This window comes from Prionailurus viverrinus, chromosome A1 (assembly GCF_022837055.1).
Source record: "Prionailurus viverrinus isolate Anna chromosome A1, UM_Priviv_1.0, whole genome shotgun sequence".
Lineage (NCBI taxonomy): Eukaryota > Metazoa > Chordata > Mammalia > Carnivora > Felidae > Prionailurus > Prionailurus viverrinus.
The window spans coordinates 99,780,393-99,852,481 of record NC_062561.1 but is presented as its reverse complement, the minus strand read 5'-3'; the positions used below and the strand labels follow the sequence as shown (position 1 = coordinate 99,852,481).

The following is a 72,089-nucleotide window of genomic DNA, read 5'->3' as shown; positions in this document are numbered from 1 at the left end:
ACATGGGGCTCCAACCTATGAACCTTGAGACCATGACCTGAGCTGAGGTGGGATGCTCAACTGACTGAGCCACCCAGATGCCCCAAGGGGTGGGGGAGAATTTTTACTTGTTTATTTCCCAGTTAATATGTTTAAGATTAAAATTTAAACATTTAGGAATGGAACCGCTAAATATAGTATATTCCCTTATCAAACTCAATGCACGTAGTACTTTTGCTCAATTCTCTTCTTCACTGTTTTCACTAGCAGGCTACATGAGAATTAGGTAGAAATTTGGATTGAACTTTGAGTAAAGAGCTTTTTCACCATAAGAAAACACACACATAAACACATTATACCAAGATTACTAATAACTTCTTCTGGAAGAGGACATTTCAATATAGTAAATAATTAATCTATACTTCATAAAAATGTAGAGCTAGTGTCTATCATTCAAGGTCTTCTAGTACAATAAAAAAAACAATCAGTGGTCAAATGTTTAAAAGTCAGAAACCCTATTTCTCTGTCAAAAAACATTCCTTCAAACCTATTACAACTTTCAACAGTTTAAAAAAAAATTTTAATGTTTGTTTATTTTTGAGAGAGAGAGACAGACAAAGTGTGAGCAGTGGAGGGGCAGAGAGAAAGGAGGATACACAGAATGCAAAGCAGGCTTCAGGCTCTAAGCTGTCAGCACAGAGCCGGACATGGGGCTCGAACTCACACACCATGAGATCATGACCTGAGCTGAAGGTGGGCGCTTCACCATCTGAGCCACCCAGGTGCCCCCAAAGTTTTAGCAGTTTAAAAGTAAGTATCTCTGGTCTGCTTACTCAAAAGATGACCCCAAAATATTTAGTCCTGACCAAATGTTCACAGAAATACCTGAACATTTTACTTGGTCTACCACATGGCCTTGAAGAAGGAAAACTTACTCTCATATTCTCAAGCTTCTATCTGGGGGACACAGCAGCCCTTGAAGCTAATGGGGAGAGAAAGTGCTGCTCTCATCAGCTCCAAGGACTCCTTTTTGGTTCCTCCCACTGCTCACTGTGGGAACCAGAAGTTACATGTGGCCAAGGGAAGATGGAGTACTCCATAAGTCTGCCATTATCCCTATAAGAGTATTTCTCTTCCTGGTTTTCCTTTGGGTCTGTTGATCCTGTTGCCTCTATCAGGTTCCATACACCAGTCCTCAGAGCTCAGACTCAAGGGGGAAAGCCCGTCCCTACAATTTCTGAATGCACACCAGACATACACTCTCTCCTGTCAGAGAGCATGTTACCATTGCCAGTTGCCACAGGGCTCACAACAAACAACTCGAGACCACTATAGGCCTTGGTCATTTTTTTCCTTATGTTTAGACAACTTTTACAAATATAAAAGTTGGTTTTGTTTTTTGTATTTTGTTTTTTCCCCCCTCTCTGAACCAAGTTTCGTCTTTGAATGTTACTGGTATATTTGCTGGAAGATGGGCCTTAGGAGACAAGTTAATGAAGCACTTTTTGACTTTCATGGGATTCAAGTCACCAAAATGACAATAGATGTTAGAGACAAATACAGAACGTTACTCAGTTGTGAAGCCAACTTAGCTTTTTTAACGATGAAAAGGCTGGGTTTTCTTAAATAATGGAAAAGAACTCAGAAATCCAATGTGTAACACAGTAAATTATTTTGGTACTGGCGTCGAAGCAAAGTACTTAAAAGTTAAAGAACAACCTTTGTTTACAATTTCATATTAACAGCAGACCAATAACCTAAGAGAAATTTGTCCCTTCAACAAAAAGAAAACCGCATTCTAATTCTATACCAGTGTACTTGTGATATTAATTCATTTAAGAAAAACTTAATTAAATCCATTCCATTAATGAAATCCATTCAATGCATTCAATCTTAGTTTAACCTCTCATAAAATTCCTTTCCCAAGACTCTTTTTCCACACACTTTCTACAATATTTTTGATAGCCATTAAGATTTTGTCCTATATTTTTCCTCTTCTCATTCCAAAACAATGGTTTTCCTTTCCTTACCTACTTTTCATGTGCCATTATTTCCTCTCACCCTTATTTTTTCTAAGTGGTTTTAATTACATATATTGATTAGAAGAATGATTAACCTTCAGAATCACTAATTCCTGGTTAAAACTCAGAAGCAAGCAAATTGTGAACTTTTATACTAGTGTTCTATGCGTGGGCAAAATTAAAAACACGTTTGGTAATTTCTAGAAGTATATTATTCCTCGTAACAGGTTTTCCAATGTGGAAAACTTCCACATGTGTACTAATAGATCCCCCTCCAAAAAAGTTGTAGTTCCTCTGTGGCATATCAGATCACAGTGTGAAAACCTTAGAGTCTTTCACATCCCAATCTTCTACTGGGAGGATTAGGACAAATAAACTTTCAGAGCTCAGCCATACAAAATGAGTGGAGCTCTCTCAGAGAGAAGCTTACCGTTGATCCAGAAGAGGGGCCAAAGAGGCAGCCAACCAACAGGACTCTGTGGGTAGATTTGCCTGCGTTGACGAGCAGCCTCCAAAATCTTCACCAGCTGTCTTAAGGTCTTCTCTAGTTTCCAAAACCATCAAATGACTGAACTAAAACAATTTAGTAATGAGTCTGATGTCCTTTATTCAAGGGACAAAAATCCATGGATCGGAAGAACACAGTGTATCAAAAGCAATGGCACACTCTTCTCGAGAGATTTTGGGCAAGAGCAAATTCTGGAGAATGTTTAGCTGAGATAACACAGAAATGGTCAGGATTGGCTAGCATGGGATGTTGGGATTTTCTTATAAGGCTAGCAAGGTCTTATTTTCTCTGGAAAGGTAAATTAGCTAAAGCTGAGTTAGATTGTGATTGGTATGGGTTAGGTTTCCTTCACAGGTGTTTCCTATCAGCACAGGTGGACTTAGGTTTAGTTTTGGGATGTGGACCCGGTTACTGTGGTAGCCTCTGTTCTGGGCTTACTGATGTACTAAACTAGCTTTTTCAGGCCCTATGGGGGAGGATCCTCTGATGATCCCCAATGCTCCTTTAATCTCTAGCATCCGATTATTTATCTTAAGAAAATATTGCATTGGGAATTGGGATATATATAACATGTCAGAGATACATGATTTTCAGTGAAATTTATATAAAGCTACTGTATTGTCAATGTTTTGGGCAAATTAGTGGGTGGATACCACAGCAGAAAGAAGGCTCCGAATTTTTATAAAGTGCTTTCTCCAAAAAACACACCAGATGTCAGATTTTTACTGAACCGTAATGATTCCACTTTAGAGAGACTCATAAATCAAGGGCAAAAAGTTGAAACTAGCCTTTCAAGGATTTAGAATCACATTTAGGGGCGCCTGGGTGGCGCAGTGGGTTAAGCGTCCGACTTCAGCCAGGTCACGATCTCGCGGTCCAGGAGTTCGAGCCCCGCGTCAGGCTCTGGGCTGATGGCTCAGAGCCTGGAGCCTGTTTCCGATTCTGTGTCTCCCTCTCTCTCTGCCCCTCCCCCGTTCATGCTCTGTCTCTCTCTGTCCCAAAAATAAATAAACGTTGAAAAAAAAAATTAGAATCACATTTATTAACTAAATTCAAATTGAGTTTCTGAACTTTTCTGTATTTTGAGTATGTGCAATGTTAAACATTGTTAAACATTTCTACATTTGGTAACAGCACCAAACTATCTGGCCTGCTTTTCTACTACAAGCTTCATACCATGCAAAGAAATTCTAGCATCAAAGCTGGTCATCTGTCCAGAGAAAGTCATTAAACTCTCAGACCAAACCCAGAGATACAACGTTAAATATTTCTACATTTGGTAATCGCACCAAAGGATTGAGCTTGCTCTTCTAGGACGAGCCTCATACCATGCAGGGAAATTCCAATATCAAGGCTGATCATCTGTCCGGAGATGGCCATTAAACTCACAGACCAAATCTGGAAAACATTTGTAACTATTTAGCCACTCCTGAATAGCTTTCACTGGAAAGCTAAATCATCTTCTCCAAGTGGTAATTGTTTCAATGTCCCAAGACATTAAAAGCTATTAAAGTCTAATGACCCAAGTCTTGTTTTTCCTAAAAGATGGAAACTTTTTTTGATACTCTAGCTTTTTTTTTTTTAATAGCCTTTAACTGGCTACCAGTTTTAGAAAATACACTATTATATCACTACGTAAAGCATAAATCAAGTAAGTCAGTAAAATTGTTGGTTTGGAAAACTTACATTTTTGGTTCATTATTTACTTCACTAAAAATACCTAAAATAGGCATTTTCACGTTCAAATGAAAGAGGTAAGGGTATCACTAGGTGATACGAAAATCCTCACATGGCTGTTAAATTTTTGTGGTTTATTTTACTAATATTTTCAGTCTGTATCGTACCACAGATTTTTGGTCATTACCCAGTAAAATCTTGTCATAATCATGAAAAAGTAGTATTCACTGGATCTTATTTTATGATTTTCAGGTAATTATCTCTCTTATAAGAGTGCGAATATAGTACAGACTTTCTCATTTGCAGTTTTTCCCATCTCTGGAACATGTTCATCTTGCCAAAAGGTAATGTTACAAATGGTACTTAGCTAATCAAAAGTTAAAAGAAAACATGACAGAAGAATGGATGCATGAGAAAAACACAATTTTGGTAATTATAATTACACTGGAAATCCACTTGAATCATCTTTTTGCCATGGTTAATTTTAGATATTTTAACTTTTCGTGTATCATCAGAGCAAATGCTATCCCTACTAAGGAGGAGAGGGCCTGAAGAAATAGAAATAAAATCAACCAATTATTAACCCAAGTAGTAAAGGGGAAACTCCAAGGAGAAATAATCAGTAAAAAATACGCATACTTATTCATTCTTTCATGAGTCAATCATTTAAATTTTCATTAATAAAATGATCAAGTTGAGTCAACTGATTATATCCATCATATTCTTTTTTTTTTAATTTTTTTTAACGTTTATTTATTTTTGAGACAGAGAGAGACAGAGCATGAACAGGGGAGGGTCAGAGAGAGAGGGAGACACAGAATCTGAAACAGGCTCCAGGCTCTGAGCAGTCAGCACAGAGCCCGACGCGGGGCTCGAACTCATGGACTGTGAGATCATGACCTGAGCCGAAGTCGGATGCTTAACTGACCGAGCCACCCAGGCGCCACTATCCATCATATGCTTTTAGCACCACTAGTATGATATGAAAAGATAGGATAAAATAGGCAGCGATGGAAAGGATTAGGACCTGAGGTCCTGGGTGGGGAAAGACACCTATTTGGGAGCAATGCTGGGAGATTTTGACACTAGCAAACCCCTTGGGACATAAAGTTCCTTTTAAGAATGTAACAGACACCACCTACTGCCACCCCCCACCCCCCACCCCCGCCAGGGTTCCCTCAGGACTTTGACAAAAGACCTGACTAAAAAAAGTAGACCATAAAACCTATGACCCACAAGGAACAGTATGGCCATACACTACCCCTCATAGAATGGGAACGAGCCAATCAGGAATGGACAACCCAAGACCTAGAGTTAGCCAATAAGGGTAGAACCTGAGAAGGACCTTGGAGGAAGGATGGGGGGGAGGGGGACAAGAACCTTGTAAAAGTGCCCCCTCTCTGCGAAGAGAGCTTTCCTACTATTCTTCCTTTCTAATCTTATACTCTTAATAAATTTTTGCCTGCTGCTCATTTTGTGTCTACCTCTTCATTCTTTGAAATGGTGAGACAGTGAATTCTGGGTATTGAGGTAAAAAAATACTGCAACAGTAGAGAACAAACATAAAGCTGATGTTTACCTTGAATTATAAGGTATATTTATGAAAAATACAGTTATTATCTGAATGTGTAGAGCATTTTCTAAATCTTACCAGATTGCTTAATTTGAATGCTTATTATAGTGTCTTTGTATAATATTTTTCCTTTTAATTTTCTTGATGTTTGGAGAAAAGCAACATAAAGAATATTTTTTAGCCAAATTCATTCATTTTAGTTTTCTAGTCATTTGTTGTCATTTGTTCAACAAGTATGTCTTTTTTACTATGTGGCAGTTGTCACATTAAGGGTTGAATGTATATTGATGAAGTAGAAAATGCTGTCATTCAAAATTAGTGACAGATGCCTGGGTGGCTAAGTTAATTAAGCATCCAACTGGCTCAGGTCATGATCTCATAGTTGGTGGGTTCGAGCCCTGTGTCAGGCTCTGTGCTGGCAGCTCAGAACCTGGAAGCTGCTTCAGATTTTCCGTCTCTCTCTGCCCCTCCCCTGCTTGTGCTCTCTCTCTCTCTCTCTCAAAAATAAATGTTAAAAACAAAACAAAAAGTTTTTTTTTTAATTTTTTGTTCAACGTTTATTTATTTTTGGGACAGAGAGAGACAGAGCATGAACGGGGGAGGGGCAGAGAGAGAGGGAGACACAGAATCAGAAACAGGCTCCAGGCTCTGAGCCATCAGCCCAGAGCCCGACGCGGGGCTTGAACTCACGGACCGTGAGATCGTGATCTGGCTGAAGTCGGACGCTTAACCGACTGCGCCACCCAGGCGCCCCCCCAAAAAAATTTTTAACTTAGCGACATATCAGGGCACCTGAGTGCCTCAGTCATTTCAATGCCTGACTCTTGATTTTGGCTCAGGTCATGATTCCAGGGTCTTAGGATCGAGCCCTGTGTTAGGCTCTGAGTTAAGCATGAAGCCTGTCTAAGATCCTCTCTCCCTCTCTCTCTTTCTCTCTCTCTCTCTCTCTCTCTGCCCCTCCCCCCTGCTTGTGCTCTCTCTCTCCTAAATAAATAAATAAATAAATAAAAATTAGTGGCATATCTATCAAAGTAATAAAGTGAAATAATTTGAATATGATACAAATATTTTAATAATTCTAAACTAATTCAGTCCTTGGTGATCAAAAAACACTAGTTCACATGACAGAAAAAATATACACAAGGAATTAGTGCAATTTTACTGTGGTGTTTGAGGAGCCATGGTTGAGACTTTGTGTGCAAGTTTGCATTTTTTTATAACTGGTTCACCATGTCATAATTAGGAACTGTCTACAGCTAAATGTGGAAACTCCAGTTTTCAAAGGGTGTCTCAGCAAATTAGATTTGCTTCCAACACCACATTCTTCACAGCAACATGAAGATTTCTGACATATGGTACAGTTCCTAAACTTGTTTAGGTTAATGTTGAAAATTAATCCTAACAACTGACATTTTCAATGTACAAAAATCTCCCAGCAGGATCTGACCAAACAATACAAATTGAGGCATTCTGAAGACAGAAATTTCCTGAGTCCAAGTGTAGGGAAACCTGATCTAGAAGAGGGCAAAATATTTAATGGGCTTTAATAACTAGGTCCAACAGAAACAAATCACAAACATTTTATTGAAAATTCCCACCATGCCTTCACTGGACTGCAGTTCTGCTGGAATCCCTGAGTTGAAAGTAACAGCTATACGACATAAATTAAAACTGAGCGAATAATTGGTTTGAAATGACCTGGAAATCCCTATATCCTTAAGCATTTTTGTTATTACCTTCTCTTTCGGCTTATATTCTCTCCATATGCAACATGTCCAATGGGACATCCTACAATAATCAGAAATATAATTGTTCAGTTTTTAATTTCCATTAGATAGTAATGTAGCAAAATGCACCTGTAAATACCATGGCATAAATATCTCTATTTGCTACTTCTACTAATCAGAAAACAAAGGGCCTGTGACTCAATTGTTGTATTTATATAAACATAAATATATACTATATATTTATAAACATACATATATTTATACATTTAGATATTTACATAAATTAATGTAAGCATGTGTGTGTGTGTGTGTGTGTGTGTGAATCCAGAGACGAGTCTATAGAACAGGAAAATGAGAAATGTATTTAAAAATTGAATTCATTACCACTTCTCAGATGTGTAACTAACCCCCATGATCTTTCCAGTCTTCCAGAATTAGAGTAACTTTAGAGATATTACTTTTGTGTATGTGCATGCATGCGTGTGTGTGTTGTTATTTTTTTCCCTTTAATATCTCAAATCTATAGCTATATCTCTGACCAATGTATTTTCTATAAACAGAAATTGGATATACAGGCATGCCCTTCTTGGGCTGGCTAACACCAAGGGTGTTAAGATTTATTGGTTTATTTTTCAACAGAAAAAAAGTAGAGTGAGTTTTTCACAGAATGATTCTAAAAGTCACTGAAGTTAAAACCTAGATGAGAATAGAGTAAAAGTTAGTGTATAGGCATGTTTATGAAACTTTCCTCATTTTAACTGAATAAAATTGAAGAAAAAGTAAAAACTGTCATCTGAGCAGAATGCCTCCAGCCTCATGGCAGAAATGAACAAGTGAGAGTTTGGAACCAAGTGAAAAGGACAGCAAACATGAGCAATAACTCCCATACTCAAAGGCATGGGAAAGTCTGTGAGAAGAAATTGCAAAAGACCCTACCGATGTTTTCTGTCACGGAAGAACCAGAATTGTGGATATGGGCGTGTTGTACAGAAGGCATCGGATAAAAAATTGTTTTCATACTATTTCATCAAGACATGTCAGTAGAAGACCAAAGGAAAGACTGCCAGGCTATATACCAACCATTTTTGACCACTGGCCTAGATCCCTAAAGAAGAAAATTGAGGTTGAATAATAAAGGTAGAGAGTAGGAAACGGTGTAAACAGCCTATATTATGAAAATGATGGTGGCCAACCATAAGAAATCTTTGGGTGAAGAGTAAATAACACACATTTTAATTCAGTTCTCATTGTCATGTCACCCCAAGGGAGACAAGGCACACCCACCAGTGTGTCTGTGTCAATGGGAAAAAGTAGACATGTTTCACCAATTTTGATATAATTTAGAGAAACTCAAAGAAAAATTTCACAGACTGCCATTACCCATATTTGTGTTTGTTTCCTCTGCTCCCAGGCAGCTGAATGAATGAATATAGAAGAGACATTCTTCAGTCAAGCTCTTAGGCACAAACAGAACCCAGGTAAACAGCTAGTCAAAAACAGCCCACTCACATGATTTTCAGACATAGTTGTCTAGATATCTGTTGCTTCTGATAAAAAATGAGTAACAAAGTAAATGGGAACCATGGAATCATATTCAAGAAAGGAAGAAGAGAGAAGGGAAAAGCAGAGAAAGAGGAGAGAAAGCAAAAAAAAAAATTTTTTTTGCAAAGGATAGCATTTAAATATGAGGCAGAATTCATCTAGCAAGTAGAAGATAATTTTAGAAAATCTGTATTATTCCACCCCTGCCATCCCCACATTTAATTTAAAGAAAGTGTGAAATCTAAAATGCTGGATAACGGGAAAACTGAATATAAAAGAGAAAGATAATAAAGAAAATTATAAACAAGAGAGAACAGCACCACAGTAGTCATTAAACATTATAATGGACAAACTAATATCAACACTGGAAAAAATGAGCAAATCAGGAGACTATAGATGCTGGAGAGGATGTGGAGAAATGGGAATCCTCTTGCACTGTCAGTGGGAATGCAAATTGGTGTAGCCGCTCTGGAAAGCAATGTGGAGTTCCTCAAAATTAAAAATAGAACTACCCCAAGAGCCAGCAACAGCACTGCTAGGAATTTATCCAAAGGATACAGGAATGCTGATGCATAGGGGCACTTGTATCCCAATGTTGCACTTTCAACACTAGCCAAATTATGGAAAGAGCCTAAATGTCCATCAACTGACGAATGGATAAAGAAGTTGTGGTTTATATATACAATGGAATACTACTTGGTAATGAGAAAGAATGAAATCATGCCATTTGCAGACACAGATGGAACTGGAAGGTATTATGCTAAGTGAAATAAGTCAGAGAAAGACAGATATCATGTGTTTTCACTAATATGTGGACCTTGAGATACTTAACAGAAGACCATGGGGGAAGGGAAGGGGAAAAAATAGTTACAAACAGAGAGGGAGGGAGGTAAACCATAAGAGACTCTTAAATGCAGAGAACAAACTGAGGGTGGAAGGGGGGTTGGGGAAGAGGGGAAAATGGGTGATGGGCATTGAGGAGGGCACTTGTTGGGATGAGCACTGGGTGTTGTAGGTAAGCGATGAACCACAGGAATGTACCCCAAAAACCAAGACCATACTTTACACACTGTATGTTAGCCAGTTTGACAATAAATTATATTTTAAAAAATACTGGAAATATAAAAGTAAGTGAAATAAAGCACAGACTTATAAAAATATGTCCAGTCGATTGCCTAACATCAAACACTTCACTGTGGAAAGAGATCGTGAGGCTTATGTGTGTGTGCACGCCACGTGTGTGTGTGTGTGTGTGTGAATAAGGGAGTGATGAGTATGAAATTAGTTTGGGAATTGTACTTAAATGGATTAAAACTTTTTAAAAAACTATAAGATTAGTAAAATATTTCAATATTGTAGCACATTACTTTTTATCTTTCTGATATGGATAAAGCTCATGTATATAACAAAGTTATTAACATCTGCCCGAAGACTGCAAATTGGAATGCAGTTTGGTCAATCTCTTACACACAAAACGCAGGGATCAAAAATATGGCAATGACTGGGAGAGCATATAAGATGGGGAGGGAAAAAGACATAAGAAACAAAAGCAGCAGACCTAACAATAGAGTTAAGTTCTTTATAAGACATTCCAGAGAGCAATTTCTTCCTCTCCCTCCCTCCCTCTCTCCCTCTCCCACTGTGTGTGTGTGTGTGCCCATGTACAGTGGAAAGACCATTTGAGGACAAGTAGAGAAAGTAGCCAGCCATCCACAAGCCAGAAAGACAGCCTACATGTACAAACTGATCATGGACTTCTTGTCTCCAAAACTGTGAAAAAATAAATTTCTGTTGTTAAAGTGGCTCAGTCTGTGGGATTTTGTTATGGCCACCCAAGCTAATACAGTAATACATCATCGATGTTTATAATTCTCATACCTCCTTACTATTTCTTTTTTTTTTAGTTTATTTATTATTTTGAGAGAGAGAGAGAGAGAGAAAGAGAGAGAGAGAGAGAGCACAAGTGGTGGAGGAGCAAAGTGAGAGAAGGAGAGAGAGAATCCCAAGCAGGCTCCATGTTGTCAGCGCAGAACCCAATGCAGGGCTCGATTCCACAAACCGTGAGATCATGATCTGAGCCAAAACCAAGAGTTGGATGCTTAAGTGACTGAGCCACCCAGGTGCTCCATCCTTCCTATTTCAAACATAATTCTTTATTTTCAAAACATTATTTCATTGCACTGAGTTCCAATTTTCCAGCAGTATCTTTTCTAGTAACACAGAGATACATGTTCCTTGATAAGGTTTTTTTTTTATGAAATTTATTGACAAATTGGTTTCCATACAACCCCCAGTGCTCATCCCAAAAGGCGCCCTCCTCAATACCCATCACCCACCCTCTCCTCCCTCCCACCCCCCATCAACCCTCAGTTTGTTCTCAGTTTTTAACAGTCTCTTATGCTTTGGCTCTCTCCCATTCTAACCTCTTTTTTTTTTTCCTTCCCCTCCCCCACTCTCACCGCTGCTGTTTAACATAGTGCTGGAAGTTCTAGCATCAGCAATCAGACAACAAAAGGAAATCAAAGGCATCCAAATTGGCAAAGATGAAGTCAAGCTTTCGCTTTTTGCAGATGACATGATATTATACATGGAAAATCCGATAGACTCCACCAAAAGTCTGCTAGAACTGATACAGGAATTCAGCAAAGTTGCAGGATACAAAATCAATGTACAGAAATCAGTTGCATTCTTATACACTAACAATGAAGCAACAGAAAGACAAATAAAGAAACTGATCCCATTCACAATTGCACCAAGAAGCATAAAATACCTAGGAATAAATCTAACCAAAGATGTAAAGGATCTGTATGCTGAAAACTATAGAAAGCTTATGAAGGAAATTGAAGAAGATTTAAAGAAATGGAAAGACATTCCCTGCTCATGGATTGGAAAAATAAATATTGTCAAAATGTCAATACTACCCAAAGCTATCTACACAGTCAATGCAATCCCAATCAAAATTGCACCAGCATTCTTCTCGAAACTAGAACAAGCAATCCTAAAATTCATATGGAACCACAAAAGGCCCCGAATAGCCAAAGGAATTTTGAAGAAGAAGACCAAAGCAGGAGGCATCACAATCCCAGACTTTAGCCTCTACTACAAAGCTGTCATCATCAAGACAGCATGGTATTGGCACAAAAACAGACACATAGACCAATGGAATAGAATAGAAACCCCAGAACTAGACCCACAAACGTATGGCCAACTCATCTTTGACAAAGCAGGAAAGAACATCCAATGGAAAAAAAGATAAGGTTTTTAATAATAGCAAGTAGTTCTTGCCACTTTTCACACTGCTACTCCTCATAGAGACCCATCCATGGTGAGGGAACAAAAATACCTCTATGCATTCCCCAGACATTCCATGTTGTTTATCTCTGTGGCACTACATAAATTATATGGTAATATATATGATAACATAATATACATTTATATTTATCTAAATGTAAGTAGATATTTAAATATATTTAAAACAATATATGGTAATATAAAATCTGTATGTGTATATATACATATGCATATATTTTTATATAATTTAGAAACAAATAAATGTTTCTTACAATTCCCGGAATTTAAACTCAGCCCCTGGGTGGCTCAGTCAGTTAAGCATCCAACTCTTGGTTTTGGCTCAGATCATGATCTCACAGAACAGTACAGATTTACCGAAACAAATAAAAGAACAACACCTCAATCTTAACAATTCTATGGGAGAATGAATCAGATCTTCAGTTTATTCTCTGACCATAAACAAAAAGCTGGACAATTCTGAAGTCAATTTTACTATAGTAGTTTTTGTGTATTGTTCAAGATATTAGTGTAGTACTCTCAATTACATGGAAGATAGCAATATAAAAAAATCACAAATAGGACAAAAGTTTCAAAACATGTTTTCAATAATGCATTATGGTAATGGCAAATCATAGTTAATACGCTAAAGTAAGACCATATAAGAAATTGCATAAACATATGTAAGGTGTATCAAATAGATACACATAAGAGACAGAATTATGGATCAGGAAGGAACTTTGAGATCTTTACATTTAAAAGCTTCAATGTACCGGGGCACCTGGGTGGCTCAGTAGGTTAAGCCTCTGACTTTGGCTCATGTCATGATCTCTCTGTGAGTTCAAGCCCCACGTGGGGCTCTGTGCTGACAGCTCAGAGCCTGGAGCCTGCTTCTGATTCTGTGTCTCCTTCTCTCTCTGCCCCTCCCATGCTCACTCTCTGTCTCTCAAAAATAAATAAACATTAAAATAAAATAAAATAAAAATAAAATAAAAGCTTCAATTTATAGATGTATAGATCATTCCCCATTTGTCCCCTCATGTCCCTTTTCTAATCATCTTCACCATGTTCTGTTCAGACAACTACCAAAGACTGTTTCATATTGTAGCCTGGTTGTGTTTGAACATTAAGCTCCTGGCCACAGACCAAAGGGTGGGAGGAGAGAACCATTGGGGTGCTGATTCCCCAGCTCCCTTGCTGCCAAGGCAGCAGGTTGACAAAGCAGGTGTTATTCTTCCAAATGTCACTACTCCTGCACAGTCATTGGATAGCTCTCCCCTCCAGTCTCTACAAGCCCACAGAGAGGAGCAACTTCCCCCTACTGTTAGTACTGGACTCATTCACCCTTCCCTCTTGGTTTCCATTAACATTTGTTAAAACCCCTTATTAAACTCCTGCCAATTGCCCCTTTTTAATGCCCTATTTTCCCTGGGATATGAACTAATATGAAAGATGAAATCTCTAAGTCCTAAAGAGATAAGAGTACAAGGGCTAATTTATCTCGGTCATATTATCATTTGCCTGTGGTCTTACAAGAGCAAGGAGCTTTATGATAGCCATTATAAATGCTGCCCACAAAGTACCAGCTTAAAAATAAAATTCACAGCTCCTAGTATATGATAAGAGTGTTTCTATTCATTCCATTTCATTAAAATGCTGAGCACAAAGGAAACACAAAATGTGTACACATTAGTTAGTTCGTCCGTCAGACAAGAGTCTAGAAGGCTCATATGTTGCTTTTTGTTGTGTGCCTCCCTAGGTGCCAAACGTTTACAGGCCCTGATCACAATGACACAGGTTAGTGGTAGAGCCTAAGCCAGAACTAAGCCCTTCCCACATTTGTGCTCTCCAATGGGATCCGACCACTGGTAAACAATGATGACACACTATTTCTGAGAAACTACATTATGTCCCCACATTAAATAGATGCATGGGATAAAGAGAAGGGAAACTTTGGAAACAGACACAAAGAATAAGATGAGTGGAGTGGTGACTTAAAAAGGAGCCCAGAGCCCTTGATCATCATCAGATTTTGGGTTTCACTCCTTCTTGTCGGCTCCTATCTCAAGGAAGCCAAAGTAAGCATGGATATCGATCCTCGGATTCCTGGTAAAGAGTGAGAGCCTGGGAAATTGTGTCATACAAACAGCTCAAGTGAAACCACAATGGCCAGGGACGGGTTTCCTACACTCATGGAGAAATAACAAGAACATATTGGCTGCCTTCATTTTCCTACGCTGTTGCCAAAAGCCACAACGTTAACCTGTGTGCAGTGACTTGACCCCCGTTTTGCAGTATTCCTGTTCACTAGGTTTCAGATAACCATTTAGCAACAATTGGTTAGGAAAAAGGCTCGGAATCAACTGAATTTCTGGATTACGGTATCATTTGTAAACTATGTCTCATCATTATCAGGGTAGAACCTTTCCATTTTCATCAGTTCAAATTGTTTCCATTAGGACACACAGATTTTGCACAGGGACTATAATTACCAACAATTTATGTAAACTGATAGATTACTTGCTGAAACACACCAAAAAATTCCATTATATATTTTGTTTTCCTTAAGCTATGAAGGGAGTAAAACCCAATTCCTTTCATCCTTGTTGGAGCTTCATGTTTCTTTGCGTGCCCATTTATATCCTGCTGCTTTTTTTATGCCTGCTACAGGAAGGGCTGTGACATCAGGACTCTTGACCATGACAAGTGGTTAACTATGCAATAGTTAATGGAAGTAAACATCAGGAATAAGGTGAAGTTACAGTGGCAAGAAGAGTAAAGGGGCTAAAATGTTAGGGGAAATTGGCTTTTTTTCCCCTTTCCTTTCTATAAATGCAGAAATCAGAAAAGAATGGGCTATCAGATTTCTGTTCAGCAGGGACCTAAAGTTGTAATCCATACCAGATGTGAGGAATAATAGGAGGAATCAATAAAAAGGAGTTTTAAATCCTACATTATTATAATGAAAAGGAAACTGACATTTTTTTCTTTTCTTTCTTGCTGTTTTAAAAGAAAAAGCAATACATAAAACCATACAAGGAAACTTCAGTTTTAGCGCACTAACAATCATCATGTTTTGATGATATATGGGTAATCCAAAAATAGACAATTTTCATAGGGTTAGAACAAAAGAGTAGATCACTAGGAAAATAAATGTTTCAAATTATTGCAGATCACTTTGCACTAGTCACAAGTATTTACATTTCTGACAAGTTTTTATTTTATTTTTTTAAGATTTTTAGATATTTACAATTCCCAGTGTTCTAGACTAAGATGTCATTTTCTCATTTCTTTTCCATTGGAAGAAAAACATCCATGAAATGTTAGTATCCAATTTTTTTTCCAGATAAACTTTTATGTTAGGTATTTGTGTTCAGTTCCAACGTCCTCATCAAACTGAAACTAATCTTAAAATCTCTGGAGAAAGTGTCCTATTTTCTTTTCTTGTATTGATTCACTTAAAATGTTGGCAAGTGGGGGGGGGCGCAGGAAGGAAATGTGAAGAAATGATCTTCCAGAGAGTCATAAAATTAGGAAGATCATCTCTATTGAAATGCATTTATCTCTTATTTTCATGCTATTTGCCTTTAATGTTCATGAAGTATTGTCCCTGGAGTCTTAGTCAGCCAAAGTGTTGTGGTTTACGATACTTCTGTCTGGCTCTCACCTTGACTGTGAAGAGCTTCTCTGTTATTCATTTGGACACAAATCTATTTTGCCTGCTTTATTCCTAAAATATGAAATGATCCAATTCTTGAGCAGGCCACAGAATAAGGACAGAACAGCCATTCCCAATTTAACTAAAACAGTCGTCTGACTTTGTGCAAACACGGATTGTCCAGGATTGTTTATCTGTAAATTTATAACGGCAAAATAAATTCCTAACACTAGAGAGTTAAATAGATCATACTTCTTTATAATGTATGCAGGAGAGAAGCTTAAAACATGTTATATACGCATATTTATTTACTTCAAATAATATTTTCCTGTATTGTTAACTAATTGTATTATAGGAGAATATGATAAGCAGATGAGACCACTCTAGAAAAATGTACTCATTAATGGCTATATGAATAATATTTACCTTTCTGGTAATGACTTTTCTGTCCTGTGTTTCATGTGCTAATTTTCTTCACTGAACTGACATTAATTTTATAAATAAAATCAAGCAATTTAAAAATTGAGACTACAGTGGTTATCATGTAGAGTTCACCATGTTTATTCTCTGCCCTCTCCATATGTTGAAATATTTGAAAACACATGAGCTTGAGCGTTAAGTCAAAAGAATTAAGGAGAGACAGTTTGAACAAAACCTTCACAAGGGACAAGGCTTTTATGCAGTCTGGTGGACAAGAAGCGACACACTAAAATTTTTACAAATGTATCACTAATATTCCAAGAGGACAGTATACTGTGACTTTCACACACTGCTTCAAGGAAGTACTTGTCACAGCTATAGGGAGTCAGCAGACAACATCATATGTCACTCCTTGTTGGCTCCTCAGCTACACAGGGCAACATCATCCAAGGGCCTGACCTGTTGGGGGAGTTTACACCAATAACCAATCCAAGAAGAGTACAAAGGCCACTACTACACAAGCCTTGGGGCTCCAGAGCTCTCAATGGTGTGGGCTGAGGCAATTGTTGGGCCTGTATCACATTCACCACCTCCTTCTGTCCAATGCTGCTTCATTCTGCCATCTTCCTCAGCTGTCAATCTTGAAGGTGAGCTAAACTCTCCCTCAGAATCTTTGTTTTCAGCAATTCAAACTGAGTCCAAGAAAACAATGGGAAAAAAAATTCTGATCCTGAGCAAACACAAATATATTTGATTGTAACATTATAGTACGTTTCGATGTGGGAGAGAATTTGCATCTACTTTATTGCGTTAGTTATTCTCTTCAACATAAAATTAGGAATTAGCACGATGATGTCCATTAAAGACTTTTACTAGAATGTGTATGTGTTTTGACGTTATACAGTAAATCACAAAGGCATTATATTTAATTCTTCCAATAAATAGCACATAATTATCTCCATCTACTCAAATCTTTTCTTGTACACCTCAGTGAAGCCTTAGTTAATTCTTCAAATAGGGACTGCACATTTCCTGTTAAGAGTCTTGTTCTATCTCAGTGCTTTAAATCCATTGTGAGTGGAATCTGAGTTCCTCTTGGATGTCCCGATATGTAGGTGATTTTCTTAATATTAATATTCCCGCGATTAATCACTTTGTAAACATTGTTCATATCCACATTTTCCTTTGCTATTATCTTAAAATCTTCTGACTCATTTATTTTGATATGTCATTTAAAAACCACAGAGCAGCCTATGTTGCAATGGTTTGTTCCTTGCTGAAATGAGAATCTCTGATGTTTAAGGATTTCACTCATACCCACTTACTGTGATCACTAATGTGCAGCTGTATTTTACGTTTGTTTTTGACTCTCTATCCTACGTTCTTTCCAGGTCTTTTGGTTTGTAAGTACACAAAGCTGTACATAGTCTACCACCAAGAAGGTACTTGTACTTCTTTATCTCTTAGTTTTGTCTTTTACATTATATTTGCATAATTATTTAGTATTATATTTTGGGGAACCCTCTTAAAAGCCATGGCTCTGGGTTTTTTTTTTTTTTTTTTTTGTTTCCCTCTTAGATTCAGGTAATAATACCAATGAGCACTTTGAAACTGTTCTGACACTTTCCTGATGTTTGCTGAAAAGTTCTATTTATTCTCAGATTTCTGAATATATTTTCTGAATGGACCAAAATGCCACTTTCATTATTGTACAGGATGTTTTTTGTTACTCCTTTTTTGGCTAGTAAGAGCACATTCAGTACGTCTTTCTTAAGCATTAGGATATTTTCTCCCATTATTTATTGGTTATTTTGTTCCTTTTATTCTATTCCCTTCTACTGTTTGTACAGAAGAAATCCTCGTGGCAGTTTCAATGTATTTCCCTAGATTAATCTTCCAGCTCAATAATTTCTCTAATTTATTTCATTTTACTACTTAATCCTTTTTAAATTTTTGTTTATTTTTGAGAGAGAGAGAGGGAGGGGCAGAGAGAGAGGGGTACAGAAGATCCGAAGGGGGCTCCACACAGACAGCAGTGATCCTGATGTGGGGCTCAAACCCACAAACTGTGAGATCATGACCTGAGCTGAAGTCAGATGCTCAAATGACCGAGCCACCAGGTGCCCCACTACTTAATTCTTCCACTGAAGTTTACTTCAGTGTATGTTTTTCTTCTGCAACCACAATTTAAAAATTTCAAGATCCCAATTTTTTTTATGAAGTATATTTATTTTGCAAGAGAGACAGCATAAGTGGGGTAGGAGCAGAAAGAGAGAGGAGAGAGAAAATCCCAAGCAGGCTCCAGACTGTCAGGCTGATATAGGGCTCGAGCTCACAAACCATGAGATCATGAAGTGAGCTGAAACCAAGAGTCACATGCTTAACTGACTGAACCACTCAGGCATTCCCCCACCCCAATTTTTTAATAGTACCCTTTTCTCTTTGATTTATGAAGATTATGTATCTTTTATCTTTATGAGACTAGTAATGACCTTTGTTTCAAATGTTCTCTTATCTCTACTGCATTTTGTCTTCTTATAGAATTACTTTTATCATTTGATGCTTCTACTTCATAATTTGGTTTCTCTTCGGTTTATTTGGTAACAGAATTATTTTTGATTTACTGCTTGTCCTCTCAATGTTACGTTAGAGAGTATTTGTTACTGTTAATCTCCTGGAGATTAGAGGCTGCTGTGGGAGGACACTGTATTCAATTATTTTGGCTGAAAAACAGATTTAAATATTTAATATATACATGCACTTATATTCATTCTCAAGTTTAAGTTCATTACATTAATCATGAGGTAACAAAAACAAACCTTTCATGAAAATGGGGTCTTTTGTTGATGGGAAATTATTTATCTAGGTCACTAACATACCCAGCTTTTTAACAATAATTATTTTATCTTCTGAATTTTTTTATAGAGTGCTAGGATAAATATTAATCCAATAAAGTTGAGGTTATAGTTACACTCTTGGGAAGTATATTTTTGTTAATCTTGATGTTTACAGAGTGGTAATTCTTACCTTTGCAACTTCTTAACTTATCTCTAAAAATTTATACCCAGAAGAAGCCAGAGTTTATTTAAAAATCACAGGTTTTCAACTAGGAAGTAAGTTTTCAGTGTGTAATGTGTTTTGATGCTTCACCTCATTTCTTTAGAGGATTTAAGATATTCCCCTAAGGGATAATACTCCGAGGTATATATAAAATTTAAAAGCCTGCACAGTGAGACAACTTCATTTCAAACACTCTGTAGGTCTTTACAAAAAAAAAAAAATAATAATAATAAATAAATAAAAGAAGCAAGCATTCTTTCTAAATGTCAGAACTAATTGAATCCATTTTCCTGTAACATATTCAATAGCTATTAGGGACACTTTCTTCTTTCTGCATCCACAGTCTCATTTCCTCCCTTCCCGCTTACATATCCAGAGGCTCTTCTGGCTTTTCACTTCAGAGCTTGGACCAGCCTTCACTGCAATGAAAAACTGGTCACTTCCCTCTAAAATACAGAGGCATCCTCCTCTGCTATTTGTGTACAGAAAGATATGCCATAATCACAATTATCAGAAAAACCTAGTAAGAAACAGTAGATAGTAACAAGAAAGAGAAGTAGAGAAAGGCTTAGAACAATGGTCAGGAAGTAAAACCTTCCCTCCCGCTGTCCTTTCCTACACACACACACACACATACACACACGCACGCACATACACACACATGCACACACACAGCTTTTCTCCTCTTCAGAAATCTATCTGTGGGATACTATCTGTAGTGATTTCATGCCCTGTCAACATCTGGCTCCTACACCCTTACATAGACAGTGCTCAAATCCCAGCAGTGAGATGCATTATAGCCTGTGGCAGTTAAAATCTCCCAACTCTAGAACTGGACTATGATTTAAACTGGGTTTGGGGGCATCTGGGTGGCTCAGTTGGTTAAACATCCAACTCTTGACTTTGGCTCAGGTCCTGATCTCATAGTTCGTGAGTTTGAGTTCTGCATCAGGCTCTGCACTGACAGGGTGCAGCCTGCTTGGGATTCTGTCTCCTTTGCCCTCTTCCCCTCCCCCACTTGCCCTATATCTATCAAAATAAATAAACTTTAAAAAAGAAAATAAATAAACTGTGTTTTGAGAAATATTCTGAAACTACAAGGCACATAACACCATTGATAGGTAAAATCCAAGCCCAAACAAACTGCTGTTCATAGGGTAAGACAGGGTAATAAGAGAACCTGTATATTGTAAAAAGTTGCTGCTTTTATAATTGCCAAACCTGGGAAGCATTTAAGATGTCCTTCAGTAGATGAATGGATCAAGAACCTGTGGTTCATCCAGACAATGGAATATTATTCAGCACTGAAAAGACAAGAGCTATTAAGCCATGAAAGGACATGGAAGAAACTTAAGTGCATAATCCAGAGTGAAAGAAGCCAATATGAAAAGGTTTCATGCTGTATGATTCCAACTATATGACCTTCTGGAAAAGGAGAAACCATGGAGACAATAAAAAAGATCAGTGGTTGCTGGGGAGTCACTGAGACAGTGAAGGATTGCGAAGTGAGAAATAGGCAGACTACAGAAATTTTTAAGGCAGTGAAATAAATAGTCTGTATGTTCTAATAATGGATGTTATGTCATTATATATTTGTCCAAATCCACATAATGTATCCAAGAGTGAATTCTAAGGTAAACTATGGACTTTGAGTGATTATCATGTATCAGGTCAGGTTCATCCTTGGTAAAAGGTACACCATTTGGGTGGGGGATGCTGATGATATGGAAGGCTATGCATGTGTGTGTGGGAGGGACAGGGATTATATGGAAAATCCCTGTGCTTTCCTCTAAATTTTGTGGTAAATCTCAAAAACAAAGTGTGTAGGGCAGGTGGGTGGCTCAGTCAGTTAAGTGTCCAACTTCAGCTCAGGTCATAGTCTCACAGTCTGTGAGAATGAGCCCTGCAACAGGCTCTGTGCTGACAACTCAGAGCCCGGAGTTGCTCTGGATTCTATGTCTCCCTCTCTCTCTGCCTCTCCCGCACTCACGCTCTGTCTCTGTCTCTCTCAAAAATAAACATTTAAAAATTTTTAAAAATATAAAATAAATTCTTTAAAAAAAAAGACACTGCTAAGAGTTTTGTCTGAAACTAAAGATATAAGTTGAGATCATTTGACTTAAGACCTTGAGGTGATTTGTTAGAGGAACTGCTTCTACTGTTTAATGAAAATAAGACAGTCACATATATGGATTGCTTCCCAGCCTCTAGAACAAAAGATGTAGGCACTTGAAGAAGAAATAGACAACCCAGCGTTGATGGGTGGATTACTATACTCTTTAACACTGGTCAGCTGAGAAGAAAACATCCTACCTAATATCTAGTGTTTTCAAGAATTGGTGCAGGTGAATGAGAAGAATGAAGGGAAGAAACTCAACTAAAAGATAAATTCTTCTTGCATAGAATAAAACAAAACAAAACAAATCAAAACAAAACAAAACAAAACAAGAAACTGCAATAACATCATAGGGACTAGGTTTTCAATCAGGGGCAATTTTTTTTTCACCCCAGGGGACACATTTGGCAATGTATAGCAATATTTTTTTTAAGTTTCTATTCATTTAAAAAAGAGCATGAGCAGAGGAGGGCAGAGAGAGAAGGAGAGAGAGTATTCCAAGCAGGCTCCACACTGTCAGCACGGAACCAGATGCGAGGCTGGAACTCAAGAACCGTGACATCATGACCTGAGCTGAAATCAAGAGTCTGATGATTAAACAATGGAGCCACACAGGTGCCCCAGCACTATTTTTTATTGTTGTAACTGGTGTAGCGAGGGGGGTGGAGAGTACTTTCATGTAGTGGTTAGAGGCCAGGGATGCTAGTAAATATCCTACAATGGACAAAACAACTTTTCATCTCCCACCCCAGCAAAGAATTATCTAGTCCAAAATGTTAATAGTGCCTAAGTTGAAAAAATCTGCCATGGAGGAATGAAACATCATCATAGAAGAACAGATGAATATGGTGGTGTATCAAGTTCAAAGGCAGGATGATGCTACAAGTGAGGATATACTGAGGAAAAGGTACTTTGTAGGTGAGGTAAAAAAACCAAGGTATGACCTCATAGTGGCACAGACAGAGGTAACAGATAGGAGGACCATTACATATGTTACAAGTTTTTTTTTTAGCCCACTTTTCACCAAAGAACAGCTCAGATTTCTTTAAAAGAAATAATAATGTTTATTCCCTTTTTGAGAGACAGAGACAGAGTGTAAGCAGGGCAGGGGGCAGATAGAGAGGGAGACACAGAATCGGAAGCAGGCTCTAGGCTCTGAGCTGGCAGCACAGAGCCCAACGTGGGGCTTGAACTCACAAACTGAAAGACCATGACCTGAGCCAAAGTCAAACACTTAGCCGACTGAACCACCCAGGCACCCCAAATAGCTCAGGTTTCTTGAGAAAGGCTCACATAGTTTCAAAATAAAATCCCCATCAAAAAAACAAAGCTCCACAGATAACTACAAAACTAATGGTGTTAAATATGAGCAAACCTTAAATTTATCTGGGGCCCGAGGAAGGAAAAAAGGGTACAATGTCACTGAGCATTTTCTCTCACCTCCTACCTTCTCCAAAACTATCGTTTTATTTTTTTCTGAGAGAGTAATAAAACCATATCATTTCCCCCCAACTTTACATCTGTGAATCATGAGCCCTGTTATCCAGTGTATCTCATCAAAGAAAAGACATAGTATTACATTTCAACAGAGAAAAAGAACATGACAGATTATTAATAGGGGAATGAGAAGCAGTTTTGTCAAAAGCAAAATGATTTTTCTTGTAAAAGTCAAGAGACAGACATCATCATGTCTGCTCTTTTTATAAAGCTATATATCTTTGTTATCTGGGGAAAAATCTGTCTAGAGGGTCTCTATGAATTTCTGAGCAGACAAAAGAAAATCAAGATGTCGTGAGAGGAAAAGCAAAAGCAGTTGCTCAGGACTATGCTAATAACAGCACAGGAAAATGAATAATGGAGCGAAATAAACATGTACAGAGATCACAGGACCTGTATATTATACTTAAATTTTAACAAGCCATTATATCTTATATTTTGATCCATTGTTTTTCTGGTGATTACAACTAAGGAATGAGCAGAAGACTGTAATTTTAGGCAAGCAATGGTTTGCTGTGCCTGAAATCACATCAGCAAGGTTTGGTATTAATGCATAAAGTCAATTCAATGCTCACAGACACTTACAGCAATGGTCTCAATATTTCCGGATCACTAACGCCACTGCATTATTTTCCACTGTTCTTGACTAGCAGACTAGCAGGAAGATTCCCTTTGCTACTTTCAACCATAAGTTTTAAGGCATAAAAAATAAGAAAGGTTTGCACCCTGAAATAGATTCCACTAGTATTCCTGGTCTGTCATCAGGCTGAGAGTCAATTTAAGATCAAGAATTCACATAGGGAAGAATCATTTTGCTGGCCAGTAAGTTGTTATGTACCCATTGGTGGCTAATCAATGTAATTGTCCACAACTCTACTAATTTTTAACAGATTAAAAACCAAATGTTTCTCTACCATAGGTAATGAACAGATTTAAGATAATTTTGAAACTGGGTGTCCAATGTACAGATTGTAAGAATAAAACCTATTCTTTTGGCAAGAAGTTGAAGCTCAACACATACTGTGAAATGTTGGAATTTATGAAACATGTGATTATGTCAGACATGCTAAAAGCTTTATTTGGCAGACACAAGGTGAAGTAATTACATGATGTACAAGTCTTCCATCTAGGTCTGAGTCAAATAATGACCTCCCAAATGATGCTGGTAGATAATATAACAAATACTGAAGGTAAATGTAAGCTTTTAGAAATATCAGAGGTAATCTAGTAAAATAGATATATTAATTTGTTCTGAGAAGAGTGAAATAAGAGCTACTTAAAATACTTTTTAAACCCTATAATTAACTAATTTTACCTTCTTAACAGAAAGTAAAAATCTACTTTATTGTCACCAGATTTATTTGAGACACAGATATTTCATGTTGTACAAATTATCAGAATAATCAATTCTCAAACAGCATTGAGAAAAATAAACTACCAATAAAGACAAAGAATCAAACTGAAAACCTATAAACCCAATCCTCAGTGAAAAAAAATAACATGTATGAAATATTAGGATACTAGTTTTATAAATATTGAAGTTTAAATGGAATCAGAATGAATTGCACTGGCAACCTATATTTTTGGCTACGTTAACCTCAAAGTCATATATATAAATAGCCCCTATATGAATTACATCTGACCACAAAAATTTATTTAAAAAATAAATATTGGTAAGTATCTGCAGAATCTTAAGCTTCAAAGAACATAATGACATATACATTTATATAAAACATGACTTGTGTTTTCCATTTCCATATTGTAGAGTAGTAATTTTAAAAAGACCATTAATACTACAACTAATGGATAATAGGTCTTCTTTTACCAGCATTAAAAAGAAAAATTATCAAGACCAATGAAAGTTCGGGGCTTTACTCTACTTGAAAGCCAAAAGGTTAGCTGCCAATTTCATGAATGATGGTGGAAGATACAAGATCCCTGGGTTAGCAACAGAGGATTTTATTACTTATGGCACAGAAGACAACAGGGTCATGATACTCACATTTGTCTCTCTTGCTCTGCCTGTTCCATACAACTGAAGCACAGTTGTTCAGCTGGATGCTATACTTACTGAAACTTTGCATTAGGCTAAGTGAGTATGCTATTACTAGTCACACCATTTTATCAAGGATGATAATGAAAAAGGTGATGATCTGTAGACAACAAGGAGCACATAGGTCACTGTGGGGTAAGCCCTAGGTAGCTCAGTGGGTTAAGCATCAGCCTTCAGCTCAAGTCATGATCTCGCAGTCTGTGAGTTCAAGCCCTGCACCGGGCTCTGTTCTGACAGCTCAGAACCTGGAGCCTGCTTCCGATTGTGTGTCTCCCTCTCTCTTTCCCCTCCCCTGCTCACGCTCTGTCTCTGTCTCTGTCTCTAAAATAAACATTAAAAAAAATTTTTTTTTAACATTTATTCGTTTTTGAGACAGAGACAGAGCATGAATGGGGGAAGGTCAGAGAGAGAGGGAGACACAGAATCCGAAACAGGCTCCAGGCTCTGAGCTGTCAGCCCAGAGCCCGACGCGGGGCTCGAACTCACGGACCGCGAGATCATGACCTGAGCTGAAGTCGGATGCCCAACCGACTGAGCCACCCAGGCACCCCTAAAATAAACATTTTTTTAAAAGGAAACCCCACTGTGGGCCAGGTTTTGGTTCTGTACTAAGTATTCATATTGATAATCTTATGAAATTTTCACAATAACATCAAGTTGTACAATTTATTGAACTATCCCCAGAAGGGATGGTGGACATTAAGAAGAGAGCATATTTAGCTTAAGTTTACAGAAAAAAAAAAGATCCTAGATGCCTGGTGCCAGAGCTCATAGTTGTAATCACAAATTACGAAAGTTGTAATCTTTTGTCATGAAGAAGTGACTTCCCATCAGGAACTCTGAGAGACAAGTGGTCAACTTTCTCCTTTAAAGTCTTAAAACTACCCAAACAGGTAATGATCCCTCATTGGGATACATGGGATTGGCACATTTTGCTAATGTATTTTAATAAATTGTACTGAGAAATATGTGCAAGAGAAATTTTATGTATTTCAGTAAAATATTACATAACATTTGCAAGGTTCGTGTAGGACAGTGGTTATCAAAGTACAGTCCTAGCACCAGCAACATCAACTTGACCACACAACTTGTGACAGGTGCAAATTTCAGGCCCCATAACTACCAAACACAAATTCTGGAAATGTGTCCCTGCAGACTGTTTTATCAAGCCCTCAGGGTGTTGGTGATGCATTGGTAATGTTGAAGAACCACTTCTGGGGAAAACCCTCCCTGGCTTCCAAATCAGGAAAACCAAAAACAGTAAGAATAGGGAGGGAAACATACATTGTGAAAACAGGGAAATTGAACTACTTCAGACAGAATTGTTACTTAGTCCTCTTCCAACAATTTGGCCTCAAGAATATTCTGGTAAGCATACAGATTCCCAAGCTGGAGATTTTAATACTTTGTTTTTTCTGGAGACGGGAAAGGCCCCTAAAGAAATCCCTACATATCTGACATTGAAAATGTCCAGTACTCTCTCATTCACACCACAGGCAAGCCCATGAGTTAACAAATCTTGCATAGGATCATAGCAGTTCCAAGAAACCTTTTATGACTCACTCTAAAACATTTAAAAGCCAAACCATCAGTGAAATGCAAATGATAAAAGCATTTTCAGACATGTAAGCTCTCCAAACACACTCTTTCTTAGAAAACTCCTGGAAGTTTTACTCCACTAAAACAAGGGAGTAGACCCAAACAAAGATAGACCTGGGATCCATCAAGCATAGCTCCCAAGAAGAGCACTGAAAATACATCCCATGAGTATATTTGTGCAGATCTGGCAAGTAACTATTCCAGATTGTTTCTCAGAGATGAAGGACTGTAGGTGGAATGCCTCAAAGGAAAACATGAGGCTGTTCATCTGATGGTTGTGAATATGTAAGAAGTGGCATTCAAAAAGGTTTTTAGTACTGTTGAATAATTGGGCAAGGCTTAATGAACTAGAAATGGAAAAAAAAATAAAAAAAGTAGCTGTAAACAGAAGAAATGTTATTATAATAATTACATGTCTTTTTAGGGAAGAAAAATTATGGAGCTGTAATAAAGTAAATAATCCTGATTCAGTCAAATCAAGCCTTCAAATCCAAAGATTAGAGAATGTAAGTCAGCAAAAATGGAACCAAGAGAAATCTGTGTGTTTGTGCAGGCACATGTATACACAAAATTGTTTAGTAAATGTTATAAATAATGGACAATCAAATATGAATAAATTTATTAGTCTAAAAATTACTAAGGACCTGCAAAGGCATATTATCTAAACATATGGCAATAAATGCCAAAAAAACTAAAAGGATGGAAAACATGTTTTAGCATAAAACTTGCAAGATTACTTTCATAATTTATATAATTATTTGAATTATTATCATTTACTTTGATAAAAATAAAATTTATAATTAAAATAAGGGGTAATAGGGGCCAGATTACTCACTGGCCTAAAACAATAAAAAATGGGCAAAATATATAACAGCGCTTAAAATATCAGGCAGTGAAAAACAGTAATATTTGAGAGACAGGAAATTAATAAAGCAAACCCTTAAAATGCTCCATCCTACTTCCCAGTAGAAATTTCAAGGTGAAGGGAGGGAACACCCATGTAGAGCCTGCTGGACACCTTAAGGTTGACACAGAGTTGAGAAAACAAGGAATCCAGTGAACCTAGAGTTTGTAAGACACAGGAAAAAGAGAAGAGAGCTGCACAGAGAGAGGAGTCTGGATTTATGCACTAGTCAAATATTCAGCTGAGTACTAATCCAGGAATACATGTAATGAAATTAGTCAAGACTAGAAAAAAAAAAAATTTAGGCCCTGAAAGGACTAGAGAAAAGAGTGTCCGTAGTTGACACAGGGCTAAGAATGATTCCAGTACCTAATAGCCAGAGTGTAAAAGTCATAAATCAATGGGCAATGATTAGAGTATAAACTGTCTTCCCAAAATAGCAGGAAGGAGGTAATTTAACCCTAGAACTCCATGCAAATGTAGCTTTGGTTCTACCTAACAAAGTTTATTTTTTTTCACTTTAAAAAAAAATTAATGTTTGTTTATTTTTGAGAGACAGAGTAAGAGTGGGGGAGGGGCAGAGAGAGAGGGAGACACAGAACCCAAAGCAGGCTCCAGGCTCTGAGCTGTCAGCACAGAGCCCCATGCAGGGTTTGAACTCAAAAATGGTGATATCACATCCTGAGCCAAAGTTGGGATACTTAACCAACTGAGCAACCAAGGCGCCCCTTTAACTATCAAAGTTTAAAGGTCAGACCAAGCATATCAAAATGTTTCCAGGTAATCTGATCTTATCCTATGAGAAAAGTTCTGTAATAATAATTTAAAAGCTCCAGCATGCAATACGTAAAATACACAATGCCTGACATCCAAATGAAAATTACCAGGCACACAGAGATGCAAGAAAATACAACACATATTAATCAACACTGATCCAGAAATGACACCATACTGAAGGTGGAGTAGTGGATAAGGATACTAAAATACGTATCATGATAATGTCCCATATGGTCAAGAAACTAAATAAAATACTGAATATGATAAGTAGAGAAATACAAGACATTAAAAAGACTCAAAAATCACACTTGTAGAGATAAAACCTAAAAAATACACTCGATAAGATTAACAGATTAGACATAGAGTCATTTGAATTTTTAATTTTAAAAATAAAAATGTAGCAAACTCTTGCCAAGTCATTCTATCTGTAATAGCAAAAATATTTTAAAAATTCTATGCTACATAAGAAAAAGTTACAAAATGTAAAAAAAAAAAATAGTGTAGATTTAAAATGAAGGCACAATTCTGTACTATGAGAAAATCTTTTATAATGGGACACATGCAGGAAAACTAAACAGCTGCTTTTTATTAAACTAAAGAGATAATTTTCCATAGTTAAATCACTCTGTGGTTGCCACCGTACAAAGCAGACTTTAAAAAATTATCTTATACTGCACTTAATGGCAGGTATATTGGAACTGAGGGAAAAATAAAGACAAGAACAAGTAGGACTGTGAATCTCAGAACCATATGTACACTTTTATATGTACACTTTTATAGGAAAGTGGGAAAATCAAGTTAATGTAATCATACAGGGGCACATGGGTGGCTCAGCCAATTAAGCAACTAGCTCTTGATCTTGGCTTAGGTCATGATCTCATGATTTGTGAGAATGAGCCCTGCATAGGGCTCTGCAATGATGGCATGGGATTTGTTTGGGATTCTCTTTCTCTCCCTCTCTCTCTGCCCCTCCACCACTTGCTCAACTCTGTTCTCTCTTCTCCTACAAAATAAAATAGTGTGTGTGTGTGTGTATAAAATGCATACAGATATTAAAATTATTAATAATCATATAGGAAATAATAGTAAATGACAAAAATGGGCTTGGTAGCATGCTAGAAATTTTATTTTATTTGCCCAATTAACAAAACCCACTGGGCAATTCTTCAGTATTTATCATTTTGTAGAATGCATGCTATGCTCCATCACTGAAGAAATATACCAGTTGCTGCAAAGGTTGATATGAATGGTATTTAAAAATTTTTTAAACATTTATTTATTTCTGATCGACAAAAAGATACAGAGCATGAGCGGGGTAAGGGCAGAGAGAGAGGGAGACAGAATCTGAAGCAGGCTCCAGGCTCTGAGCTGTCAGCACAGAGCCTGACATGGGGCTCGAACCCATGAACCGTGGGATCATGACCCAAACCAAAGTCAGATGCCCAAGTGACTGAGCCACCCAGGTGCCCCTGAATGATATTTTTGACAACAGTTAAGGATCCTTAAAAATCCACTACTTCCCTATGATTTAGCTTCAAATAAGCTGTACTAAAGATTGAAAATGAATGAAAAAATATTTTGAGTATACATTTTGTGCCAACCCCTGCATAGCACATAGGCAGGATGGACCTGAAGGGGCACAGCAAAGGCTTTGCAAACTGAACTGACACTGAAACCATGACCTACATAAAATGATAAAGAATTTGCACTCTGAACTTAGCCACGTTGATTGCATTCAAAAATATAAAATACATTTGTCGTACAACTTTAATAGCATTCAAAATCTTCCACTTCAATATTGAAAATGTATCAGATACAATTCTAAATTACCCCAAAACAAAGAAACATAAAATATGATCAACCCTCAGGGTAATATATAACTGACAAATGTCAATCTCATGATGTCACAGGTGGAATTTTCAGAAAAAAAAAAAAAAAAGCTTTAACACAGCTACTATTAACTGTGGTCAATGAGGTAAAGATAAACAAATCTAAACGAGTGGAAAATGAGCATATTATAAAGATATACAAGCAGTAAGAGCCAACTGGAAATTTTGGAACTAAATATTACAATATCTTACATCTTAAAAATTATGAATGGGGGGGGGCACCTGGCTGGCGCAGTCAATTAAGTGTCTGACTCTTAATTTCAGCTCAGGTCATGATCTCACAGTTTGTTAGATTGAGCCCCATGCTGATTTCTGCAGTCAGCGCAGAGCCTGTTTGGAATTCTCTTTTCTCTCTCTCTGCCCTCCCATGCATTCTCTCTCTCTCTCTTTCTCTCAAAATAAATAAACTTTTAAAAATAAATAAAAATTATGAATTGGGCCAAAGAGCACAATGACAAAGGAAAGATTCAGCGAATCTGAAGGTAGATAAAGAGAAATTCAATTATGAAAAAAAAGAATGAAAAAATGTTAAAAGAATGAACAGAGCCTCAGACAAACAGGGATAATACCAACAGTTCTGACATTTATGCCACTGGTGTCCCAGAAGGAGAATTTACAGATTCAAGAAGCTTGTGAATCAATCTTGTAAATCCTGCACAGGGTCTGTAGAATGAAAAGTACAAGCACTGATAAAAAAAAAAAAAAAAATCAAAGAAGACCTAAATAAATGGAGAAACATATAATATCCATGCTCTGGAATGCCAGGCATATTTAAGATGTCAGTTCTTGACAAAATGATGTAGAGATTAAATGTAAGCCTTATTAATATCCCAGTAAGATTATTGGGTATATATTTACAGGCTTACCTTAAAATTTATGTGGAAACACAAAGGAATTAGAATGGCTAAAACAGTATTGGAAAAGCAGCAACCGATTGGAAGAACCACACTACCCATTTTTAATAATTAGTCAATATCTACAGCAACCAAAACAGCATGGAATATCAAAGAGATACACACATATAAATCGATGGGACCTGAAATAGGGAACTTGGAAATAGTTCCCCACACAAATATGACTAGCTGATTTTTGACCAAAGTTACAATATTAATATAAAATGATGGTGGAAAAAATGTATAACAGTGACCATAATCATCCATCTAACCCTCACATTCCGTGCAAAAATTAACTCAAATGGATCATAGATATACATGTAAAATGGCAAGGTATAAAATTTTTAGAAGAAAACATAGGGGAAAATCTTTGGGACCTGGAGTTAGGTAACAAGTTTTTAGACATGACACCAAAGGTACTATCCCTAAAAGACAATAGCTGAAGTATTTGGATTCATAAAAATTGGAATTCTGGGGGCACCTGGGTGGCTCAGTCGGTTAAGCGACCAACTCTTGATTTTGGTTTAGGTCATGATCTCACAGTTTATAGGGTTTAGCCCGTGTCACAGAGCCTGCTTGGGATTCTCTCTGCCTGTCTGCCCCTTGCCCACTCACTTGTGCGCACTCTCTCTTCCTCAAAATAAATATACATAAATAAATAAATAAATAAATAAATAAATAATAGGTAAAAGTCTTATACTCACAGTCCACAAAAGAAAGATTGCAAATGATAAGTACCTGAAAAGACATGCAGCATCCCTAGTCATAGGGAAACACAAATTAAAAACACAAAATACCACTGCATATCTACTGAAATAGTTTAAAAATATTTACATCTATATTTGTCATATATTATACTAATATAATAACACTCTTAGGCATTTATATGGGGAAAACTCACGTCTACATTAAAAACCTTCGTCACGGAGGCTTTATAATCACCACAAACGTGAAAGTACCTTTGAACACTTGACACGTTAAATGGCTCTACATAGCTCGATGGAATACTACTCAGCAATAAAAGTAATGAAGTATCAAAGTATTCAGACATTTTGGCTGGATCTTAAGAAAATTATGTTTAGTTGGAAATGCCAATCTCTGACGTTTACATATGGTACCATTCCATTTATATGAAATTTGTGAGGTAAATAAGTTATAGAGATGGAGAACAGATGGGTGGCTGTCAGAAGTTGGGGGAAGGGAGAATGGGTGTGCCCTTTATGACCAGCTTGAGAGAAGTGCTTTGTGGTATCAGAGAATTTTTGTACCTTGACTGCAATGATGTGTATATAATTCTATACAAGGGATAAAATGTCATAGAATTATATATAAAAACATACAAGAAATGAGTGCATGTAAAAATAGTGACATCTTAGGAAAGTCTACAGGATGGTTTATTGTATTGTTCCAATAAATTTCCTGTGTTTGGTAACGCACTATAATTATGTTGAAGGAAGCAGGGTGATAGGTACATGGTACCTCTTTGGAGTGTTTGTGCAACTTCTTGTGAGTTTGTATTTATATCAAAACTAAAAGATTTTTTAGGTGCGCCTGGGTAGCTGATTCTTGATTTTGGCTCAGGTCATGATCTCATGGTCTGTGGGTTTGAGCCCCAAGTTGGGCTCTATGCTGACAGCATGGAGCCTGCTTGAGATTCTCTCCCTCTCTCTGTGCCCCTCCCCTGCTCTCTCTCACAAAAATAAATCATTAAACTAAAAAAAACAAAACAAAAACAAAAACAAAACCTAAAAGTTCTTAAGAAGCTCAGCATATCTAAAATAATATATATAAAAAAATTCCTACCCAGACATATGAAACTACTGATAAAGGTAAAGAAAATAGTTACTAAAAATGTATGAAACTTTATTTGTGAGTAACTAAGTTGGGTGCTTTTACCTGTATCTTACTCACCTCACAATTACTATTACTTTAGGTACTATGATCTCCAGTTTTTAAAATAGAGCACTGACTCAGTGTACAAATATGTTAAGTGGCAGTAAGAAATCTAGTCCAGTTTGACTATTTTGAAGCCCGATCATTTTGTTTATACACCCAAATATTTGTAATGCACTTTTCTAATTAATCAAGTGTACATACTGAGTATAAGCATATCTCTTACTGTTTAAATATAAAATCAGAGGAATATAATAATGTATTACTGATTTCTAGGCCACATCATTTCAACTATTATAATGGAAGAAATTATCATGTTAAAGTTGATTTGCATCATTAGGTAACAAACAAAGTAATTGACTCAGGATAATGGAAACAAAACAAGAATTTATTGGTTAGTGGGGGTGCTTAGCATATTAAACTAATAGTTAAAACAGCCAGGTCTTCTAAAAAGGAGGAATTGAAGCGTGTCCAGTCATAGAGGCTCATAGACCTTGAGTTGCAGACAAAGGAGAACTCCCCACCAATTGCCCCAGTCTCCAGCTCCTCTATTTTAATTTTCCAAGCTATCAGTACAACCCAGACTGATGATTATTCCCAGGGTGAATCATGGAAGCCAAGTAGCGAAGTAAGGACTTCACTTCACTAGTCTGACTTACTTGCCCATATATTTGTGGCCAGAAAGTAGAGCTTCTTATCAAAGGAAGCAGGAAAAAGAATTACACAGATGAAAGCAAAAGCAACTATAATCCACCCCTTCTATGACACACGGGTACACACACACTTCTTATATGTACATATCCATAGGGTCAATAGACATAAAAATAGTTTCAAGATAATCATATATATATATGATATATACATATATATAGAAGAGATGTATATATATACTATATATATATATGCATATAAACACAAACATATCTATATCTGTATATATATATACACACCTGGATATACTGTATATATACATATAGGTGTCCCAAATGCCATAGGTCAGTTTTAAGCTTTAGTAATACCAGAAATGCAAAAGCTACAAATTATAAATACCACCATCTGAAAGTTGAACTATTTTAATTTCCCTTATATAGCTTTGTGAACTGTCACTAATGCTTTAAAAACATTTTTTTGTGTGTATCTGTCCCTCTGACTAAAGATGGCAGATGACAAAGAAAAATTACAATTTATCTTTGAAAATGTATAATTACAGTGTTAAGTGACATGCAAATAATTCAACATGCAAATTATATTGTTCAAAAATTGGTAGCTTTTAGGTTTCTAAAATGATTAAGCTTGAAAAGTGCGCTATGACTTTTGGGACACCCTTGGGTACATATACTTGATCATCTCTGATGTTTGTCATACGTTCTATCCTTCCTACTTTGATCATGTAAGAAGTGTGTGTACACCTACACGTGCACGAGCTCATGAAAGCCAAGGAGTGGGTTTTCTTTACTTTTGGTTTCATCTGTACACTAGCTTTTCCTGTCTCAATGATAAGAATGGCTCCCCAGGCAAATAACTGTGTGGGTGAGCATGTTAGAGAAAGGTAGGGGAAAGGTATATGTGCGTTTAAAGAAAAAGATATCGAAAAATAAGTCAAGTTGTTAACAAAGACTACACTGGTGGGAATGTGTGGGTGAAAAGGTATGGATGACAATCTGTACCATCTGTATCCGTCAGTGTTCATGCTCTGCTACATGTATTCTGGATAGAAGGTATGGAGGAGGGGAATACATTTGGTGGGTTGAAGAGCGACAGCTGGGCTAGAGAATAAGACTACAAGCCAGGTGGTCAAGCGTCCACTAAATGAAAGGGACCTGAGAAGCTACAAGTAGAACTGAGACTGGGAAAGAAATTGACATATCCTTTTAAACCTTCTGTTAAGTTAGCAATCTCCTCCCTGGAGTCCTGCCAAGTCCTCATCAACCTTCTGTTGCACCGGTGAAAGGTCTAGGTATGAGAAATGTGCTTTCCACAGTACTACGATCTCTCTAAGGATATCGCCCTCTTCTCCACAAGGCAGCCTTGCAGATGTCTGCAATGGCATCGGACTCCTGGAGGGGTGAGGTGGGCTGGCAGGGGCAGGAAAATTGTCTTGCAGATCTCCTGAGTGCACAGTATTCCTGGTGTTCCTCGGGCTCCTCACAGGTCCATGTGGATATTTTCTCCAGACACGGCACCACATTTTACCAGGGTAACTTGGGAGCAGCTGCAAAGGATCAGGGACATCCATCTACAGCCAGCCCTCCCTGCTATGGGGCTCACGAGAACTTTTGTGCTCCCATCAGACTGTAGGAAGGTACTGGATACCATCACTTGAAATCTTTGGGCCATGGGTCTGTGTTGCTGTGAGAAAACCAAAACAGAGAAGAGGGTCCCTTCAGTGAGAAAGGCAGCTTTTCTTATTTTAGTGATAAGTCCTCAGTCACTCTACATTATTCAGAAAATTTGGGGCCATTCCCGGGCTACAGTCTGATTTCTGGAGCATGGAAAATGAGCCCTTCCTTCGTCCCATTAACTAAAAAGACATACACCCATTCGTTGTAGTGTGAAGCTGGCTTTGCAATGTCTTTGTAGTTTCATCTATGTTTAACCCCTCTATAGATCCCTTAGAACAAGGCACTTGATGGTGTAGTAAAAATAAAGAATAAGATGTGGGGACTGTGCACTTTCATAAAAGAATATGAGGATCCTCCAGGAAGCAACACATTAAAAGCTTCCAGAAAGGATCCTTGGCAGAAGGGTACCCTCGATCCCTCTCCTCCTCCAGTTGCATCTGACACTTGAGAGAAAGCAACCAGAACTACAGGCAAATAGTATATACCAAACAGGTATATAACAGCAAACAGGTAAAACAGCAACAAAACAACAACAAAACAACAAAAACAACAACAAAACAACAAAAAAAAAGGATTCCATTGGTTGTTTCTCTCAAGTGATTGTAACTCCCCAGCAGATTCCTCAGGGTATGCAACTCACAACATGACACCTGAGATCTCACTCACACCTAGGGAGACTGGCCTGTGTACCAACCCTTCCTCCAGGAGACAATGTTTGTCCCTGCTAAGCCCTGTGCCTCTTGAAAGGGAGGCAGGCCCAGGAATATATTTAGGGTGGATGTGACTCCCAAGACATTTGGTTTACCTAGGAATGATGGGCCCAGGCTTGTCTGCCCTACTGAACTACCAGACTGGTCTGTCTTTACTCCTGTCTCCTCAAAGGGCATAAAAAGGAAGCATTCTCACTAATTAATTCCACTTTAAAGTCTATATTCTTCTGAAGGAAATTCATCATCACAGTTACTGGAGACCCTCGGGAGGCATCTCTGCTGGCTGCCACCTTTTCTCAGAACCCTGAATCCCAAATACCCTTGAGGTGCTCTCTTACCCCAAGGGCCCTCACCTCTTCTGCAATTTGGCCCCTAGCAGTTGCCACCTTCCAGTGAGTCTTTTTTTCTCAACTGTAATGGTGGCGATGATATACTGGTGTTCACTGTTCTTTCGTTGGCTCAAGAACATCTTGCTGTTCCGCAAGGTGTGACCTCCCTTCTTCTTCCTCCTTCTTGGGAGAGGAGTGGGTAAAAGTGAAAATGGTTCTCTGCTCCTATGGGTGGTGTGGTGATAGTGGTGAGGGTGGGGGTGGGTGTAAATAAACAACAGTGGGTATTAGGGCTGTTTAGAGAAGATGAAGCCCCCTCAGTAGAGTAAGGCCTACTCTACTTCCTCTCTTTTAGGGGCTGAAAAATAGTCTGTTTATTTGTGTGAAGATTTCATGCCAAAATGCTTTCCTTTCTGGCATTGCAACATTATCTTCCTGACTTTCTTCCTCTTCCTCCTCTTCTTCTTCTCTATCCTGCTCTTCTTGCTCTTCAGCCAAGTCAAGGTAAGATGGAAAGTACGGCAGCTAAAGCCCTCACTGATCCCATGCTGCACATGCTGCTGGAGGACCTCTAAGGTGGGGAAGACCCGGCAGCAGCCCATGCACCTGACACCACTATCCTGGGACACCAGCCATTCGGGCGTCTTGGCCCTGGAACACTCATCTACAGCTGGAGGTTCTGCTGGACTCTCAACCTCCTCCTGTTGCTCTTGGTCTTCGTTGTTCCAGCTGGACTCACTGTCAGTCAGGAGTTCCTTCGTACCCACATAAGAGAGGGTGGCTTCTGTAGGGCTCTTTTCAAGAAAGGTCATTTCTTCTATTCTTGTCTTCTTTGAGGGAGGCTCCAGTCCTTCCTCTGTGTCACATAAGGCAGCCACTCCCCTTTTCATCTGGACACGCATATAGTAAATTTTCATGAGCCTTTCCTCTTTCATGTCTTCTGAGGTAAAAGAGGACTTAGTATCACTGACCAAATGGAATGGGAAGGAGACGTGTGGAAAGGGGGAGGAAGTCTCCAACTGGTATCCAAGACAAGAAACACCTTGATGTAATTGATGGATTCCTAGGAAAGAAAATTCCAAACATAAAATAAGTAGAATAAGTATGTGATGTCTGGAGGACTTAATATGGCCAGGAGAATATTCCTATGCGGAAATGTGAAGCAGAAGCATATGTACATGTTACACTGCAGAATTCTGGGAGTGGTATGTTTTACTTGAGGTGCACCTGGTATAACTGGGGAAATGAGGGTGTGGTGTGTCTAGCGGAGTTGTATGTGTGTTTGGGGACATCTCTGGTGAGTGTTTTCGATACTGGTAAAAGGCGACGGCGAATGAATGTGCGCATGTGCGTTAAATGTGAACAAGTGCAGGAGCGTTGCCTATTCTTGCTGCGAGTCGATATGACATCGAGTGTTAGCAGAAGTGACCTGAGCTCTCAGAATGTGTGGCTCCATGAGGGGCCGAAGTCTTTGTGGGTCAAGTGGCATATAGATTAGAAAGGCAGTGTATGAAAGTGCATTCCCTCCAGGGTCTATGAATTTTCTGCAGTTTGGCTTAGCATGAGGGAGTTAAAACAAGTTATCTGTGTGAGGCAACATAAATTACTTACGGGATTAGTGTGTGAGTGGGTGAGTCGGAATGAAGGTACCGGGGCATACCTACACCATGTAACTAGAACACAGGAAGGTTAATGAGGAATGAAGGCAGGTAAGTTTGGTAGAAAAAGTAAAAGGAAGGAGAAATGGCACCATACCTGGTAGGAAGGAATACAGATGAGTGAGTGTGTGTGAGCATATGAATTCATGCTCCTCTGAGGGGGAAGGTTCCGATGAACTGCCCACACCAGCACTGTGCTCTACATGACCCATCCCAGTGTTCATATGAGGAGCTGTGTCTTATCTTTGAAGGGACACTGACTCTCTCTGTTCCTCTGCAGAGGCTTCAGCCCAATGCCTCCGCCCTGAAACCCTTTTCTGCTTTTGAGGGGAGACTAAATAAGTAGGGCTTGGGCCAAGCAGCTCAGTTTTACCTCCTCTCCATACTCAGACCCCACCTGTTTGTTTTTCTTACCACACTCATCAACAGGAACGAGCTTGCGTACAGACGAAACACAGGAAAAGTATTCTGAGACAGAGGACTTTTCTTCTGCTGCCTGATTGCAGGCAGGGACCACTACACATGACTCAGCAGGAGGGACATCCTCTTGACCTTTCGTGACTTCTGAAGAATGGAATAAACATGAAGAAACACACAAAAAACCAAAAACATTGAGGTGGCATTTTGTGGAGTCATAAAAACAAACAAAACCAAACAAAACATTGAGACGTGGCATTTTCCAGAGTTTGTCAATTCAAAAGACACGCATTGAGTGGACATTAGAAGCCACACATCATTACCAAACGTGAGACTTGCTCTCATTAAAATGAAGGTGACTTTCTCATTTGAAACCCAAAAACTTTAAGGTGCGTTGGCCTTTGAAAACTTCACTTACTCTAAGATATAAGTAAATAATAATTATTAAAATTGTGTTTATGGTGGATGCCCATGATATTTAGTACCTCGTATGTGATATTTCTGGAGATGTGTAGGGAATACTGAACACTTAGAAAGAACCATTCCTGGAAAACAGTATGCAGTCACTTAAGTTGGATATTAATAGCTTAATTTTCCTCATGGGAAATTGTGTAATTAGGGAATGTGGGGTACAAGTTGTATGAAGACCTCTGCATCTACATCTACTTACATATGGATATATATCTATCTACACACACATATAGTGAGGATAAATAGATGATGGATGGATGGATGGATGGATGGATGGAGAGAGAGACAGAGAGAGGGAGGGAGGGAGAAATAGAGAAACATAGATACAAAGATATGTATATATACAGATAAAATCGATTTTCAAGATTCCCTCGGAACTCTGGTGCTGGAGATGGTCAAATTAAGACTTCACAGACTCCTCTTCTGGAAATGTATTTCTACATTTCTCTTAGATTTTTAATCTTCCCACTCAGATCCATTAAGGGCTTCTTCCAAAGAAGACAGGGATGCTGAAATGGTATATTCTGCCTAACAATTATAAACAGAGACCCTGGGCAGCCCTTGAGAGAAGAGGTCATCTATGGACATTGCTGAGCAAAGGAGCTCAATTCTAATTTTTGACTAACACACTGCCTCACCACCATGCCTGAATCCCCCTCAGCCCCTCCTCTCCCCCATCACATACCACTGTGAATGAGCCTGTCTGGAGAAGGGACACCGAAGATCTGTTCTGAGCCTGAAACCTTTGCCATCTGGTTGTGGAACTGGACCAACCTAGAGGGTCCAGAATGTGAAGAGTCTTCACCTGATTTTAAGACCTCTGGGGAAGAGAAGGAAAATCAGATATTTTTTTGCCTCCACTAAACATTCAAGAAATACCACATAGAATCACACACATGGCACTTATCTTCATGAAGATTATAGTCTAGTTTCTGTTCAAAGTCCTAAAATCAAGGTATATAAAAATATTTGTTGGAATGAAGTATCTGATGAACTATGAATGCCCTATGTTGTTTTCTGGAGTGTATCCAAGCTCAAATTCTTTCCAGGTACATGATAAGGTAAAGGTCTCGTTTGACAGTTGTGGTTTATGATATTAAGTCCTGCTGCTTCATGGTAGGTTTACAGGAAAGAATTGACTGACTTCTACTGCTGGTCCTTATCCTCCCCTTCCAAGTTATCTACTCTTGTGGAACCTCACATGAGGGCCCTGCTGAATAGGTATGCAATGCAGGACCTGGAGACTCCAGTAGGAACCCCAAGGTGGACTTCAGACCACACCTCTCAACAATGGACACAGCTCCCCTGTCAACAGCTACTGACTGCTAAATGGTTCGGCCCTCATTTGGCCCTGTCACTGGTGTCACTTTTCTCACATGCCCCACACATTGTTCTGATCAATTTTTGCACCTATACTTACCAAACTCATACCCTACCTTTAAATCTTCCCAATCTACAGGTAAATTCTAGGTTGTTGGTTATTTTCCTACTAAAATATGCATATTTCTTGGATCACCTCTATCTCTACCATGACTTTAAACACATCATGGAAATCGCCAGTTTGTTTTCCTTCCTCCTACATTTCCACGGACTTTCAGTAATAGGTGAATTTTTGTTCCTGATAAAGTAACTCAGGATTAAGTCTCTTATGTTTAAAAACTTCAGTTAAGCCTGGACCCCAATTTTTACTTCACAAAATACCTCTATTTTGTCTCTTGGATGACTGGTAGGTCATGTTGGTGTAAGGATGAGACAAGTCAGTGGAGGTGGTATATCTTTCAGAGAGTTCGTATGTGTACCAGGTTTGACGAGTACAGTCTGATGTGTGCATGTGTCTGTCAGGTTTCTTCAATAATTTTATGTAGACAGTGTAGGGGTGACACGGACATTGAATGTGAAGGTGGCGTTGAGTATGATGTGTTGGGTGATATGCAGCATAATTCTGTATAGGTACAGCCAGTACATCTTCCCTGTATCATGAGTGATCTGTGTGTCATATACTATTGAAGTTCAAGTAGTTACATAATATCTGTTGGTTTATGACAGACTATACGAACCTGGGTGATTCTGTGAGATCTGGTGACACCGAGAAAGTGTTGGAAGACTAACCATGTGAAGGATACATGGGAGACCTCATATGAGCTCCCAGATTGTGGAATTGCATGAGGAACCCAAGGGACTAGGAACAGAAAGGTTTTAGAAGATGGTATATGATTGTGTTGGCTTCATGCGTTACTGTGCAATAGGAAGTTCTACAAGAGTGAGATTATCTGTGTGAGTTAGAGATTACAGTATCTAAGGAATGAGGTTAGAGAAAGCAAACGTGAAGAATACAAATGCTGCAAAATGAGACGTGAAGGTTTACTATGTGAGGATCTGAGCTTATGAGAGTGTCTGGGAGTGTAAACAATTGGGAGCAGAGAACGGGGAGTGAAAGGATGAGTGTTAATACGTGTAAATGTGAGGGCACACGGTGATGAGTCTGGTTGTGGGTGTGATGGAATAAAGATTCCTGTGTGTTTACGGGGGTAGGAGGTTGTTAGAGATAAAATTTAAGGATTCTTTTCAAATCTCTGTTCCATCTTTACCCATTAGAGGACATATGCTAAGGAGTTTACTCCTCTCAAAGAAAAAAAGGAAAATCTAGTGGTTCCTCCTTAGATACTCTCTCTGGTCCTTGCTGGCCCATTTCACACTGGTTGTCAGAACTCTGCCCACATTATGACCAACCAAGTTCATCTTCCCAGGTTCAGACTGAGTTTATCTTGCCATTTCTCAGAGATGTCTGACATTTCCTTAGCCTCCATCTTTGCAAACACGGTTCTGTTCTGATATCCTTGCACTTTGGGCTATTTGTCCTTTTTGAGATTTCCCTCGAATCTCTCAGTTTTATTTTATATGGCTGCAAATGAGTATCCCCCAAGGGGGAAGACACCTTGCACTCTCACTGTAGTCCAGACGTAGACTTGGATCAGCTGATACCAGTTTGTAGACAGCAAACGCTGTGCTTACTTTCTCTGCCACTCCCTACCTCCTGTCCAGACACCTCTACTTACGAGTATTCTTATTGTCAGAGACAGAGAATGAACAGTTTGAGAAAATGAGATTGTTTTCTTCGTGCCTGGGAATAGGACCAATCAGTGTAGTTTCCTTTTGCTTGTTTAAGATTTCTGTTAAAGTGCATCCAAATTAAAGAGATATATCCAATCATTCATACACTCAGTTCATTTGGGTTTCTAACTCAGACATACGTGTGCCACGTATGGAGAATACTGCATGGAGAATAGAGTCTTTTTTCTGGCCAAAGCTCCAGAATATAAGTATTCAAAAATTTTTTTAAAAATGTTCCCAAGTGTTGATGGTCAGGTAGATATATGTATATTGTCTTCATGGAGACCCCTACAGTGTGTCCGGGAACTGTGCTATGACAGAGTGTAGTCAATATATTTTAATATTTGTTTACCTGACTCTACATCTGCCATTGCGTGTAACACATTTTTATTTTCGTTGTTAACCTATTCACATGTCTTTGCGTGTAACACATTTTCATTTTAGTGGTTACAGGCTAAATAATACCTTAGCCAAAGATGCCCATAACCTATCCCCAGAACCTGTAATGTTACCTTATAAGGCCCAAGGGACTTGACAAATGTTATTAAATTAAGGACCTTGAAGTAGAAAGATTATTTTGGATTAGATGGGTGGATCTATATGACATATTTTAGACTTCTGACCTCTATAATAACAGGATAAAGTGTTGTTGTCTTTAATCCACTAGATTTGTCATAATGTTATAGCATTTGATAGCTGATAACAATTACCTTAAACTAAGGACCTCCATATTCACTGGGAGCTTTCAAAATGGGCAGGCTCTATTTACCCAATTTCCTTTCTTTTCTGAGGGCGAGTTGCTTATGTGAGTCAATGGTGCTGCCCACTCTGTGCAAAATATGCAGCTTCGAATACTTGAACTCCCAGTCATGTTACATGCAACTATCATCTAATACTTCAGGTATACCCGTTTTGTTGACCATCTCTGAATTCATGATTACCAGTCTGGGTGTATTAATCATCAAGCCTATTTACATTCAATCACAGACTTACCAACTCCTCAGCTTACCTTTTGTTCCTGTGTTCTATTCCATCTTTCTGAATAGATTCTGTGCTTTTAACTTTTTTATATTTTATTTTTTACTCTTTTTACCTGAAGAATGTCTTTATTTCATCCTTATTCTTTATGATATGACTGTTCTTTTCCTTTAGCACGTAATTTTACACTGTCTTCCAGTGTTGACAATCGCTGCTGAGATGTACACTGCCTGACAAATCACCGTTCTTTTAAAGTATTGTGTGCTTCTCTCTAGTTGCTTTAAGGTCTTTGTTATTGAGGTTGTGAATGTTTGTTTTAGTATACTCAGGTTTGGATTTATTTTTGCCTTTCCTGTGATCAGCTTCCTAATAATGTTTCCTGATTCTAAGGATTTGTATCTTCCATCATTTCTGAAAAAAATCTTGACCATTATCTCTTTATGTTGTCTTACTTTCTTCATATTACTCTTCATGAACCTCGGTTTGATATGTCATACTATCACATTTTGTCCTCATTTATTGTAATCTCTCTCTCACACTTCCCATCTATTTATCTCTCTGATTTCTATTTGTAGGTAATTCCTTGGCTATATCCTCTGGGTCACACATTTTCTTTTCATTTGTGTCAAATGTGATGTTTAATTCATCCCACACTTTTTATAATTTCTAAAATGTTATTTCTCATTTCTAAAACTACCACTTTTTTAAAAAACCTTTTTTCTTGGTAGTGTTTTCAGTTTTTACATCTTTAATAGTTTTACACATTATTTACCACCCCTAAAGCACTATTAAATTAAGTGAACTTTGAAGCTAAAACTTGGTGTTCATGGTGTTTGCAGAATCTACCTTGAAGGTATATATTTTGTAGTTTTCGATTGTGAGCTCAAGTTCAGCAATTCATTACCTATAGGACTCTTTAACATAGATAACTAATGATGCAGGGCTCTTTTATATTTTCTGTGGTCATGTATTACTAGAGTGCTACAAGCTATGGTTTAATTTTATATTAATTCTTAACTTGTAGGCTTAAGGGACACCACAGCAATTGTGGATATTGTGTCTTTGATTCTACTTCTTCCCTCAATAAATGATGTTTGTCTCAAAATGAATGCACAGAGTACCTTCCTACCCCCTATGAGTGAAAAGTGTTTATATATAATGAATTCCTATTGAGGGTACAGAAACAGAGACCTAGACTCCCAAATAAGAGAGGAGGAGAATATGATAACTGGACCCAATGTGCACCTTTCCCCCAGTGGCTGAGCAGAGATGCTGAGCTGGACGTCTACAGGTCTGTTCAGGCTCCCACTGCCCTGATCTGCCTACACCTTAAATGCCCTTTCTTTCTCCTTACCAACATAAGGGTGATGGTGAAAGGAGGAGTTACAGGAGAAGTATTTCAATTCAGAATGTCCATCTTTTGCCTCAGAGACCAGAGTACTGTCTTCCAAAGAGGACTCAGGTGGTGGATCATATTTGTGTGACTTTGGGATTCCTAGAAAATGAAATCAAAGTCATAAAAATAGTTGGTTCCATTCTGTTCCCCTCCTACTGTCTTCTCCCTAACCTACTCTCCCCACTGCCAGCACCCTCCTGGGGAAATACTTATTTTGTCCTGAACAGTACTTCAGCATTCCATTCTTCTATCTGGATCTTGCTACTATGGCTCCTCATATCCATTCACCCTGGTTAGGATTTTTGGTACCATTTGCTTTCCATTTGATACTCTTTGACCCTCCACATTCAACATCCTAGAGATTTATAACCTCAAATGAAACAATTGATGAATTTTTTATTTTTGAAGAACATATTTTTTATTATTATACCAGTGTCTCTGTTTCCAAGTTAACCAAGCTCACTGCTCACTAATAGTTTAAGATTATGATCGTTCCTCTGGGGCATCTTGGTGGCTCAGTCAGTTATGCAACCAACTTCGGCTTAGGTCATGATCTCACAGTTTGTGAGTTCGAGCCCTGCATCATGTTCTGTGCTAACAGCTCAGAGCCTAGAGCCTACTTCTAATTTTGTGTCTCCCTCTCTCTCTGCCTCTCCCTGACTTGTGCTCTGTCTCTCTAAAATAAATAAACATTAAAAAAAAAACAATGATCATCCCTTATGGATGTGTCTGCTATGTGTATAATGCACATATTGTAGCAAACTGTTGTGATGGATGCAATGTGATTTGTGTGTATAAGTCCCTAACATGTTGCTTAAGACAGGACTGATGCTTAATATATGATTGATTTGGTGTTTGTGAATATGAATACGGGGTGGATTTTTTGTGAGTGAGAACAGTAGGTATGCTTCGTGTCTGTTTCAGTTCAGCTAATATCTATGTGTGTAGATTGCATGTCCCACGATTACATGTTTGAGTGTGTATATGCTGTTATGATTCAGATGTATAAGGTAATGATTAGGAATATTCTCTTTAAGACTCACAGAATTAGTTGATTTGTGAAATCTAAAGAAATAATGAAAGAACATTAGAAGGTGTAAAAATCAAAATTGTAAGAGAAAGAATATATGAGCTTTGAGACTATGTGAAGATCCAAATTAAATGGGGGTATAGAGGAGGATGTGGAAGGTTAAGTGTACAGTGACATGTGACTGCATAATAAAGGCATAAAAGACTCATGTCTACAGGATTAAGATAAAATCTGAAAACTACCACCTAACAATTTAACTCAAGCATTCTCCAAACAGAAATATGTCAGATAGCAAAATGCATGTAATAGAATATTCAAACATCACTTTTTAGAATAGCCCCATATTAAAAACAACCCAAATACTCAGAAAAATATAATCAATAAAGAAATTATTTATATTCATAAAATATGTGTTTGTGTGTGTATATATACATGTATGTATATATATATATATATGTATGTATGTATCTGACACACAGAACATAGATAAATTTCACAGATATGATGAGGTAAAGGAATCAGACACAAACTATAAATTGTGTACTACTATTTAAATGAAATTAAAAAAAAACAGGGATAACTAATCTAGGGTTCTAGAAGTCAGAGAAATTACCACTGTTTGTATGGTAGGGACAAAAATATGGCATAGAGAATTTAGACACATATGGAAGATTATAAAGAAATGAATGATGGGAATAAGGAGTGCAAAAAGTGTATATGGTGATAAGTGTGAGAACACTGGCTATAAAAATACATGAAAGGGACGGGTCTTAGACTGGATGTCTCTGAAGTCTACCTCAAGTCCAGATCTCAAGGATCCTACCTCTTTTGGTCCATTTCAAGCTTTGAGTAATTTCACACCTTCCTGATAACATATATGGTTTGCTGGCTCATACTGACATTCTCTTCCACATTTCTCTAGTAAAATTCTCATACCCAACACTCTCCCACCATTTCTTCAAATAAAACACCACTCTCCACTGATCTTTTGGGGCTTATTCTAATCCTCTTAAGTATTTTTCTCTTGCAACTGATGGCTTCCACAGTTGATCATGGAAGAAGATGAAGACACGTTGTGAGTTTGTTTCTGTACTAGGGAGCCTTGTATCAACTAATGGGCAAAATCACCCAGTTCATCTCTTGGCCTAGATCCCAATTTATTCAATACTCTCTCCTTACCAGCACCAGAAAACATGTTTTCTGAAGAGATGCAGGAGAAGTAATCTGAAGAGGAAGAATCTCCCCTTGCTATCTGGTCTTGAGTTGGGGCCATTCCCTTGTGTCCATGATGCAGAACTTTTAAATTCATATATGCTGAGAAATTACAGGAAAATAATAGAGATGTAGTCCACGTTTGCTGTTTGTACATTTATCCATCCATTAAACAAACAAGAAGAGTCTACCATGTGACATGTTTTGTGAACAAACATGGACTCCATTTTCATGGATAGCAAGATATAGCTCATTTATTGTATTTATATCATGATTGGTTGGGATTATATAAGGGCACTCTTTGTAAATGGAGCAGAGACTATAAGCTGTCTCCTTTGGACCTGGACATACTACTAAATTATATTTGTCAACTTCTCTTGTGGTAGTTCTGACCACGTGATTATGTTTTTCACAATAGAAATGAGTGGAAATGGCATGTGCCACTTCCAACCAGAATCATAAAGACCTCCTCTGTGTCTCTCTGAGCTCTTTCCTTTTCTAGCTGATGAGCATGTTGATAACCCAGGGTCTATTGGAAAACTGCATGTTAATGATAGCAAAGTTTCCATCAGCCCAGGAGGCTTGACCCACTCCTCCTCATATACCCTGAATTATTAAATAAGTAAGAAATAGATGCGTTTGTGTATGAGTTACAAAGGCCAAAGTAGAGATGTAACGTGTTCTTGAGGGGCAAATAAATGGACCTAGTACATAGTACATACCAAGCATATGTGATATTAGTATCTACATTTTCCTGGCTTATTTACATTCTACATGTGTGTATATGTGAACACATGGTTGTGAGTGCATATTTTACAGCTCTCATAGTTTACACTTAATAACATCTCTCAACATACACTCATTTTATTGTAGGTAGACATGACTCACTTTCTAGCCCTCTCTCCCCAGAAACCCCAAACACTGTTGGAAGTGCCAAGTTCTCTTCAGGAGTAACAACTGCCACTTGGAACTTTGGGGTTGGCTCTCAACTGTCCCCCACCCCCACTCCCTTGAACAATGGTCTTTCCTCAGAGAAGTTACTTGTTTACTGTTAATCTCCATGGTAACCAGAATTATTTCAGTTTCCCATTTTTTTTTTTTTTCAGGAGAAAACCACAAACTTTCTCCTCAGTTCAACCATTATGGCTAAACAGTGGTATGTATGTGTATTCTGCCTTTTTCTTGCATTTCACATAGGAGCCCCACATTTACATTTTCATAGTCTGAAGGAAAACAATTCTTTTTTGCTTCTGAATAAATAAATTATGACTTTAAATTCTCATCCCTCTACAACCAGTTTTAAATGTTTTAATTTTTTTCTCACTTTTATGAGCCACATTTTCTTCTTCATTAACAGAAGAAAGAACTATTAGAAGACTCATAATAACATCATATACTTACCCAATGCCCTTAGGCAAAAATCAAATAAAGGAAAATACGATTTTTTAAGTAAAACTGTACTACTCAACCACTACACCTGTAACACAGTGAGTGACATGGTATAAACAGTACAGATCTTAAGCTGCAGAGACAAGGACTTGGCCATTTGAACTTTCTCTTTACTCTCAGATGACCTGTGGCCTCAGAAAAACCAGCATATACACATCCCTCTCCTACCCATCCCTCCTCCTCTCCCTTGCCACAGCTAGGGATACTCTCTCCCTATTTTTTTAAGTTTATTTATTTTGAAAGAGAGGGAGAGGGAGAGAATCCCAAGAAGCCTCAGCAGTGAGCCCAATGTGGGGCTTGAACTCATGAACTGTGAGATCATGACATGAGCCAAAATCAAGAGGTGGACACTTAACTGACTGAGCCACCCAGGTACCCTTCTCCTTTTTTTTTTTTTTTTTTAAGAGGCAATTCCATGGTATCCTATGCTCAGAGAAGATGCTTAACACATACCTCTTGACTTCTTGGAAGTTTCGGGAAAATATGTACTTTCCAGATGTTTCCTTTTTTGTTTCTGCTTCATGGTTCACCTCTTCAGAGTGACTCAAATCAATACCTTTTCCCTGAAACTCTGCTCTCAGAGAATCAGTGGAAAATAACAGAGAATCAAATCAGTACATTCAAGAACAACAACTCACTTGAGAAGTTACCTCCTCACTAAATCACTGTCTTGACCAGTGCTCAGTACACCATCAGGACTATTATGATGCAAGTCAGCATCAGAATTCTGTGACCTATGCGTTACATCAGTGCACCCCAGGGACACAGCTGGTACTCACAGGACAGAAGGAGTGCCATGACCCACTGACTAGAGCAATTGCTTTCCCCCCAGTGAAAACCCCATCAGTGACTTGAATTTGTGAACTTTGCACTTGATATCAAAACTACACATGACTTGGATCAAACAAAGAACATTCTTTTATGTATCTACAGTAACCACATTACTAAATCTCCCCATGTAGAAGATATTAAAATCGTACCTGAGAGAACTAGGTCTGAATGGTAGAAAAGAGTTGACATTAGATCTTATTAGCAGTACTATTTAACTTATGTGAAATGGTTATATGTAAGGTATATGTTGGTATATACATATGCAGTTGAGGACATCTCATAATCCTATACAACCCTAAAATATATTGACATTCCCCACTCCCAGGAATAGTCTTATGTATTGTGACAACAAGCCGTTGTCTCTTTTGCTACTCTTTTTTCTAATTATTGCCCAAGAGATTTGGGGAAAGTTAAGCCCTTGGATTACATTTACATTCCCTGGACCACATAATGAAGCTTGTTCTCAAGCATGAAGGTCTCATTCTACAGGCTACTGTTCCAGGCCCCAGTCTATGTCCTCTGGAAGGAGCGGGGCTCTGTATAGGGTTTGAACTCTGTGGTTAGCTCCATCCTATCTCCCATATACCACTGCATACACCCCCTCCCTTAGGAGCAATCTGTATTTACTTCCACCTCAGCAGCTGGACTAAAACCAGGCCATAATCTATGGCCTCCTTCTGTCTTCTTTGGTCCCAGTAGGCACTGCCTCTGCACATTCCCCTCACTCACCAGGGGCTCAGCCTCTTACAGCCACTGAATGGCAGGTACATTTATCAAGAAATGCTCAGCCTTGTTAGCAAAACAAAAATTAGATACTATTTTACATGTATCATATTGGTAAAAAAATAGTAAAAAAATGATTATAAAGATATGGGTAAAAAAAGGAATCCTCATGATCTAAAATGACTTATGTAGCCATGGTGAAGAACAATTAGTCAATATTTTGTAAAATTAAATAAGCATTTACTCCACAAGCCTACAATTTCATTCCATAAAGAGGTCATTACAAGAGCGATACTCATGGCACTATATATACCAGCAGGGAGCACTAATTTTTGTTTACTTTAGTTTCCAACTCAAGAAGAAAGGGCAAGCAAAGTATGATAGGTACATGTGACAGAATTGATTTCCAAGGGTATAAGTCATGCCCCTTAAAATATATGACTACAGGGAAGAATGTGATCAGAGATAAAAAGAAAATATAATGCAATCAAATTATCACAAGTACTTCCTTAACCAGACTGGTTACTAAGCAGAATTATGAACTCAACAGTCAATACTTTTTGGAAGAAAAAAAAAAGAGTAATTTCACCCAAAAGTAAAATGTCTCAGATTATGTCTAGATCCAAGAGAAAGAATTGTTCTGAAGATTCTTTACTGTATTAGTTTCCTTTTGCTGCTACAGCAAATTACCACAAACCTGGTGGCTTAAAATACAAATGTATTATCTTACAGTTCTGGAGGACAGAAGTTCAATATGGGCCTTACATCCTGAAATCAAGGTTTTCGGTTCTGTCTGGAGGCTCCAGGGGAGAATCTGCTCTCTTTTCTCCTCTGGGCTTTAGAAGTTGCCTGAATTCTTTGGCTCTTGCTCCCTCCCTTCATCTTCAAAACACACCACTTCGGGGGTACGTGGGTGGCTCAGTCAGTTAAGCATCTGACTTCTGCTCAGGTCATGATCTCCTGGTCTGTGATTTCAAGCCCCACATAGGGATCTGTGCTGACAGCTCAGAGCTTGGAGCCTGCTTCGGATTCTGTCTCCCTCTCTCTCTCTGCTCCTCCCCTGCTTGTGCTCTGTCTCTGTCTCTCTCTCTGTCTCTGAAAAATAAGTAATTATTTAAAAAGAAAATATAGCACTTCAATATGTTTCCACTGTCTCATTTCTGTTCTATCACTCTCCCACCTCCCTCTACTAATGATTCTTGTGATTACATGAGTCCCACACAGGTTATCCAGAATACCTTCCCATTTCAAAACCTTTAATTTAATCCCTTCTACAAAGGCTCTTTTGACACTTGGAGTAACCTATTCAGAGGTTCTAGGGATGGGTGGTGGGAGGGGTTTGACATTTTCTTCCAGGGGCAGGGAGAATGAATATTTCAGCTATCAAAGACAAAAACAAAGCATGTGAGAGTAAATTCACCTAAAGTAAAATATAGTGAGGTAAGAATACAAACCCTAAATAAAACAAGAGCAATAGGGGAAAAAAAGACACACCAACAGTGGATATCTATTGAGTAAAACAAAGCAGGACAAAATATAGGAACAACCCCAAGTGGGACATTAAACATAACCCAAGGAACAGAAGAAGAATTACACGAGATTTCTCCATGCTGTAGAATTTAAACAACTAGATTTAATAAAACGAGAGCTCTAAGACAAGATGTCATTGTCAGTGCAAAGATATAAAAATGGAGAATTCAGAGCTGAGGAAAAAACAAAGACTCTAAACAAGGTCAAAACAGGGTAAGTAAACAAAGGAGAACCAGAAAGAAATAAGGTTTTAAATTGAAAAACTGGCATCTTGACTTAAGTGTAAAGGGAAGAGAGAAATAGGTAATTAACTAGAAGACAATGGATATAAAAAGGCTAAATGATGATACATAATTATAAAGAGGTTAACAAATAAAGCAGACAGTTATTCAAGATATAATACAGTAAAATATCCCTAGAATACAGAAATAATGGAACCACAAAGGAAGAGTATACATTTTTTCCAAAAAAAAAAAAATTTGAGAGCCTTACAGGAATTTATAACCCCCAGTTATATATATATATACATATATATGTACATATACTATATACATGTATATATATGTGTACATATAATATATATGTATATATGTACATATATATGTATATATATGTATATATGTACATATATATGTATATAGATACATACATATATATGTATATAAATATATACACATACACACACACACACGAATGTATAAAAGACATATATAACCTTAAAGGATAAAAGGAACAAGCAAAATTCTTCAGGTATTCTAAGAGAAGGAGCAAGTCACTTGAGAGGGGTAAACAGGAAGCTGGCTTCCCCATTCCATAGAGCGACACCTAGTGTTTGAAAATAGAAAAGTATCCCCAGATACTGAAAGAAAGAAGGTGTGAAACTGTGATAGTATTTGTAGCCAAGTTGTTTTGAAGTGCAAGAGCAACTGGCAGACATGGTCAAAAGTGTATCAATTTTTTTTTTTTTTCAGAAAGATGTGTGCTGTTAAGAGCCATGCCTGGAAAAGTCAGCTCTGTGATAGAGCCAACTCCAGTGCCGTGAGAAAAGGACAAATGGAATACTCCATGCCAAAAGACAGGAGAATTCTGACAGTAAACAACTGAGGGTGGGGACAGGAGTGGGGTGAGAACTATATGAAAATAATAGTTTTACTATACTTTTCCTTCTGAATAAAGTTTGGGTTTCAGGGCTGTCAAGAGCCTGCCCCTGACTTCCTGTCACCCGGTGGTGTCTTACCATGTGCTCCCAGACTGGCCAAATTTCGATGGTACCTCTGCACGATTGTGTCTGATCTCTGTGTTTGTGCCCAAACTCTTCTCACTCTTGAAAACTCACACAACATCTGGGGCTTCACTGTTACTGTAGTTAGTACAGTATATGGTTGCTTGGTCAACTTTAAGTCTCCCAATTGAGGAATTTCTGTGTGTACATCTCTCACATGGTAGTGAGTGTTCACTGTCTTCTTGCAAGTAAAAAAAAAAAAGCCACACGTAATTATAACATTTTAAGAGCCAATAGAATTCTCAAAAATATATCATCCATGAGCCTTAATTGAAAAGGCATACAAAAAAAATTAATATGATGATGAAATCCAGCCAACCCAGAGATGACATTTTAAAAGTCCCCCAAATACAATGGATATGGTATAATGGTTTGGGGAAGAGCAATGAATCCATTGAAGTATAAAAATAAAATAAAGCAAGCGCAAAGATTACAGTTACAGAAGAGAATGCAGAACAGAAGTAGCTACAAAATCTAAAAAACAGAGAGAGAAAAGGGGAATACAGATGGGCTACTTTTATCTTTAATGGCAGGATTAAATGGATACTATCTAAGAGTGAAACTTAAATTCATACCTATCTCAACATTTTTAAAGTCTTTATTCTTAGTCATAGGGGTGTTTTAAATATTACTACATTTGTGTTTATGAAACATTTACAGATCAACATTGTTAGCTTCATTCGTATTTCATTTTTGATAAGTTCAAGTATACCTAATTTAATATTTTAATAACTATAGTACAATTCGTTTTCTGCAAAATAACTTCTGTTCCTCTTTCCATCCATCCATCCATTCACTTATGTATCCATCCATCTACTGATCTACTTGTATACAGGTATAAATGAGGGTATTCAACTAGTTTGATATCCAACAAATGTGGAAAATGGTTACATTTGAGTAATTTTGAATAATTTTAAAACATAATTTTTAAGAACTTTTGAGGTCCCATTTTAATATGTATTACTTATACTAAGCTCACCCTAAAAGTTAAAGAAAATGTAAATCTGGGGAAAAAAAGTTTGCAAACTGGATAATTCCTTTAGCATTCCTTTCTCTGAGTACTTCCTCTTTTCAAAGTACTTTTGCTTAATAACAATATCATTCAAAGTTTCCAAGTTTTAAAGGAATATAATACTCCTAAAAAACACTTTTATGTGACTGTGCTCTTATAAATACAAGACAGAATTTGTGTGATAATGGATAACAATTATGGAAGATTTCAACAAAAAATAATCAACAAAGGAACAGCAAACACATTCTGTAACATTGCTAATCTACTTAGTCTGGTACATGATCCAGTGAGAGTGAAATGCATATAATTATGTAACTGGCAACCCCATGATGTACCTGTCCTGAAGACAGTCTCACAGGTCAACAATGTTTGTTTGTTTGTTTGTTTGTTTACATAGGCCCTGTAACATTTAATAGTAATTCAGGCCATGGCACAAATTCTTTTAAATGGACAGCCAGAATTATACAGAGTTGGGTGAGTCAAGGCTAAATTAACTCCTACTGAACTTTTAATGGGAAAATATATCCTCAAGAAATTATCCAGCAAAATGTAAACCCTATAAGAGCTGGAACTATGATCTAGCTTTTCTTTTTTATTATTTTTTTAAACATTTATTTATTTTTGAGAAACAGAGACAGAGCGCCAACAGAAGAGGGCCAGAGAGGGAGACACAGAATCCGAAGCAGGCTCCAGGCTCTGAGCTGTCAGCACAGAGCCTGACATGGGGCTCAAACTCACAAGCTGTGAGATCACGACCTGAGCCGAAGTCAGATGCTTAACTAAGCCACCCAGGCGCCCCTGTGACCTACCTTCTTAATTGCTCTAACTCTAATATCAGGAACAGTTAGACCTTTTAGATTTGTTGCAAAAAAATAATAAATCTATAAGTGAATCATAATGAATAAATTCAGATAATCAGAAGTGCATTGCGGTTTTCTCTGGCTTTAATTACCTGACTTAAATTAGCTGGCAAGACAATGTTTCTTCTAATAAAACGTATCTATTCCAACAGAAAATATTTCAACTTTAAAACTCATTTACATCCATAATCTCTTCTCACAAAAGAATGGATCGGACTCATAATATATAAAGAGAAAGGTTAAGAATGCTTCAGACAGTTAAGCAATCTGCTTGGTCATAGAACTTTGTGAGTATGGAAAAAGTCTTTCTGCTAAATTAACATGAAATGAAATTAGTTTTTCCTTAAACTAGGAGAGGCTGTATTTTGTTTTGAATGCTGCTCTTAATACACTGTAAGCTTACTACAGCCATTACTTAGCAGGTTAATATATCAGTGGAAATTGTGACTTAATGAACCAGCCACAGGAGTTTTAGCAATGCTTACCTTTTTAACACGCCCAAAAAGCAGATTTTTGTAGAGGTCAAAGACACTGACTAGAATAGCACTTGCTTCACACCAGCTCTCAAGAGGAAGCTTAAATAATAAATGTCACACCCTACTGTTAACAAGTCTTCCTACCGATGCAAAGCTATCCGAAAAGAAGTGTGAGGGTAAGTACAAGGAAGAAAAAGAGAAAGCGAAAAGAAGGATGTGAGTTAGCCTCTTCAATTTTTATCTATTTGAACGCCTTTGCCTCTGACAACTGGTGCAAGGTGGAACAAACATCAGAGGATAGAGTAAGCAAGACAAATGTGAGAGAGGGCTGATATCCCTACACTGCCTCCAATTTTCTCTTTTCAGTTCTGCCATTACGCCATAGTGAATGTGTAGCTTGAAGGAAATGGGATGAGTGAGGTTAATTCCTGTAATGACCTCGCTTGAGTCAGACTTATGACTGTAAGGCAGAGCAGTTTAAGAGCATAAGTTCAAGCCCCGCGTCGGGCTCTGTGCTGACAGCTCAGAGCCTGGAGCCTGCTTTGAATTCTGTGTCTCCCTCTCTCTCTCTCTGCCCCTTCCCTGCTCATGCTGTCTCTCAAAAATAAATAAACATTGAAAAAAAATTAAGAAAATATGGTGCCAATCTTATTGATATGAAGATTAAGTGATCAAAGTCTTTTTTTTTTAAGGTTATATTTATTTTGAGAGAGAGACAGCAAGCAGAGAAGGGGCAGAGAGAGAGGGAAACAGAATTCCAAGCAGGCTGTCAGCATAGAGCCCACTGTGGGGCTTGAACTCACAAACCCTGAGATCATGACCAAAGTCAAGAGTTGGGGGGCGCTCAACCGACTGAACCACCCAGGCACCCCAGTGATAAAAATTTTAATATACTTCTTGGATGATTGCTAACACTCAATAAATATGCATCAAGAGTTGACCGTATGCTGAGTGTTTTCATATAAGATGGGTATACAGAATTACAAATCTAAGTCAAAATGTCAGGTTTAGCACTGAAAATCGGGCAAATGCAAACTGAAGACATTTGAAATAGCTAATTTACTTTCAGCACTTATTCTGTTTAAATATTTTCACATCCTACTTAATTTTAATGATGCTAGTCATTTAAGTCAATTTCCCCTCTCTGTTCTCCTTTATTAGTCCAAAATGGCAATTCTCATTTGCTTTTGACAATCTGATGAAAGTACTGCTTTTCTAAAATTCTCTTGAAAATTGGCATTGTGCTTTGATGAATATGTTTCCATTATCATTTAAATGCACTTTAAAATGGGTGCTCTGACAGATTAGATGCAAAAAGTTATACATTGTCTGGCAATGGCTGTCTTTTACTACCTGTGGTGATAAAAACATTTCTTCCTGTGGTGATAAAAGGATATTTAACATTTCATTTTGTCAAATTACCTGTAGTTAAGTTCCTTTATGGGAGTTTGCATAATAGGAAAAAGTAAGGTTCTACAAGTTTTTAATAAACTAACTGAATCACCCCAGGAGAAAGTAGTTACTAACCAACAGATGGTTTGCAAACATAAATCTTTTAACAGAGGCATAAGGGCTAACTGCCTGATGCCAACATTTGAGATTTCTTGGGGGATCTATTTTATTTATTTTTTAAACTATGATTAAAAAGTACTTAGTTTGTACAATTTATTATCTGTACATCAATAATAGAAGTGTAGCCAGGTTTTGCTAACAATAACAACTTTTAATAAAGGTGATCTATTTTTAATTGCTACAATTTCCTCATAATATTCTATTATCATTTTAAATATATCTTGACATTTATTTCCAAGCAAAAACAGACCTGATCCAGTGAAATGCATTTCATGGTAAGCACAGATGAGAAACATAAGATAATTATAAACTCCAAATTATTTCATAGAGGAAATATTCTGCAGCATATTACAAATGAATTTAAATATATACTTGGTTTGTGAAAGCCTTATGTAAACATAACCTGAATACACTTTAAAAGGAAAAACAGAGACTAAAACAAACATTTTTATAACCAGCCCAAAGACAGTCAAATATACATTTAAATAATAGACTAGTGAAAAAAAAAAGAGAAAGAAAAGTAATTTTAGACAGAAATGTTCACAAAGAGTTCACTAATCAATCATCACATGCACATTCTTCCCCTAACACAACAATGTTGAATGGCTATTCCTTCCGCCTCTTGCTTGCTTCCCATAAACAAGGAAGGGGGAGCTATAACTGCTTTACGATCTTAAAGAAACAGATTCTTGATCTAAGGTTCATTTTGAGGAAAAAGTGCAGTTTGCTTTTCAGAAACAGTTGTTCACTGTCATTTTTCCTAGAGCTTCTGGATCCAGAGAAAGAATGGGAAAGCATGGATTCAAACCTCCTGACATGAAGAGTTGTTGCCATTTCTTATAACCCAATAGGTTTCAAGGGTATCTTTTTCAGGTAACACTCCTTGGGGCCTTTTTGCTCTTTAATTGAAGAAGGGTAACCACTCTCTTCTTTTATAATGAAAAATGACTTTCCCAATGAAGAAGCCATTACTACTAACATATCACCATCCTCAGACATGGAGGACTGTAAAACTTTTCTTCTTCATATAATTACTCTGCATCATTCCCTACTACCATGAGGGCTATGAGGCTGTTTTTTTTTTTTAAATTTCACTTAATGTTTTCATTTTGAGGTCAGCAGGTATATCCTGGAGTTCAGGAGGAACTACACTATCTTTTTCAGAAGGCTTTATGGAGAATTTGGAATGTGCACTGATTTGGGCTCAAGTTCCATCTTGGCTATTTTTTTTTCTTTTAAATTATTTACTGGTTTCTCTGTATGATTTATTTCACTTAGCATAACACTTTCCAGTTCCATCTGGTTTCACTCTTATGTGGATCCTGAGAAATTTAACAGAAGATCATGGGGGAGGGGAAGGGAAAAAAAAAAAGGGAGGGAGCCAAACCATAAGAGACTCTTAAAAACTGAGAATAAACTGAGGGTTGATGGGGGGTAGGAGGGAGGGGAGGGTGGGTGATGGGCATTAAGGAGGGCACCTGTTGGGATGAGCACTTCGTGTTGTATGGAAACCAATTTGGCAATAAATTTCATAATAAATAAATAAATAAATAAATAAATAAATAAATTACTGGTTTCTTTGTCAAAAGTCTGGTTTCTTTTCATTTTTTGTCATTGATAATAATTACTTCACACCATCCTTTACTTGCATTGTAATCATAATAATTTGCTTGGCCTTGGAATAATTTTCTTCTGAAGCATTCTTGAATGACTTCAGTAACATTTTGCATTGCATCTTTTAAAGTTCTAACAGCAGCTTCTTAGCATCCTTTTCATTCTTTACAAAAGTCATTGAATCCTGTGGAAGACAAAGCAGAATTCTGATTTTTAGATGTTTAGACAGATGACACCTTGAAGAAAAAAGAATTTAGGTGACAAAGCTAACCAAAAGTTCATTTGGGGTCTTTGGGAATTCAAATTGGGGAGATACAGATTGAGGAGGAAACTGAAATGTGTTCCAAAGGGGAGGATAAAGACAGAATTTATAAAGGCAAAAACCATATGCTTGTGTAAGTTATTCTGAAAAAATTACGACTGATAGGTAAAGATAATTAAGGTTGATCAATATAGGTTAGGTTACTATGCTAAATGCTGGGTTGAAATACAGCAAATTAAGCCTCATTCTGAGAATTCCAGCAAGATGTACTTTTGTGGTTGGCACATTCTAAAAGTTCATATTCCATCCAAGTATGGAAGAGCCTAAGACTAACCTTCCCAGTGGTCTTCTGGCTCCATTTTATGGCCTCTTGGTATTCTCGACTTCATTTCAGATGTTTCTGTGAACAATATCAAATTCACTCCTTTTATTTTTTTTCCACTCCTTTTATTTAACAGATGAATAAATAAAATTACTTTCAGTGTCAAAGTAATATTTATTGTTAAAATAGGAGAAGATTCCAAATTCCTTAATTTCTAGTGCTCTTTACACTGTATCATAGTGCTTCTTAAGGATTTCTTTATATTAAGCCTAGTTATTAATGGAGTTAATCGGAAGGAGAAAGAGGAGAAGGCAGGGAGGTCAGGGAGGAAGAAGAGGATGAAGAGAAAAGGAAAGATTTAGTTTATTGCTTTCACTATATACTTGAACATGAGTTTGAATTGTACAGATTCACTCATACAGAGATCTTTTTGTAAATATAACAGTACTGTAAATGTATTTTTCCTCTTCCTTATAGTTTTCTTATTAACATTTACTTTTATCTAGCTCACTTTATTGTAAGAATACAATACAGAATATGTGCAACATATAAAATATGTGTTAATTGACTGTTCATGTCATCGGTAAGGCTTCCAGTCAATACTAGGCTATTAGTAGTTAAGTTTCTTTTGGTGGGGGGGGAGACTCAAAAGTTGTACCTGAGCTTTCCACTACAAGAGGGCTGATGCCCCCACACCTGTAATGTTTGAAAATTAAGGGTACTAAGATTTCTTGGTTTTCCTCAAATATCTAATATGCTTAAGGGTTCTAGTCCAAAGTCTATTCTGCTCTCCTTGCAAACTCTTCTGAAATTCTCAACTACCTCATTACTTCCACTGTCAGTTGTTACCTCCCATCACCCTTCAGGTAAGCCTCAAGTGTGGATCTGCAGTTCTCTCATGGTCTTGGTCACCCTTCAGATTCCACTTGAGGTGAATAAGCACCACCATAGATGTCAATGAGCAAAACAAAACAAGATTTATAAAGTGTCAAAGAAAACATCCAAGTCCAGACATTAGTAAGGAAAATGTCATGAAGGATGACTCTTGCACTTAGAGAATGCTCTCACCATCTGCTCTCTAAGAGTCTTGAAGATCAGACAGAAAGGACATTTTCAGGGAGGAGCAAACAAGGCTATGAGGAATGAGGTGGGGGGTGGTGATGAACAGGTGACATGATCAGACAGTTGAGCAAGGAGAATGTGTGTGTGTGTGTGTGTGTGTGTGTTTTATTTTTGGTCCTAATTCTCAGGAAAGACCATAAAGAAGAGATGTTTCATGATCCAGTGCTTGGAAGAACCTCAGGAACAAGTCAGAGTTTAGAGGGGAGAAGAAAAGTCTAACTAAATTTTAGTGGTCACATGTTCAGATTGACCAGTGAGAATAAGCAGGGCAGGTAATCGTTCACTAAACAAAGAGTGGGGATTTAGAATTTTTGTGGCTAGGTTTGTCACGGGGAATCTAGGGGAACATCCCAAGAGTTATCTATGTCATACAGAGAAGGGTGGTTCTTTGCATTGAGCTGTTGCCTGGAATACAACAAAAGAGGGAGTTTCCTTATCATTCCTATTTTCCAGGAGTACAGAGATTAGGTAAAGGTGAACACTGCCACAACAAATACCTACTTTTCTTTTACTCTCATGAAGTATTATTTTACCTCAAGATGATGTTTCACCTTTGTAGCTTCCCCGTTCTCATCAGTAGTGTCACTAAGAGTTCAGCGGCTCTGTGACAAGTGCCCACTCAGAGGACTTTTAAAGTGATTGCCCTTGATCACATAGCACTCCAAATTGATGCAGGTAAGCCACCATACATGCTTGGGATAAGTGATGGACAGTTCCTCCTACTCCACCTCCTTCTTGACAATCACTGTTATGTCTAGAATAACCTCAACTTTGGAGGGATATTAGCATATCTCCAGGAGAAAATGAGACCCCAAATACTTTTCTATTGTCAAAAATCTCTCTCTACAACATACCATTCAGCATCCTCATACTGCTATTTGCAGCTTCTTTATTTCCTAAAATCCCCTTCAGTGAGCCTTCTGGAGTGCCCCACTGACACCACCTCACTATGTGTCCCCAACTCCCTCTTCGTGTGCTCCGCGTCCATCACCTTGATGACATTGGTTCTTCCACGGCCTCTCAAGTGGACACTGCTTTCTCTCCTACCCAGTGTCCCCTGAGCTGCAATAGTGCTAGAGAGAAAAATCAAAGAACTCATTTGGTGTATTTATCAGGTTGGTGTTACATTTATAAATAAAGTTAGAGATAATTGATATCTTTTTGATGTTAAATCTACATATCCCCAAATACTGAAAGCATTGTCATTTTTTCAAGTCTCCTTTTGATTTTTGGTTCCTTCAGAACAATTATAATTTTGGGGCGCCTGGGTGGCGCAGTCGGTTAAGCGTCCGACTTCAGCCAGGTCACGATCTCGCGGTCCGCGAGTTCGAGCCCCGCGTCAGGCTCAGAGCCTGGAGCCTGTTTCCGATTCTGTGTCTCCCTCTCTCTCTGCCCCTCCCCCGTTCATGCTCTGTCTCTCTCTGTCCCAAAAATAAATAAACGTTGAAAAAAAAAAAAATTAAAAAAAAAAAAAAAAGAGAAAAAAGAACAATTATAATTTTTCTCACCTAACTAACTCTAGTTAAGACTATTTAAAGGTATTTTATTTTACTTTGTCATTTTAAATGGGGTATACTCTTCAATATATTGTCTAGAGAGATGCTTTTACATGTGAAGATGATTGATATATATGTTAATTTTATGTATAGCTTAGCCCACAATTCTTGCTTTTCTAACATATTTAACTTGGCTAATTGTATTAGTTAATACTTCAAATAAAATGTAAGTATTAAAGATAATAGTGAACATTTTTGTATTTTTTATCATAGGAGGAGTATCTCATTTTTCTCCCTAAATTGTTGGATTTTAAGTCAAGATAAATATTTTATCATGTTAAGGAAATATTAACCAATTTTAATTTTTTTTTAATCATTTGAAAATCAAAAAGATGCTAAATTTTATGACACACTTTTTCAGCATCTATGGAGATTTATCATGTGGGATTTATCTTTGGACATAATATGGTGAATTTTACTATTATGCTTTTTAATATTAAATAACACCTATATTTTTAGAATAAATCCCACCCTGATCCTGAGGCACTGTATTTGCTATGGCAGAGTTATTTTACCTTTTCTCTTAGTTCACATATGTGTTCCTGGGTCGTATCCATTCTGCAATTCAACTTCTCTGTGGAGTTGCTTTTTTCATCAACTATATTATTTTTCAGATTCAGTATTTCCAATCAATACTTTTAATGCCTTACCTTGATTCATGTTTCTGTTATCATTCCCCATATTTATTTTGCCTCTTCCTGTAAATCAAATTTAGCTGATTAAAAGGGTGCATTTTCTTGTCTTTTTTTCACTAATGGTTGCTCCGCAAAAATGTCTTTTAATGTTTTCTGAGTTCATTTTTTTCCTGGAGAAACTGGCTCATTAGCCTATGATTTGAATCTGTGTGGAGAGATCAATGGCCAAGTCCTAGTATCCATGTTTGGAGGATAGAAATGCATTGTTTCTCAGGGCAGAGAGCATTGACACTTCTTTTTCCACAGGGTAATCATCATCCTTTGTGCTGTGTTGTTATTTAGTCCCTCCCCTCAACTGGGGCATCTGAGAATAATTCTGATGCTACCCTACTAGTCTGGCTAGCCCAGAGCTAGATTTTTTTTTGTTTTTTTTTCTACTTTCAGAAGGAAATATTGTGGTGCTAATATACAAAAGTTGATACGAAGACCAGAGACTACTTATAACGTCTCCTCAACCCATACTCACATCTGCAGTGTTTTTCCCTATTCTACCATGGATGTTATTTTAATAGACAAACTGTTATCATCTTGTATTTCTCACCCTTGGTGTTTCTCATCTTTCTAATAGTTGTTAAACTATTTGTTGTTAAAACTAGCTGTTAAACTACCCATCAGCCTCCTTAAGCCTTCAGTACCATCTCCAAAATGGGGGCCATGCAAGAAAAAATGTAGGTCCATGCTGGTTGTACTATATTTGGAGGAAACAGAAGTCTCCATGCATTTCTACTAAGAATTTGTTTCTTTAGTCATTAAACTGATTCAAAGAAATTAAGGGCTTAAAAGTGATTGAAGCAACTTGATAATATTCCTAGCAATTTATTTAAAACACCAATAGTATGTTCCAAGTGTGAGACTGACTTATTTTAGTTTGATATTTCACCAGGTCTGATCAGATACCAAGGCCAAGACTGTCTGATCCCAGAATGCCTAGCCACACTCAGTAACAGTCATAAGTGAACTCAGTTGGTCCCATCCATTTCCTCAATGACTTAAAGGATTTTAGAATACCATCCCCCATTTTCTATACTTTCATAGTTGTTCTGCCTTCCCTGGAATGTTGGGAGTCTGTAACCCTAGAGACCTAACTTGACTAGAAACTGACTGCTTCCTTCCCGACCCTATCACTGAAGGAGCATTAAAACTAATTTAATTCATAATTTATATATCTGTATCACAGTGTACAGGTCCATTTATTTAAGGGGAGAAATACTCATTTCCAGTTTCACCACTATAAACAGCTGATTTATAATTAGACCAGCAGACAGTTTACTGGGAATCTGTTTCCCTACGAGCTGGAGTTTGATATCTGGGTATTTTCAACAAATCTCTACTATAGCCAAATGATAGAAAAGCTCAGGTTCTGCTCCCTTGACTGAAATTTAAATGTCCTGTACTGGGGTCCTTCCTATACACTAACGGTAGATGTCAGATGGTATATCTTTCCTCTAAACCAGAGTAGACCTCTTACAATAAAGCTTCTGCCCAAGAATATCATCTAATCATTCATGTCTCTCTCACCCTCTTCTTAGTAGCAATAATTTCTAGATGAAACAGAAAACCAGAGAATGGTAACGCATCAGTATTAATCCCCAGGTGAGTTTTCACCCCTCACTTGGACTTCAGCATGCTGGTCCTGGTTCCAGGTTTGCACGTTCTCATTACTCTTCCCTTTACTGGTTATTATTCTTGGTTGCCCACTGTAATCCTTGGGGAGCTGTTGTAAATACCGATGCCTTGTCCCAATTCACCCTACTATCTCTACCCTCACCTCTACCAAAACTCGTATTTAATTGGTCTGAAACATGACCTGGGCATTGAAATTTTAAAAAAGCACCCCCCACCCACCCACCCAGGTGATTCTAATATGTGGTCAGAATGGCTAGTGCCCCATTCAGAATTTTTCTGCCAACTCATGAGACCAGATGTGGATTTTTTTCTGCCACAAATCAAGGCTGGCTACATAAATTGTAGCACACAGTGCAAAGTGGAAATACAGGCTCCCTTATTCAAAAATTGTTAAGAATTTCAAGCCTGTGATAGGAGAATATTAAATCCAGCCTGGGATCTGTCTGAGAATATGCACAGGTGGCTTGTCCATGAAGCTAGCCCTGTCTGAGATCCAATGGTAATAGTTCATTGCTTTTCCTCTTGTGGGTTTTTTACTTTCATATTTTTCTGTCTCCCTACCAAGTCTCTTTAGTCCACCCATTCTACAGATGGCATTATCCTTTTCCCACACCTGACCTCAGCTTTGGTGGGTAAAGGTAGTCTATTAATAGCAACCTGAGTCGTGATAATCTTCTGTCTCCTTCCTTGGCCATTCCTTTTTGAAGTGGCATTGTCCTCTTTTCCTTATTTGGTTGTTCCTGGGACATTCTAGCGACTATTTCTGAAGACTATATTTTAAAATTTATTTTGATAGATTTCAGGGAAAGAAGATATTTAGAAAGAACTTTAACCATAACATTTTACCCAGAACACACTTCATAATTTTGTTTTTCTGGATTGTAATATAACTTGTTATATGGAAGTAGTGAAATCATTAATTGGCAAAGGAAAATTAAGACAGAGAGTGAGAAAATGACCTTAAAGGCATCATTATATATGATGGGTATTCTTTTAAATTAATTAATCAATGTATTTATTTATTCATTTTGGGAGACAGAGAGATTGCACATGAGCATGAGCAGGGGAAGGGCAGAGAGACAGGGAGAGAGACAAAGAATCCTAAGCAGGCTCCACATTGTTAGCACAGAACCAGATGTGGGACTCGAACTCACAAACTTTGAGATCATGACCTGAGCTGAGTTGAATGCTTAAGCAAGTGACTGAGCCACCCAGGTGCCCCAAGCAATGGGTACTCCTAAAACAAAGCTCTATCTTGGGCTAAAGGAAGACCAAGAATAATGTAACTACGGGCTACTTAACAAATATATTGTAACTCGGTGGACTTTCTGGACTTACTTTTCTCCTGCCACGCCTGCCCATTTCAATTACAGCTTCTTCTCCTTCCCAGCACTTCCAAAAAATTGAAGAAGTGACAACACAAGATGCATGTCTGAAAAGAGATTTAAGGATCAGAGAAACATAGCCCATAATAATCATCACATCTTTCAAGATGAAAGCATTTTTTTGACTCTTGGGCCAGGACTGCAACCGAATTTCAAGACCCAGCACTCCCTTACCCTCAGAAAGATGGAGCTGTCAGCACCTCTGACAGGACTCTGCATCTAATACTCGGCTGACCTTGTGGCGTGCAGAGGATTTACTACACATGGTGCGTGGGGAAGGAGCCAGCACTGCCGTGATATAGTGCGGTGTCAAATAAAGTGGGAGAAAGGCTGCTCAGTCAGGATCTCAGGGAGACTTTAATCCTCACTAGACCAGAGCTGAAGTTTATATGACAAGCAGATGTGAAATCTCCACTGGGAATTCAGCAGCCAGGGGCTCTAGAAAGGGAAAAGAAAGGCCCAATAATATGAGAGATGTAACAGTGAGCCCAACAGGTTCACTCAATTCTAGCTGGTCTGTGGTAACTGATGTGTTATGATCTGCTGATCCTGCCTTCTTTCTTTTTAACCATGTTCTTCCAATTCTTTAAAGTTAGGCTCCAGTCCAGATGCCTAACTCAAGTTTTCCCTGATGGGATCAGCACTATTTTTTTCTTTGAAGGTTTATTTATTTTTTGAGAGAGTGTGTGCACACAAGTCGGGGAGGGGAAGAGGCGGGGGTGGGGTGGGGGGGAACAGAGGATCCTAACTGTTCTACACTGACAGCAGAGAGCACAATGCCGGGCTCAGACCCATGGACCCTGAGATCATGACCTGGGCCGAAGTCAGATGCTTAACCAATTGAGCCACTCAGGCACCCCCTATTATTTTCTTTTCTGAATATCCCCCCTCCTGTCAATCCACAATTTAAAAACATACATATATGTTATACATATATAACACATATATATATTACTCTATTCTGTTCTGTTGCTGAGTCAATTATTTTGTAGATTAGAAAGCCAACATGAAATGCATATGGATGGTTTACTATACTCATGTTTTGTCACACCAACTAGAATGCCTGATCCTGTGGGCAGAGCCACTGGACAACCCGTGTATAGTCATTTGGATTCGAATGATGCTGAATGCAATGCTATGAACCTATCATCCAACTTTCAGTAAAAGTGGGTGTTGCTGCATATATTGAAAGACAGATGTAATCTGTCAATTCAGAATGAAGCATTATTGAAGGTAAATGTAATTCTTGAGAACTTGGAAAAAAAATTCAGTGGAGCTAAATTTGTTTTTCCTTTTTTTTTTTCTTTTTTACCAGGTTTGAAGTTTGTTTAACTATACAGAGGAGCGCCTGGGTGGCTCAGGCGGTTAAGCGTCCAACTTCTGCTCAGGTCAGGATCTTGCGGGTTTGTAGGTTTGAGCCCCATGTCAGGGTCAGTGCTGACAGCTCAGAGCCTGGAGCCTACTTCGGAATCTGTGTCTCCCTCCTTCTCTGCCCCTCCCCCACTCATGCTCTCTCTTTTTCTCTCTCTCTGTGTCTCTCTCAATAATAAATAAACATTAAAAAAAAATTTAAACTATGCAGAAAGGGTGAAAAGCAGAGCAAAAGAAGGAAACAGAAATCAGAAACACAAAACAGCCTGATACTGTATGAAATAAATGGAAACATCTTCCTCAGCTTCTGTATCAATAATGTGTTCAAATCTCACAGGCTAGTTTTTCTTCTAAGGCAGCTGACACAGGTTTTAAATGTCTACCTAAATACACAGTCCATAGTACTGTTTCCTTGTAAGAAGAAGGCAGATCTTGGGATGGGAATTTAATACGAATCAAACAAACTGAACGATAAAAATATCTTTACCAAATACCACAGGTCTATTTGGTGGTAAAGGTTTGCTCCCGGGCGGGGGGGGGGGGGGGGGGGGAGGGGAATCAAAACAAGATGATAATTTAATTACTTCTAATTTTAGCACAACAATAAATTTAGTGGCCTGAGAGAAACTTATGCCAACTTGCGACATAGAAACTATGAGTGAATTCTTTTTTCCAGCATAATTTATTTTTTGAACTACCTCTATCTCATCCATGGATTAAACATGAACATCCCCAGTTAATATTTCTGACTTCTGTAAATTTATGCACATAACTCTCTTTTCCTTTAATTCCTTCCAAGGGATCTGGCTTCCAATTACCTCTGGAAGCAAGCATATATAAATGATTACTTTTCCAGGGAAGTATACCTTGTGTCACCTCTCGTCTTTTACAAGAGCATCCTTAACTTAATTCTCAAACCCAGTCCAATAAGCCAGCTCTCCTTCTCCACATGCAAGAAAAGCCCTTATTACTACTTGCTCTGCATTATCCCAAAACTACCATTAGTATATAATTCAAGTTAAGATGTGGGAAATTATCACGGTCAATTCCCTCACATTTCATCAGTTTTTCTGAATTTTCATAGCGATACTCAGTTTTAGCTGTCCTGACACCTCTGCAGGGCCCACATAGAGTATGAAGAGCAACGGATACCAGAGCTGTTCAAAAAACGCTAGGGGAACAAATGAAGGACCATGGCCGTCAGGAATTTTTTTTTTTTTAAATTTCAGAATCTGTGGCTGTTTAACTGAATTGAGATGGGACACAGGAATCTGGTCTACAGATCTATGGAAATCACAGATGCTCTCAGCTACTGACCTACTTAGGGTACACATCCTTAGAACAGATGATTTATTATGACTAATAAATCATTATGACTAAACTCAGGATATATCTATAGTCTCAGAGTTTATGTACCTAGAGCCTTTGAGGATGCAACGTGTACCAAATCCTAAGTACTTTTCACTCCTGTAATTACTATCATTGCTTTGTTTTGTTTGAGTGGTTTTCGGTTCACCTGACTCATCTCCTCTATTATATTAATAGAACCTTGGGAATCAGTGGCATATTCCAAAAACACAATAGACACTTACATACTTCAGAAACTGTAAATAAAAATTCCTTACCTACTCTGTGCCTAGAAAATAAAATAATAATAAAATAAAAATGAAATAATAAAATAATAATTAAAAAAATAAAATATTTAATCACTCAATTGATCATTTTACATTTACATTTTACATCTGACTCTTTATGACAGTAAAGAATACTTGTCCATGATATCTTCCACTCAAGGAAATGAACTATTTCAACTGAACTTACTGGTTACTTTGGTAATTTGGTAGCAAACTGAATTAAAAACAGTCTTAAAATGATATTAGAAGAAAAGCATTTCTAAGTTTGATTTAAAAGTGTGATGTTAAAAAGTAAAGAAATAATACAATCTGGTACCATGGGATTAATTAGGAAATGGAGTGCTTAGTTTTAACACATTTAAGAAAGAAATCTTCAAAAAATGTCTAAGAGATAAACAATTGAAAATGCACAGAAAATAAGTAAAATATAAATGTAAAATAATCAGTGTTCATATAGTTCACAAATTTCATGGTGTGTAGATCAAAGTATTATATTCACGTATTATAAAACCAGAATAAGGAACAAAACAGTGATTCCTCACTGAATATTTCCAATGAAAAAATAAAATTATAATTATTTGGCTTCTTTGTTTTCATGACCACTTTATTAGCCTAAAATATAAAATGCTCATAAATGAAACTGTTTCTTTTTTTTTTTTAATTTTTTAATGTTTATTTATTTTTGAGAGAGAGGAAGACAGAGTGTGAGTGGCGGAGCGATAGAGAGAGAGGGAGACAAAGAAAACGGAAGCAGGCTCCAGGCTCTGAGCTTTCAGCAGAGAGCCTGATGCGGGGCTGGACCTGACAAACTGCTCGATCATGACCTGAGCAGAAGTCGGATGCTTAACTGACAGAGCCACCCAGGAGCCCCAGTAAAATAATTTCTGAATATTACATAAGTTAATTCTGAATATTACATAAACTCATGAAAAGAGTAGTAAATGTATTAGCACCTTTTATACAGTAATATGAATTAATAAAGCAAGATGTTACAAAATTTAACACTGACATTCTAGAATTATCTTCTTCAACCAAAAACTATTTTTTAAAATGTCCATTTTAAAATGTCATTATTATGCAGATTTAAGGGCATTTACTAATAATCATTTTTTATCAGCCCTCTACTCACTTTGGGTATGCAACTACAATAATCTGGATTCTGAGCTTTTAAACTGAGCCTATGGTATAAACCCAGAACTCAAAATTCTAAGCTAAGAAGACATACCGTCAACATGTGTGTTATGCACACAATTTTGGAAATAAAAAAAGTAATTTCATTTAAGAATAAAATGACTTCAGTAACTTCAACAACTTCAAATAAAAATGATTATCAGAAAATATTGGTTGCATATGTTTTGATTTAAAATGTTCTGGCATTTACTTGATTCTCCCCCACTGAGCAATCTTTAAGGCTGCCTATATAATGTGTTTACCTATACTGGTTTACCAGAAGGTTTAAAAAAAAAAAAAAAAAGTAAAAACTTACAACGTATTTCATGACCCAAATCCCCAAATGTCCTTGAAACTCTGCTCCAGGGAGGCATAAGTTTTTTTTTGTTTGTTTGTTTTGTTTTGTTTTGTTTTGTTTTTTGTGGTCAAATGGAACCATGTGTTTCCTTCACACAGAACAATGGAATCCATAGTCTTTATTTTCTTTTTCTGGGGTATTTCAATCGACTCTCAAAACCCCTCCACCAGTCCTAGGATTAACTCATCATTTTCTTCTCTGTTGGGATTAAGTGTATGTTATTTAGAATGTTAATTTAAAAGCATGTGCAGTAAAGAACCTATTGTGGTTCTAACAGAAAACAACTCATACAACCATGGAATAAATAAATAAATATGGTGAACACCCGAAAGCAACCCAAGTGTTCACTGATGGAAACATGGACAAACAAGATGTGGTGTATACATACAGTGGAATATTAAATGTCAAAAAAGAAGGAAATCCTGATACACGGTACAACATGGATGAACTATGAAGACAGTTCAAGTTGAAATATACCAGTTGCAAGAAGATAAATACTGTATGATTCCATTTATATGATGTATCTAGAGTAGTCAAAATCAGTGGTAGCTGACAGGGGCTGAAGGGAGGGAAGATGAGGAGTCATTGTGTAATGGGTAGAGTTTCAGTTTAATAAATTGAAAAGACTTTCATGGCTGGATGGTGATGATGGTAGCACAGCAATGTTAATATACTTAATGCCACTGAGCTGCATACTTAACAATGGCTAAGATACCAAATTTTACGTGGTGTGTGTTTTACTAATTTTTTTAAAGAAATAAATTTGGTGAAACTCATGAATGGTATACTTGGATTTAAGACTGATATCTGGAGTCAAACAGGGTTGAGTATGAATCTGTTTTACTATTTACTATGTCCTTGACCTCTCTGGCCTTCAACGGGAAGGGAACACATATATGCTCAGGATTGTGTTGTTCTGACATATGCCTTGGAAAACATTCACCAGTTATGTTACAGGATAAATTTGTATAAGGTAAACTGATCATAATGTGATCTACTGGGTGATGAGGGAACAAGATTTGCCTTATGCTTTGATTCAATTCAGATCAATCATTTCCAGCCAAAATAAGTAACTGTGGCTGCAACACACATGCTGTACTTGAGGGTTTGCACTTTATTTATACTAACAGTGAACTACCTATCTACCTATCTATATCCATATATATGTCTGTACCAATAAGTAAGAAACCTGTGTTTAAGTCCTAAGGGTGAAAAGAGAGAGTCACATTATTCTTGAGCTAAAGCTAGATGAAATCAATGCCAGAAGTACTCAGGGATATTTAGGTTTTATACCTATACATATATAACTATAAAAAATACCTTTGTTATTGAAATATGAGCGAGAGGGAGAACTAAAGCCTTTATTATTGTGAGTCATGAACACTAGGACTCTTAAGAATTCTTTTCTTAGAAAAAAATATAAATCATGGCATCTTAGAAATACAATAATTATATATAAAATTATCAGATAGACAATATCTAATGAGGGACTCACCCAGAAGACTCAATAAATGTTTCTTTCATTCTGCCCTATCTCTTCAGTATATACAGTATGTAAATAGGAAGAAGAATAAAAGTCACAGAAGGAAATAAGAATATGAAGTTGAGGAGGCATTTGAATAAAACAGGGAATAGAGAACATCATAGAAAGTCTGGCTAACGTTCTGCAATTAAATGTGAAGAATCAGGAGATTCCTCAGATGGTGAGATCTTTCTGGGGAAGCCATTGGTTATATGGTAATCTATGTCACATAACCAGGAGAATGTTATCTGAACTATATATCATATTTATGTCTACTTAATTCTCACAATTTGAATATTTTAAACACAAAACATTCTGAGTAAAATATAATCAATACCATATGGTGTTAATGCCACATGTTTGTTCTCTGTAGCTAAAACTGCCTTGCAGACATTATCTGCCAGTCATTGTCTCCATACACTGACAGATAAGAAATCAACAGATAAAGGGGGTGCTGAGAATATGGTGAGTAGGAGAGACTCTAGGACACAAAATCCAAGGAGGCACTTAGTTTGGGAATCTTAGGAAGCCCAAGTCTCCTTGACCTGCGTGTCTCAGGTGTCTCACATGAGTCCTGGCCATGAGAGAAGTGTGGAGATAAATGTTTGTCTATCTAACCAAAAAGAATAACCAAGAAACGAAAATATACAACCATCTACTCCAATGTAGTGTATTAGCGTTAACATGTCACCTGCCAAACACCTATACTCCCATTCAATTATAGATGAAAGATGGTTTCTAGGAAATCCAAGTGACCTGATACTTTGGTCCTAGACATTTTAACCTCTAGCCTAATAACTTAAATAAATTAAAACTAAGTAAGGAAAGATGTAAGTAGAGTACAAACTTTCGAATTTCATGAAACTAGGTATGCATGAAACACTGCACACACTCACTGGAAGTACCCGGGATTTTAGTGTTCATATGTACTCATGTGGTTTCAACCACGTGTATCTCCAGGACTATATCTAATTATGGATATCCACTCA

At 37.6% G+C, this 72,089-nt stretch overlaps 1 protein-coding gene and 1 long non-coding RNA gene across 3 annotated transcripts; both read right to left on the bottom strand.

Moving 5' to 3' along the window:
• Positions 1 to 33,997: 33,997 nt before the first annotated feature.
• On the bottom strand, positions 33,998 to 50,629 carry LOC125165440 (protein FAM170A-like). 2 transcript variants are annotated; one of them, XM_047858390.1, is made up of 8 exons: positions 50,497 to 50,629; positions 48,631 to 48,748; positions 46,696 to 46,830; positions 44,445 to 44,585; positions 39,687 to 39,821; positions 38,528 to 38,677; positions 36,480 to 37,518; positions 33,998 to 35,423 (listed from the first exon to the last, which is right to left on the bottom strand). In XM_047858390.1, the coding sequence occupies exons 2-7, from the start codon at positions 48,698 to 48,700 to the stop codon at positions 36,830 to 36,832; spliced, it is 1,320 nt and encodes a 439-aa protein (XP_047714346.1). In that variant the 5' UTR covers positions 48,701 to 48,748; positions 50,497 to 50,629; the 3' UTR covers positions 33,998 to 35,423; positions 36,480 to 36,829. The 2 variants fall into 2 exon arrangements, with proteins under 2 accessions (XP_047714346.1, XP_047714438.1); XM_047858482.1 differs by lacking the exons at positions 46,696 to 46,830; positions 50,497 to 50,629 and having other exon boundaries at positions 34,000 to 35,423; positions 48,631 to 48,855.
• Positions 50,630 to 58,040: 7,411 nt separating this feature from the next.
• On the bottom strand, positions 58,041 to 62,077 carry LOC125172202 (uncharacterized). Its single transcript, XR_007154635.1, has 3 exons — positions 61,990 to 62,077; positions 58,674 to 58,739; positions 58,041 to 58,261 (listed from the first exon to the last, which is right to left on the bottom strand). It is a non-coding gene; the product is annotated as an uncharacterized LOC125172202 (long non-coding RNA).
• Positions 62,078 to 72,089: the final 10,012 nt, after the last annotated feature.

Bases quoted from the DNA above. Each gene is read 5' to 3' on its own strand.
- LOC125165440 (XM_047858390.1), bottom strand. From the start codon at position 48,700: ATGAAGCAGAAACAAAAAAGGAAACATCTGGAAAGTACATATTTTCCC. The intron at 44,586-46,695 runs GTAAGGAGAGAG...TTCATTTTCTAG, and splicing joins AAACATGTTTTCTGGTGCTG to GAATCCCAAAGTCACACAAA. The intron at 38,678-39,686 runs GTATGTGATGGG...TCCATTCTTCAG, and splicing joins AGACAGGCTCATTCACAGTG to AAGTCACGAAAGGTCAAGAG.